A 60,948-nucleotide genomic window follows, 5' to 3' on the forward strand; every position below is an offset into this window, starting at 1 on the left:
AGATCTGTTTAAAGCGTAGTAAAGAGATATCAAAAAAATCCAAATTTAAGTCATGATGGGTACACATAACATTAATCTCATTGCACATATTATAAATGGGTGCTGAAAAACCGATTGCTGAATTTGGCATCGGAACGAAGAATGGTTGATAGTACCTAGAGTATAAACGTGGAACTTTAAACATAACGCAGCTTAGGAGATCTGGACAATTAATGCTTATTTACTATTTATATTTAACAATAATATATTATTATTATAACTTTTATTTTTTTTATACATTTTTTTATTCATTTATTTCATATTTATTATATTTTTAATTGTATATATATGTAATTTTTTTTTTATATGGAGAATAGATACTTAATGTCTATATCACTTTTATCTATCCTCTTCTTTCTTCTTAAAGTAAATATTACTTACTAATCACTAAACACTTAACGAAATTTTTATTTATCATTTATTTATGTTTTTTTTATATTTTTTTATATGTAGAAAATTGTTTATGTTTTAAATTTTTATTATTATTTAATATGATTGTTCTAAATTATTTATTATTAAATGTTCAAATAATTTAAATATTAATAAATATATATTGTTTATTTAAAACACTTCACTACACTTTTTATTATTGTTATTAACATTATTTTTATTTTTTATTTATATATAATATCACTTTATTTTAATTAGAGTATTTGACTCTAGAAATATACTTTTTTAAGTCCTGATTATGATACATTCCTTTTTCCTGTCCTAAGTTACTATCCCATATGATGTATGTACCTTTTTTTATAACTTTTTTTATTTCATATGGTCCTTCATAGACTTGTAAGAATTTAGCTATTATTTTATTTTCCTTATGAGACCTATTTAGTAATTTAATTAGGACTTTATCACCTACTTTAAATTCTGTTAATTTATGTGTGATGTTGAATTTTTCTGATCTTCTTTTACCTTTTTTGCAGATGTTATTATACGCGAGTTCTAATTTTCTTTCATAATCCATATTATTTGGAATAGCTGGAAAATCAAACCATTTTTCCCACATTCTTTTTGGCTTTTTGTTGAGCTGAAGTTCTATAGGTGTAAACTCGGTAGTTTCATGGTGCGTTTCGTTGATACAATCTTCAATAATTGATATCCAATTCCACCAGGAATTATGTCTACCATTGGTAAGAGTTCTAAAAAATCTTGATAACTCCCTATGAATTCTCTCGACAATATTTCCTTGAGAATGACGTATTGACGAAAAGACAGGTTGTATCCCCTCTTCTTTGAGTTTATTCGTCCATACTTCTGAAGTGAATTGTGTTCCATGGTTCGAAATAATTTTTTCTGGTTTTCCATATTCCTTTATATGATGTTTGAAAATTTTATTTATTAGCGCTATTGTTGTTATTTTTCTTATAGGGTATAATTTAACGTATTTACTAAACGCATCGATTGTTGACAAAATGTATTTAAATCCGCCTTTTGTTGCTGGTAAAGGACCGTAAAAATCGATTGATAAAATTTCTCCCGGTTTTTTCGGTGCATAATTTCTCATTTCAGCGTAATTAGTTTGATTAGAAATTTTGTTTTTCTGACATGAGTCACAGCTAGCAATCCTATGCCTAATAACCTTGGAAAAATGCGGATAATAAAAATATTCATTTAACATGCGAAAAACTCTTTGTGGTCCTACATATCCATACATTTCATGAGTTTCATCGATTAAATTGTTTATAATACTTTTTGTTATACATAATTTTTTTTATTATCCCCGCTATTAAAATATAATATATTTTTTTCTATTAAATAACGCTTTGTTTTACCGCTTTTAACTTCTGCGATTCTTTATTTAGAAATTGAATCTAGGTTTTGTTCTTGTGAAATATTTTTTAATTTATTTCGCAACAGTGAAGATGGTTTCTCTGTCGTGAAATACGTTAACCCGTTTAAATGCTATATCTTTTTTTGAATTCCATTCCCATTTATTTTTATTTTTTAATAATTCAATTCAAGTAAAGGGACTATTTCTTGGGCATGATTTTTAGAAAATTTTGTATAAAAGTTAATAAGTCCTAAAAAACCTCTTAATTATTTTAAATTTCTAGGTCGCGAAAAATTATGTATTGCCTTTATTTTATCAGGATCCGGTTTAATTCCGAGTGGTGTCAAGATATGTCCTAAAAATTTCAATTCCGGACGAAAAAAATGAGATTTTTCAAAGTTGATTGTCATATTATGTTTTTCTAAACGATGAAAAAATTTTTCTAAGTGATAGAGATGTTCGTCAATATTTTGTGATGTGCACAGCATGTCGTCGATAAAAGTGATTACAAAATCGCCTATACCACATAGTACCTGATCTAACGCTCGTACCAACGCAGTAGTACTTGTTTTTAAGCCGAAAGGTACCACATTAAATACATAGCATTTACCTTCTATTATAAAGCCCGTATATTTTTTAGATTCTTCCGATAAAGGAATTTGCCAAAAACTACTGACCAAATCTAAAGAAGACATCACTTTTACACCCGTACATCTTTGAAATAAAACTTCGGTTGTTTCCGCACGTTCATATTCATCGACTACAATTAAATTTAATTTTCGCGCATCGAAACAAAATCTAATAGTACCATCTTTTTTTAATGATATACATATTGGACTGATGTATTGCGTATTCATTTTTTTTAGAATTTTTAATTTGATTAATTTTTTTATTTCATTATTAACTTTATCACGCAATTTCATCGGAATAGGATAAGATTTTTTAAAAAATGGTTTACTATCATCTACTTTTATTTCATGTTCATATATTGAAATTCTACCCGGTTTTTTAGAAAAAACATTTTTATACCGTGAAATGAGTTTGTAAAATCTTTCTTTATCATTTTTGTTTAAAACAGTACATTCCGCAATTTTATTTTTAATTTCATCTTCAGTTATTTCAAATTCGAACTGTGTGTCATCATAATCATTGTTTATTTCTAAATCTTTAATTACGTTTGGGGCATCTTCTAACATTTCCATTCCCGTTAATTGATTGACAATAATTTTACTAATATCATTATTATTATTTTGATTTTTATTAATTTCATTATCTTTAATTTCTTTTAAAATTTCTTTTTCTAATTCATTTTCAATTTCTTTAATTTCAATATTTTCATTTTCACGAATAATCTTTATTTGATTTATATTTTCTTTAATCATTTCCATAGTTAATGCTTCTTCTTCTCTAATAACAATAACAATATCTTTTTCAAAATCTACTTTTGTTTGAAATGTTTTTAAGAAATCTGCACCCACTAAGCAATCACAATTTAATTTAGGAACTACTATAAATGTATATTGTGCATTATAACCACACATTTCGAATTGTATCAATAGCTGAAGTTTTAATTTTACAGGGCGTTCTCCAGTTGCACCTACAATACTCATTCCTACTACCGGTAATGAAAGACATTCTTCCATTTCTTTTATATTATTCTCATAGAAATCTTCCGAAATACATGTTACTTGACTTCCGGTATCTATTAGTGTTTTTACTTTTTTATTAAACATAATTATTTCTACAATAGGACATCTACCTAATTGATTTAATAAACGATAATTTATATTTATTAATAATTCTCTACGCAAATCTAATGGAATAATTTCTTCTGATTTTTTATTTTGTTTTTGTGTATTTTTTTCGTTATTTATATTTAAAAGCGTCATTGACCTCGGATTTGTATACCTCGTACTCGTGTTTACAAACCCGAGGTTTATAAGTTTTCCGAAGTCGATGAAGGTTCTCCACAATCATTTATTTCACTTTTGGGATTTTTACATTTTTTTGTTATATTTACGCTTGTTTGTTGACAACCTTCATTATTTTGGTTATTTACATTTTGTGAAAATTTTTATTTTTGATTAACATTATAAGGTGTGTATTTTGCATTTTCTACATAACCATTGTTATAATTTTGACGCTGATTTGAATAATTTTGATAATTATTTTGTCTATTATTATAATTGTTAAACTTGTTACCCGAATATTTGTTTCTATCATAATTTTGATCTCGGTAATTTTTATTTTGAAAATTTGGATTAAATTTAAAATTTGAATTGTTTTGAAAATTTTGTTGTCTAATATTTTCACTTGTTTTGTTTTGATAATTATTACCTCGATTAAAATTTTGATTTGTATTATTATAATTAGGGTTGCGATTAAAATTATTTGTTCTACTTTGATTTTTACTATCATATTGTTGTCGACTATAATTATCAAAATTATTCTTAGGATTATTTTAAAAATTATTACTTTTATTTTGAAAATTTCTTTGAGAATTTACTGGACCAGTCCTATCAAATTTTTGTAATAAATCTAATAAATTATTAATTGTATTAATTACTCTCATTAATACCGCTGTATGTATGTCTTCATTAAAATGTCTGGCAATTTTAATAACTATTTCATTTTCCAAAGGTGATGGAATTAAGTCTTTAGCTTTATTTGTTATTTTTATTGCATAAGCTGACCTTGATAATTTCCCGCTTGGATTATATTGACCAAATTCTAAATTTGTACTTATTTTATAACGAATATTTTCATTCCAAAATCGATTAATTAATTTTTCTCTAAAACTCAAAAAATTATCATCTTCCGACTTAACTAAATTCCACCATTCTTTAGAAAATCCTTCTAAACATGTTTGAATAAAGTATTTGAATTCTGAATTTAAAATATCATTGACTTGAATATAATCTTCTAATTCTTTCAAAAAAATCATGGGTCTTTCCTGAGTAGTCCCAGAAAATTTAGGAGGAGTATATTCTCTTATCCATGAATTTTTATTAGAATTATCATTATTTCTTATTCTACTTATTTTTTGTTCAAAATATACTTGATTTTCTTGAATTGTTTTTATTTTATTTTCATTATCTAAACTTAAAATTGTATTTTCCTTAGTACTCAAATGTAAGTTATTAATTTTGCCATCCATGTCATGAATTTTGTTATTTACTTTGTCCAGTGATTCATCTACATTTAATTTTAAATTTTCACATATTTTTTTGTTAATTTCAATACCGGTGTCTACTCTATCATATAATTTAGCTTTTAATTGTTCGATTTCTTTTTCATTTTATTCTATTTTTTTACGTATTTTAGATCTTTCTTTTATGCATAAATCTAAATTTTCCTTTTGTTTAGTATTTAATTTACCTTATCCTTTTTTTTACTTTTTTAACCGTTTTTCCCAAGTCTTTCATGAAATTATCAAAATCTTTTTCAGTTTTATTTAATATTTCATGTTCCTCATCATTAAAATCATATTCTTTATCACTATCAAAAAGAGAAATCTGAGTGATTTCTTCATCAAAAACCTCTAAAAATACTCTATTTTTACTTTCTTTTTTAGGTATTGTACCTGTTTTCTTTACTTAATCATTATTTTCCTTTAAAGACGATTTATTTTCTTTATCTGAAGTAGATTTTGATGCTTCATTGTTTTTATTTTGTTCGGGATCCATTTTAAATATTTAAAACAAAAACAAAAAAAATTTAATTTTATATTTATTTATTCAAAATCTCTATAATTGTGAATGATTTTCAGTGCCCTCTCTTAATTATACTTATCCCTATTATTTTGTGTAATATATATTCTTAAAGGAAAGAGAGAAAGAGAGAAAGAAAAAAAAATTTCATTCAATTCAAATTCAGTCAGAAAACGAAAACACCAGGGGTACCAGTTGAAGCATTATTAACTCTCATTAACTCTCAAAAATGTGGTTGAACGACCGTAAACATAAATGTTTAGATGGTGATCACCCACATTACGTAAGTTTATACAAAAGAAAGAATGGATATTGTCTAAATTTAAAGGGACATTGTATTTTTAAATTTAATTATTTGATACAATTAGAGATGCATATCGAGCGAGACGATCGAGAAATATGAAAAAACGAGACTGATTCTCGTTTACTTTTTAAGCGCCTCGTCTCGATCTCGTTTTATTAGACGAGATTCTCTTTAGACGAGCGAGAACAAGCGAGAAATGTTTAATAATTAAATAATTCAGCTATTTACAAAATTAAGAACTGGAATTTTTAGTTGATATTAAACAATTCGATAATTATAAATTTATTGAGTAAAGTTTATTGTTTTTATTTTTTATTATTGTAAAAGCTTTTTAATTATTGTAAAAGTTAATAATATTATTATTTTATTTTACGACAGAAACTTACAAACAAAATATATTATTAATTAATTAAATGATTGATAAAAATATATTTTAATAAACTCTTTTGAATGGATATTCTTATTATTTTTTAATTAAAACTTAAAATTACGATTACTTTAATTTTACAAAATATTGTTTTTGTGTTTTTACGTCAATTAAAGATACTTTTTTATAAAAGAAATATTTATTTATCACTTCGAACGTGTACAAAGTGACAATTGAATTTTTAACTATATACACTACCGTCCGGAATTGTGCGAACTCTGCTTTTTCAACAACTATAAAACTGTTCAAATCTTCAAAAATATTAAAACTAAAATTTTTTCCTCTTTATTTTATTAAAGCTAATAAAATTCTGAAAGAAATGACACCTTGACAAAGAGAATATGTTAATTTTTCAATTAGATATCTAAGAAAAACCCAATTTTCAATGTTTTTACTATTTTTTTTATTTCTCTGGCAAAAATTAATATTTTTAAACGTTCTTAGGCTCATTGAAATCGTATTTTGTTATGCAATTCAAATTATATAAAACAATTCATGTACACATTCTTCCCTAGCGTATGCAAACCGTGAAAGTTGGCTCATAAAATGTCAAAAAATTGAAATTTAATTCTACAATAAAATATGATGTTTAAAAATCAAGTAAATATATCATTCTAAAATTCTCTGATTTATGTAAGTAAATTTAAGATTTATACATTTTACTGATAATTTTTTGTCATATAAATATTAATCACAATTTTTTGACATTTTATGAGCCAACTTTCACGGTTTGCATACGCTAGAGAAGAATGTGTACATGAATTGTTTTATATAATTTGAATTGCATAACAAAATACGATTTCAATGAGCCTAAGAACGTTTAAAAATATTAATTTTTGACAGAGAAATAAAAAAAATAGTAAAAACATTGAAAATCGGGTTTTTCTTAGATATCTAATTGAAAAATTAACATATTCTCTTTGTCAAGGTGTCATTTCTTTCAGAATTTTATTAACTTTAATAAAATAAAGAGGAAAAAATTTTAGTTTTAATATTTTTGAAGATTTGAACAGTTTTATAGTTGTTGAAAAAGCAGAGTTCGCACAATTTCGGACGGTAGTGTATTAATAATTTCATAGTAACAACAATTAATAAATTAACATTATTTTTAACTATTTGATTTCAATCATATCAGATACAGCACACTTTGCCCAAGAATTAAGACACATCAGATATTTTATTGATTGATCACATAATCGGTTTCTCCGTTTCGTAATTGTTAATGAACTCCGAGAAAACAAGCGTTCAGATGGCACGGATGTTGCTGATATTGCTAAATGATCTCGGGCCATTGCAGAAAGAGTCGGATAGAGTTTTTGGTTATTTTTCCACCATTCTAAAATATCTGTAGAACTGTCAGCCCTTTAGGCCTAAGCACAACTGAGTCGGTTGCGGTAGACGGTTACGGTATATGTAAGTTCCCGCAACCGTATTTAATTGTGCGTTGAAAAACGGTTGCGATAGGGACACCTTGTCGACTAACCTCAAAGATTCAAATTCACGCATGGTAATGAAAAGTGTAGACCATTGTTATTTTAACAAAAAAAAAGAATTACCAGAATTTAAAGGATATATAATCAAATATATACATATCAAAATGTCAGACACTAGTTTAAATTTTGATATAATTCTTGCAATTCTTGTCATCATCCAAATGGCTTGCTATTTAAAATTAGTAAAAGCAGAAAAAAATCAAGAAGATGGGGTGACCGACCCATAAATCGAAGAAGAGATGTTCTTGGGGAATATGAAACACTGTTCCAAGAAATGCAAGATGACGAAGAATACTTTTTCAAATACACGAGGATGAACAAAGAGATATACCAACATTTATTAGCGAAAGTGACGCCGTATCTTCTCAAAAGAAGTCGAAGAAAGCCGTTAACTCCAGGACATCGACTCAGTATGACACTCAATTAAATTATTTTTAAAATTATTTTTAAAAATTTTAATAAAATTCATTCATTAAAGGATTTCAATTTTTGTTTAATACAATTTTAAATAAATTCCTCGAGAAATGCTATTATTGTTAAAATTTTTATTAAAATTCTTAAAAGAATTGAATTTTTGTAGAGATTTTTGATGAAATTGTTTATAAGAATTCAACTTTAAGAAATATTCAGTCAATTATTTATTTTTATATTCAAATATAAGTGAAAATTTTATTTGTTGCAACACTATAATAAAATATAAATTTTTATTTTGGAAAATTATTCATTTACTATTTTCCAAAAAATTGATTATGTTTTAAATTATTTTATTTAAAAATTTTAACATAGAAGTGAATGGATTTTGGGAGAACTTCAGTTGTAATCTTTAGAAATAATAAAATATCAAAAATGTTTTACATTGAAATCATTTAAAAAATATTTTAATTAATGTGAAAAGATAAATATTAAAATGAAAATTTGAACACAAAATTATTTGAGTTTTGAATGTAATTTAATTTAGAAATGTCTTGAAAAAATTAGACTTTTGATAATAACTATTTTTTATTACTTTTTCCAGCCTCAAAACCACTTTTTTAAAAAATATCACCCTTTTCCCCTATTTTTAAATGAAAATGTCACTGTGAGCTCTGTTATTTATTTATAGAATATTAATATATTAATTAAGTAAAGATTGTTGGCCATTTTTTTGTATAAAAGTTAGCAAAATACTAATTAATAATGTTAAAAAGTGGACCTGGAAATTTTTAAAAATTGGTACTGGGAAACCTGAAAAAGTCATGGAAATTTAAAAACAGACTACTGTAGTAACCCTGTAATTTCTATAGAATAATAAATAACGCTTATTTAAATATATTTATTTTACACAAAATTATTCAAGTTTTGAATAATGTAATTCAAAAATTAGTGAATAGTAACTAACGATTTGGTCATAAAAATGTAATTATTATGACTACATGGAATACAAAAAGGACTTATATTTAAAAATATTTAGTTTACTAAAACGGCTGAATTTTCGCCTTAAGGTGGTCCAAAAGTCGGTGCGATTTTTACATTGAGCTTCAATGGGAAAATTGCATCGACTTTGACAACCCCTTAAGGTTATTTTATTCATTGAAATAAATATTTTTTTATAAAATATTTTTTTTCAGGTATTTGGCAACCGGAAATGATCTATTCTCAATTGCCACAGCGTATCGGGTAGGAGAATCGACGCTACGTAAAGTTATTCAAGAAACGTGCATAGCACTAATCAAAGTATTGGTTCACGAGTATTTGAAGAGTCCTACTCGTGAGGACTGGATTAGAATATCCGAAGGATTTAGAGATATTTGGAACTTACCTAACTGTGCAGGAGCTATAGACGGAAAGCACATTACCATAAAAGCGCCAGCAAACTCTGGTAGCTTATTTTTTAATTACAAAAAAACCTTCAGTACCGTTTTGATGGCAATTTGTGACCACGAGTACAAATTCAGCTTGGTTGATATTGGATCATTTGGAAGTTGTAACGATGCTGGAATTTTCCAAGAAAGTTTAATGCCGGAAGGATTATTTAATGGTTTCTTGAATTTACCCGACGAACAATTTCAAATTCCAAATTCAAATATTACAACCCCAATTTTTTTAGTTGGTGACAACATTTTTCCCTTATCAACCAAGCTGATGAAGCCGTATCCTGGTTCTTTTTTAAATGAAGAACAAAAGGTTTTCAATTATCGCTTGTCACGTGCAAGAAGGATTGTTGAAAACGCTTAGGGAATTATGGCTTCAAGATGGAGAATTTTGTATAATAAGATATCTGCTGACCCTGAAAAAGTTGACAACATTACAATGGCCATAATTTGTCTTCACAATTTTTTGATGACAATAAATAGTAATGCAGATACGAATTGACGCCAATATTGCCCAACATCTCATGTTGATCAGGAAAGAGAAGATGGACGTGTTCTATTAGGTGAATATTTTCAACAAATTAAAGTATTATTTTGAAAGATTAATTTGGATTTAATATGGAAGCTTCTAGCTCAAAGTTTAGTGCTCAATGATTAACTTGTGAGCAATGTATATTTTTTAAATTTCTTTAATATATCCTAGAAATACGTTCAAAGTAAATTAATATTAATAACAATATCTTTATTACAAAAACTTATCATTTTGAGCCTCTTCATTTACAGCACACTAGTCCTATCTACCTGGAGTCATCAGTCCTATGTCTTCTTTCTTCTTATTTTTTTCATCTGTGGAAACATTGTTATTGTCAAAGTTTATGAAAATGTTCAAAAATTTATAACTCAAAAATAATTTTTTGGATAACTTACGTTTTTCGGTCATTGCCTTGGCAATATCTTGCCAGATCGTTTCCATTAATGATTTGTCTGTATATTCTTTTACTTGGGGGTTGAATAGACAAGGATAGCTTTGAACGAAGTCGATTAGCAATCCATCACCACAATTTTCCTCTAAATTGAGGAAATAATAATAATAATATATTTCTAAATTATCGAACAACCACCTCTAGACGATTTTTGCAAGATCGTATCAATAAAATTATTTTATTTCAATTTCAAGTTTATTTAAAATCAACAATTTAAACCATTTAAAAACTATTTTATAATTTACAAAAATAAAATGTTTAAGTTATTATAGTTATCATTTAATATGAGTAAACATACGTTACAACTTTAAACCAAAATTTACTCCCTATTATAAAAGCAATAAAATAACAATTAAAAAATATGTACTTACCTTTTCTTTCTTCTTTTTCAACACCTAATTCCTTTAACCCCTTAAGGACGGGAAGGACAGATTTTTTATCAAAGATTCAAGATCACCGTTCTCTGTATTCACGTATGGCAAAAATTTGACCAGAACCATTCCTAAAGCCTTTTTTTGTCCTCTTTCAGAATCCGCCATCAAAATTGCAGAAAAATAAAATTTGAAAAAGTTGTGGCCATTTTTTTTACAAAAAACACGAAATTTTTACAATTTTTTGCCAAAAAAATATTTTTTTCGAAGATTTCTAGTTAAATAATAAGCAGCTATCCTAGAAATATCGCGTCCGCAATATCCAAAATTTGCAAATATGAAATGTATTTAAAAAAATTTCAAGATGGCGGTTTTAAAATGGCGGTGGAACAGATTTTTTAAAATGAATTCATAATTTTATCCACGAAAACAAAAAAATTTTTTATTTTTTCTGTCAATTATTATACGAATGTTTTTGGGGTCGCTGATTACGAATCTGATGTCGGTTTTTAAAAATTCAAAATGGCCGATCCAAAATGGCGGACGAAAAAATTTTAAAAAATTTCAGATTGTCAAAAATTCATAATTCGGGGGTTTTTTGGGTCGCTGATTACGAATCTGATGTCGGTTTTTAAAAATTCAAAATGGCCGTTCCAATATGGCGGACGAAAAAATTAAAAAAAATTTCAGATTGTCAAAAATTCATAATTCGGGGGTTTTTTGGGTCGCTGGTTACGAATCTGATGTCGGTTTTTAAAAATTCAAAATGGCCGTTCCAATATGGCGGACGAAAAAATTTTAAAAAATTTCAGATCTTTAAAAATTTATAATTCGGGGGTTTCTGGGGTTTTCACGTTCCTTGGCCATCATATTCTTTTGATGTTTTCCGACTCTTACCGCGTGGAGGTAAACGTGAAATGAAGAGTCTTTTTTTTTTTTTTTTTTAATTTTTTTAAATTTTTTTTTGATTTTTTATTTATATAATTTTTTTATTTTTCAAAGTTAATAAAAAGTTAATAAAAGTTAATAAAATAATAAGTTAATATTAATAATAAGTTAATAAAATTATAATTCAAAAATGAAAGTAAAGGAATTCTCAAGCGGTATGCTTGGTTTCAAAGCATACCTTGCAGTAATACTTCTCGCATTTTGCACAAAATAATTGTGTTCTTACTGGGCATTTTTCAGTACTGCAATTTCGCTTTTTTTCTACCTTTTCCAGCACATGTGATTTCATAAAAGCTCGAGATTGTTTTAAATAATCTTCGGAAATTTTTATTGCGAATTCTTTTGCGCTTGTTTTTTTTCCATCAATTTGAGAAGCATTTGAGATTATGGCGGCGTTTGAAATTGACGATTGAATTAAATCCATTAAAACTGACCACGTCCAAGCCTTACTTCTTAGCGAAGGTAAAAGTTTGCTCCGATATTGATCATGGATATCAACACCTCCCATGAATCTGTTGTAAAGCGAAAATGCCGCTGGCATTGTTATGTCATCCTTTGATTTCTTCTCTTTTGAATAACGCTTTACAATTTTAAGTGGACTTTCTCCTGCTGCAGTTGAAAGCATTGATACAATTTTGGAATCCATTAGCGTTATATAATTAATTCCACTATTTGTATCATGTTTGATACTATAAGTACCCCTTGGAGATTTCGCATTGATGGTATTGCTTTCTTTAACCCTATTTTGTCTAACTGTGCCACTTGCAACTAAACCAATCTTTCTCAGGTGAACTAACAAGTCTGGGTTACAAAAGAAATTATCAAAGTAGATGTGATAATTGAGCAATTTTTTGGGAGTAGTCAACAAAAGTAAACTTCGTATCATTTTCAGTACTACCCTACTTCCCAAAGCACATTTACTCAGTACATTGTCATTTTTAGCATCTTTTCCGCAATAAATGTCGCATTCAAATAAAAAACCGTCAGCACCACACAAACCCCACATTTTAATCCCGAATCTAATTGGTTTGTTTCGAATAAATTGCTTAAATTTCAAACGCCCGTAAAATTTAATCATCATTTCATCAATTGATAATGCAGTTTGAAAAAATCCAAAGAATTTAATATTTTTACGAAACATTTCTAATATTTCTCGAACTCGCCATGCTGGATCATTCGGATTTTGATCTTTACTTTTAGAGCATTTAATGTTTCTTTTTATTTGTAAAAAACGATCACGGGACATTGTCGTTCTGACAATAGGGCATTCAAGTAAAGGAGACATTGACCAATAATCTTTCTCACATGTCCTCGTATTAAAAGTAGTCAGAATAATAATCCCAAAAAATGAATTTATCTCCGTCATAGTAAGATGCAGACCATTTTCAGATGATGCTTCGATTATATAATTCTTCATCTCAACAGAAAAAAAAATTTCGAAAAGCTCCGTTGGCGAACTATTACAGATATTTTTCTTTTGATTATCTGTAAGAAAATACTGATTTTCTAGAATTATATGGCTACTAATTTCGCCAGAAGTCCAATTATATTGGTGTTCAGGTTCTAATAATTTCTGAGTATCAGTGTAGTTTTCAAAAACTTTTCGATAGGATAAGGTAACACCATCATCAGGAGATACTTCAACATCTTCATTATCCTCACTGTCCACGTCAGATTCTATATCTGAATTCATAGAATCAGGTAAAATTACCACATCTATGTGATCATCACTTTCAAAGATTTCACAAGATTCCTCATCTAAAACTATGGATGCATTTGTTCTTTTTGAACGCTTTCTTTCAGGAGGCATTGTTAAACATTCGTTGAAAAGAAATCGAATAACAATGAAGACAAAAAAATTTAAAAAAACTTCAAATTACTAAAGAAAATGCCATACGAATAGAAACAAATTGTAATTTGATTCAGAGATATTTAGTATGTGATCTTTTCGTTCTTTATTGTGATTCCATTTTTTAAAGAGTTTTAAATATTGTATGGTGACGATAATAAAGATGTTCAATTATCTCCTTGATGATAGTGTCACCTTATCCTACAAAAAAATTTTTGAAAACTTTGTAGATGCTCACAAATTATTAGAACCTAAACACCAATATAATGACCTCGTGACGGATTTTTACAAATGAAAGCAAACTTTAAATGCTCTTAAAAGTAATGATTAAATTCCCTAAAATCCAGCAAGACGAATTCGAGAAATTTTAGAAATTCTAAATGAGATGCTAAGTATGATAATAACATTAGATTTATAATCAGCGATCTCAAAAACCTCCAAGTAACGAGTTTTAATAGACTGCGACGAATGTTTAAAACCTCTGTACGCCATATTGGATCCGCCATTTTAAATTTTTAAAAATTTAAGTCAGATTCGTAATCAGCGACCCAAAAAACCCCCGAATTATGAATTTTTGACAATCTGAAATTTTTTTAAATTTTTTCGTCCTCCATATTGGATCGTCCATTTTGAATTTTTAAAAACCGACATCAGATTCGTAATCAGCAACCCAAAAAACCCCCGAATTATAAATTTTTAAAGATCTGAAATTTTTTAAAATTTTTTCGTCCGCCATATTGGAACGGCCATTTTGAATTTTTAAAAACCGACATCAGATTCGTAATCAGCGACCCAAAAAACCCCCGAATTATGAATTTTTGACAATCTGAAATTTTTTAAAATTTTTTCGTCCGCCATTTTGGATCGGCCATTTTGAATTTTTAAAAACCGACATCAGATTCGTAATCAGCGACCCCAAAAACATTCGTATAATAATTGACAGAAAAAATAAAAATTTTTTTTGTTTTCGTGGATAAAATTATGAATTCATTTTAAAAAATCTGTTCCACCGCCATTTTAAAACCGCCATCTTGAAATTTTTTTAAATACATTTCATATTTGCAAAGTTTGGATATTGCGGACGCGATATTTCTAGGATAGCTGCTTATTATTTAACTAGAAATCTTCGAAAAAAATATTTTTTTGGCAAAAAATTGTAAAAATTTCGTGTTTTTTGTAAAAAAAATGGCCACAACTTTTTCAAATTTTATTTTTCTGCAATTTTGATGGCGGATTCTGAAAGAGGACAAAAAAAGGCTTTAGGAATGGTTCTGGTCAAATTTTGCCATACGTGAATACAGAGAACGGTGATCTTGAATCTTTGATAAAAAATCTGTCCTTCCCGTCCTTAAGGGGTTAAATTCTGGTAATCCTTTTTTTTGTTAAAATAACAATGGTCTACACTTTTCATTACCATGCGTGAATTTGAATCTTTGAGGTTAGTCGACATGGTGTCCCTATCACAACCGTTTTTCAACGCACAATTAAATACGGTTGCGGGAACTTACATATACCGTAACCGTCTACCGCAACCGACTCAGTTGTACTTAGGCCTTTTCTTCAGAACAATACAAATTAAACTCACGCTGCCAATCAGTGGGAACATTTGAAGATTGTGGGCGGAACCAACTGCTTCAAGAACAGTTTCGTCAATGCATTGCGCATCGTCAGAAAATATTCAAGACCAACTGCAACGCTTTTGGGAATTTGAAGCCATCCCAAACAACAAGGTGATCAAGCCAGATGATGAAAGTTGCGAAAACCACTTCGCTAATACACACACACGAACCCCTGAAGGCCAGTACATGGTCCGTCTCCCCATCAAGTGTCAACCTCCAGAGGCTGCAGCTGAAACCAGAAGACTAGCTGCAAGCAGCCTAATTGGAACAGAGCGTCGATTTAAGCAAGATATCAAGTTATCCGAAGCCTACTGCGAGTTCATGGATAAATACGAATCAGACGGTCACATGAAGAGAGTGCCAGAGGAGGAATTGAACAACTCAAAGGCTTGGTACATACCACACCACGCAGTAGTCCAACAATCAAATAACTTGGATTGGAAATTACGAGTGGTGTTTAACGCATCAAGGTTAACCTCTCAGAAAAAATGCCTTAATGACTTCCTGCATGCTGGACCTGCTCTACAGAACGACATTGGCCTCATACTATTAAACTGGCGCAGACACAGAGTCGTTTTCACCGCGGACATAGTAAAAATGTTCCGCCAGATCCTCGTTCATCCGGAAGACCGCGATCTACAACGAATTCTTTGGCGATCAACTCCGGAGAAACCCATCGAAGAATATCGGCTCTGCACCGTCACATATGGCACGGCGTGCGCGCCACATCTCGCCATCCGCACCTTGCAACAACTTTCGATCGATGAAGGAGCTCAATTTCCACTTGGAGCGGACTGTTTGCTAGATAACACCTATGTCGACGATATCTTCGACGGCGATGATGACGTCCTACACGCTGAGAAGAAACGAGATCAAGTGATAGATCTCTGTGCGAAGGGGAACCTTAAGTTAGATAAATGGTCAGTAAACCACCCCGACCTACATCCTTCATCTTGCGCACCACCATCCTCGGAGATCATCGACAAAAACACAGTTTTTAAGACTCTGGGGATACTTTGGGATTCAAGTGTCGACTACTTTGCTTTCAACAATCCCCAAAAAACACACATCTCGGAGGATGCAACAAAAAGAATTATTTCCTCTACCATTGCCAAGCTGTACGACCCTTTGGGCTGGCTCGCACCTATCACAGTGGTCGCCAAGATCATGCTCCAAGATATCTCGATACTCAGAATTGACTGGGATGTTGAACTCCCTACTGAAGTGCAAGAGCGCTGGACGCAATACTATCAATCCCTAGCTGGATTATCAGGTATCCAGATACCACGCTGGCTGGGAAGCTTTTCGAATTCGCTGATCGAACTCCATGGCTTCTCAGATGCTTCCACTCGAGCCTACGCCGCAGCGGTCTACGTGCGAGTTCTTAAATACAAAGAGGACGCTCAAGTTACACTTCTTGCAGCGAAGTCCAAAGTCGCTCCTATTAAGACTGCAACAATACCGAAGCTAGAACTCTGTGGAGCTGCTCTCCTAGTAAAGCTCTTAAAATACGTTAGACGGCTGACCTTTCTAAATACTGTACCTGTGACGGCTTGGAGTGACAGTCAAGTCACTCTAGCCTGGATCAATCAGCATCCATCCAAATGGAAAACCTTCATTGCGAACCGCGTCTCCTACATTCAGACTGAACTGCCTTCGGTGAAATGGAGACACGTGCCTAGCCAAGAAAATCCGGCTGACCTAGCGACACGAGGTCTTCAACCAGAGACCCTGCAAGAAAATAATCTTTGGTGGCATGGTCCACAATGGCTGTCCCTATCACCGGTTAATTGGCCTTCTCAATCCCAAGGTCACGATACCAATAGCGAGGAAGTGCAAGCGTTCCTTACTGTCGAAGCTGAAGTCAACAATGAGATTCTTTCGAGATTCTCCTCTCTGCAACGACTTATTAGAGTTGTAGCATTCTGCCTGAGAGTGTTCCAGAACTTTAGACCAAAAGGCTCTGGAAACTCTTTCAAGGATACGGCCCTTTCCTCGACCGAGATAGAATCTGCCAGATCGACGGTCTTAGCGATCGCTCAGAGGAAGACATTCTCTGAGGAGATAGATTCTCTGAAAAACGGGAGAAACATTCCCAAACATAGTAAACTCCGCAATCTCAACCCCTTTTTGGACAAAGCAGGAATCCTCCGAGTTGGTGGACGTTTGAAACACTCTTCTCTAGTCTTCTCCTCGAAGCATCCACTGATTCTCCCAAAAGATTCACCACTGACCCCCTTGTACGTGAACTTAGCGCACAAGGTCTCGTGTCATGGAGGGCCAAAGCTAACCCTCAGCATCCTTCGAAACTTAGTGTGGATTGTTGGTGCAGCTTCACTAGTGAGAAAACTGGTACGCACGTGCGTGCCCTGCCACCGAATTAAACCTCGCTTCCCGACGCAGCTCATAGGTGATCTGCCACCTGCAAGGATCGAACCGGCTCGTCCATTTACAAACTGCGACCTTGACTATGCCGGACCCTTTCAACTGCGGGCCACCAAAGGCCGTGGATTCAAATCCTACAAAGGATACATTGTAGTCTTCGTTTGCTTCGCTACGAAGGCGATCCACTTGGAAGCGGTGAGTGATATGACGACTTCAACCTTTCTAGCAGCTTATCGCAGGTTTACAGGAAGAAGAGGTCTTTGTCGACGACTGTACAGCGACAACGGAACAACATTTCAAGGGGCTGACAGAGAACTAAGATCCATGTTTAAAAGGGGATCCACATTCTACATGGAAGCCGCAGCAGCCTTCGCGAACGACGGAGCGACATGGAGCTTCATCCCCCCAAACTCACCTCACTTCGGTGGACTCTGGGAGGCCGGAGTGAAATCTGCAAAGCACCATCTGGCTCGACTGATGATCTCCCGGACATTTACGTTTGAAGAGTTTAGCACCCTTCTCACCGAAATAGAAGCCTGCCTGAACTCAAGGCCTTTATGTGCCATGTCAACTGATCCCGAGGATCTTAACGCTCTAACCCCTGCACACTTTCTGATTGGAAGTACATTGGCAATGATCCCTGACGAAGAACCACCGAACGTACCTGACAACCGATTAAGCCGCTCCGAACTTATTCAAAAAGAAGAAACAACTTTTGGAGAAAATGGTCCCAGGAGTACTTACAGTCACTGCAAGTTAGAGGCAAATGGCAACAATCTTCAGACAATCTAAGTGTAGATCAGTTAGTGCTCATCCAGGACAATCGAGGTCCTCCCGCGAAGTGGCCTTTGGGAAGAGTGGTTACGGTTCATCCGGGAGCTGACGGGAAGGTCCGAGTGGCTACAGTGAAAACAATTCACGGAACATATCGTCGCCCTATCGTGCGACTTAGCCCAATACCGCCACCTTTTTAGACAGGAAAAAGTGTCATTTGTCCTGCGGACAAGGCGGGCGGGAATGTTTGGGTTTCGAAGTAGATTTCAGGTACCTGGCGACTTGAGAGGCCTGGTTGCCTGGGATTGGTCGGCTCTGGAAGGGCCGAGTAGGTCGACTTTCCCTCTCTTCTAATTGTTCGATTAATTAATTTTTCTACTTTTGTATCGTTTGTGTTTCTTTCTTGTACACGAGGCTGTCCCCCCTCTCAGACAACCCCCCGGGTTGTCCGGAAGAAACGGAACAGTGCGGAAGTGTAAGGACGCGAACGTTTAAAAACAGTGTTTGCCTTAGTTTAATTTCACTTTTTCTTTCTTTTATTATTTTTATTTTGTTTGTTCATACCTAGTTTCTAAACTATAGATTAAACTCTGACAAATGGTAAGTATTTCGAAACAACCCACTTCATTAATTTTTCCAAAAACTCTTCTTGTTGGAATTCCTAATAAATAATTTTAATTTAGAGAGAGAAATAGTTAAGAATAAAAACTGTAGTTTGTTTTTTAAATTCAAATATTTTGAAGAACATTATAAAATATATAAATATAAATAAATTTATGTAATATATATATATATATATATATATATGAGTGAGGCATTTCATATGAGTATACGGGGTCATGTCTCAGATTTTTTTTAAATTCATTCAACTGTAGTGATAGTGGTGCTTAATAAGTGTACAAATTTTGAATTTGAAATTTTTAATATTTTTCGAGATATTTACAATAACTAATTTGAGCAATATTTTTTTAATTTACTTATAACTTTTTTCCTATTAAAAATAGAGAAAAATGTTGTGAATGTTTTTTACGCAGAAGAACTTAACCCTTTCAGTCACGCAATTCAGATAATAACTAAAACATTCAAAATGCTATTGTATTTATGGTTTTTGGGGTCGCTGATTACGAATATGAAGTCAGATTTGCAAAATATTAAAAATTCAAAATGGCGGATCCAACATGGCGGATAATTTTTTTAAAATCATTCTAATTTTCCTGAAATTTGTTACTCGGGGGTTTTCGGGGTCGCTGATTACGAATCTAAAGTCAGTTTTCAAAAATTCAAAATGGCGGATCCAATATGGCGGACGACAAAATTAAAAATTCATCCCATCGGCATGAAACTTGTTACTTAAGGGTTTTCGGGGTCGCTGATTACGAATCTGAAATCAGTTTTTAAAAATTCAAAATGGCGGATCAAATATGGCGGACGACGAAATAAAAAATTCATCCCATCGGCATGAAATTTGTTACTCGGGGGTTTTCGGGGTCGCTGATTACGAATCTGATGTCAGTTTTTGAAAATTCAAAATGGCGGATCGAATATGGCGGACGACGAAATTAAAAATTCATCCAATCGGCATGAAACTTGTTACTCGCCATATTGGATCCGCCATTTTGAATTTTTAAAAACTGACTTTAGATTTGTAATCAGCGACCCCGAAAACCCCCGAGTAACAAGTTTCATGCCAATTGGATGAATTTTTAATTTCGTCGTCCGCCATATTAGATCCGCCATTTTGAATTTTTAAAAACCGACTTCAGATTCGTAATCAGCGACCCCGAAAACCCCCAAGTAATAAGTTTCATGCTGATTAGATGGATTTTTTAAAAAGTCGTCCGCCATATTGGATCCGCCATTTTAAATTTCGCAAAATTCGTAAATTTTGCAAAAATTTTGAAAATATAACATCGATTTTGTAAATATTCGTAATCAACGAGCTCAAAAACTCCCAAGAAATAATTTTTTAGCGAGTCCGATTAATTTTTAATTTTTTCATGCGCCATATTAGATCCACCATTTTCAATTTTCAAAATTTTTCAATTCTGATATTATATTCGTAATTTGCGACCCTTAAAACCCCTAGTTAGTGATTGTCAAGCAAATATGATGGATTTTTATATTTTTTTCAGCCTTACCAAAAGGTGGTTAATATATTGACCACTGTGACTGAAAGGGTTAAACTTTTAGAAAAAAATTATTTTTTGAAAAAAATATTAATTTTTAAACAATTTGTTGAAAATATAAAATTTGTTTATAATGCTTATCAAAATCCGCATCCAACGAGCCCTATATGAACTATTTCTAATAAACGGGTGTTAAATTAATAATTAATAATAAAAATTAATTAAAATTAAATACTAAAAACTCTAATTTTATTTGTTCGTAAAATATTTATTTTTTATTAACTTTGTTAATTCATTAATTAATATCTCGAAACAAAAAATAATACCATCTCAAAAATTTAACCATTAATTTATTATGACTTAAACAATAATCATGATTTTTTTCGCGCTTCTAAATGAGGAAGAACATTTTGAAAAGTAATAAACAAATTGTTTAAAAATTAATATTTTTTTAAAAAAATAATACATAATACATAATAGACGGGAAAATCGATTTTGTAGTTCTTAATAAATTAAATTAGTTAGTAAATATTTTATTAACTATTACAACTTCTGTTCAATATATTATTAACTATTATTAGGGGAGAGTGGGGCAAAACCCAGGGCTGCCAGTGACTCACTTTTCTCACTTTTGTTCACTTTTTTCCAGGCCGCTCACTATTACTCACTTTTTAAAAAAACTCACTTTTCTCACTTTTTTGGTAAATTGTTATCTGACAATTCTAAAAACTAATAAAATTTATTTAACTCACCAGTTGCTGAACTGAAATTATAGGTTTGAAATTTCCCGCGGCTTATAATTCGCTTGACTACCGTCATCAAAGTTGACTTGCATACATGGCGCTTCTAAGTTTACGCAGTCATTGACAGTGTTGCTCTATCTTTGTTGTTAACAAAAATGTATTTAAAAAAATCAGTGACAAAATTAAAGTTGAACGTGGACAAGGAATTTTAAACATAGGGTATTGCAACTTGCACATTCTCCACTCGTGTTTTGAAGTTGCTCTTCCTTCACTCGGACAAGAAGTCTCAGATTTAGTAATCTCAGTTCATTCTTATTTTGATGATTATCCTAGTCGTTGTGAAGCTTACAGTAATGTACAGATTGAGAAAAATGTTCCAAAACATTTTTTTTTGAAGTATGTATCATCAAGGTGGCTTTCGCTTGCTAAATCTGCGGAAAGATTATTGGAACAATGGCCAGCACTTACTCATTACTTTTTGCAATTTTTGCCGAGACAGGGTAATTCGAAGAAAACACTCGAATCAAAAATGTATAAATCTATAGCTAGTGCATTGAAAGATTCGACATTTCCTGCTCAAGTTGCATTTACCATCCAAAGTGCAAAGTTATTTGAAAGATTTTCAAGAATTTTCCAAACTGAGCAGCCAATGATCCATACTTTGTATGATGAAATGTCATCTGAGTTTGCTCTTCTTTTAAGCAAGTTTTGCAAACCAGAATCGCTCACTGAAAAAGATGAATTTATGAAAGACTCGTTTATCAAAAATACAAAAAATTTGTTGGACATTCGAAAAATTGTAATTGGAAAAGATGCTGAACGGTATTTGTCGAAATGCATCAAATTAGATATGTTGAAATTCAGAAAGCAAGCTCTTGAACACTACCAAAAAGCAGCGAGTCGTTTGCTTGAAAAATCAATCTTATCTAAAGGAGCTGAAACTATGCACTTGAGATGCTTGCAGCCTAAAGAAATAAAAAAAGAAAAAAGTTTGAATAGCATTGTGGTTTACAAATTACTGAAGTTAAATTTGGACATTGATGTAGACTCACTCAGTGACGAAGGGCGACTTTTACAGCTCGAAGACTTTTCAGCATATGATTTCACTATCAGGATTGATCATTTTTGGCAGCAGATTTTTGAAAATGAAAATTTTTTAAAAGAGCGAAAATATCCCCTAATTACAAAGGTTGTAAAGGCAGTACTACCGATGGCTCATGGTAGTTCAGATGTTGAACGACGTTTTTCAATTTCCAGAAATCAACTTCCAGCTGATAGGGCTGCAATTTTGGAAAGAACATTCAATGCCCGATTAAACATCTGGGATGGTCTTCAAAATAATGGTCGTCCGGAATCGGTATTGATTACGAAATCTTTGCTTATTTCTGCAGGAAATGCCCATAAAAAGCACGAAGAATATTTACAGAAAAAACGTGTTGAAAAGGAAAATTCGATAAAAAGAAATCAACAGGAAAATGAATTCGAGAAACAAATAATTGCTGCAAAAAATAAACAAATTGAAGACAAGAAAAAATTAGGAGACTTGAAGAAAGATTTGCAAGTAACGAAAAAAGCTGAAGAAGATGAACGCCTGGCTGCTGATCAACTAATTGACGAAGCTAATCGAAAGTTGAAAGAAGCTTTAAAAAACAATAACCTTCAAGAAGCCAAGGTTGCGCAAGGTATGCTGGATGGTGCCAAAGCAATGAGAATAAGATCAGAAGAACTTCATAAGAAAAAAACTATTTCATTGGAAAAAAAAGTTGAGAAAAGGACTTCGTCTCTTCTAGATAAAACCAAATTTTTTTAATGCAGCTAGTGCAGTCTTATAAAGTATAAGTTTAAAAGGATTCCTTTTATATTTCGTTTTGTGTTTAAATATTTAATATAAATTATTGAAATATGTGATATTGAAATATATATCTACGTTTTTATGAGAAAGATAATTTATAAAAGATAAATTTCGTTACACTTATAAAGAAAATAAAAAAAATGTGGACTGAAAAAGTTTAAATATCTGTATTATTTAATAAACTAGCTAAAAGAAACGAGCGTAAACGCGCGCGATATCTACAATTTTTTATGAAAAATTAAAAATTTATTTTTATTTGACGGACACTTACTGGAATTTTGATCTCACAAAAATAATAATATTATTTTTAATAATAATATTATTTTTGTAATCGTTACTGTATTACTATTTCAACATTATGGTGTTATAATAATATAATACCTATTATTGCCCACTCAATATGACCTTTCAATTTTGTACTCAAATATAGATTATATGCTACGATCGTCGAATTGTCAGCAATACATTTAAATGACCCATCTCAGGATCCATGCAGGGTGAATTCCTATTTTGTTTACCACAAGGCCCATGAACATAAAATCGCTTTACAATGTAATTACTGTTAACCAATACAGATGTTGCAAATGCTATTGCATTATACTTCACACTTAACTGTACCAACCGGTTGTTGATCAACATCAACAAAAAATTCTGTTGGTTTAAATGGGAACAATGTAATTAAATATTCTATTTGATGAATATTCGAATACCCTGCATTAAGGTTATCAAAAATATAAAGTCTTACTCCATCGTAATAAACACAAATCCAATGACCAGAATTGTTATTACCGCTAAAAACTATTTGAATATGTTTATCTCTTTCTCTAATTTTAACAATTAAATCAATCATTTGTAAATACAAAGTACTTTGCATAATGAAAAAAGAATTTGAATCGTTTTTTGATAATTCTTGAAATTTATACATATGCATATCATTTAACATTTCATTTACATTTTCAATAATTTTAAAATCTTCATTACTTAAAATAAAATACTCTTCTATGTTCGACATGGTATCCTTCTTCAACTTTCAAACTGTTGATAAAGCCAATTTTCAAAACATATCGTTTATTTTAGTTTATTGCTATAAAAAATTTACTTACATGTGTTTCACCTATAAAAAATTTCATTAACTATAATTCAGCTAACTAATGCAACAATGATAGTCTTACATGAACGTGAATTAGCGTTGTTTAATCTTTTTCCATATTATATTATTTTCGATAATGATTATTATTTAACTTATTTTCCTCCGCACTTTTTATTAATATTCAAATCAATATTCAACTCACAAACTATTATTTAACCCATAAAACAACTTCAACCCTTAAAACAATATTCAAACCTCTTTCTATCTATTTAAATACTTTTCCAAAAGCCAGCATCCTCTATTATGAAACAGTTAAAATTTTTTTTTCAATATCGAAATATACCCAGTAAAAAAAAAAGAATTGGGAGTAAGCGATAAGAATTGGTGGTAACTTAAGCTGAATTCGGTTTGGCGAAAAAACCGAATTGGAACGTTACGGTGAATTCTTTTTTTCTTACCGTGAATTCTTTTTTCTTAAACATTTGAATTGACGTTTGTTTATTAGAGTTTGCATTATAAATAAATAAAATAAATGCTTCGAAGTCTAAAAAAGCCGATTTGGAATAAGAAATATATAATTAAAAAAAAATAAATGAAAGCGAAGTGTGACAGATTCACCGACGATTTTATCAAGTGAGTAGTATTCATATGATAAATTTACCATATGAGTAGTACTCACATGGTAAAATTGTCGGTAAATCTATCACATTTCACTTTTATTTCTTTTTAAAAAATTATATATATCTTATTCCAAATCGGCTTTTTTAGACTCCGAAACATTTATTCTTATTCATTTATAATGCAAACTCAAATAAACAAACGTCAATTCAAATATTTAAGAGAAAAGAATTCACGGTAAGAAAAAAATAATTCACCGTAACGTTCCAATTCGGTTTTTTCGCCAAACCGCATTCAGCTTAAGTTACCACCAATTCTTTTCGCTTACTCCTGATTCTTTTTTTTTACTGGGTATTCAATACCAATGTTATCCAATATCATATTTTATTATCCTCAAAATCCAAATATCTTTAATGCCAATCTTATCCAATACCAAAAAATTTTTTCAAAAACCAACTTTCACTATGGTCAAATAATCAATATTTTTTTCCAATATCAAAATATATTCAATATTAATGTTCTGCAATATCATTTTTTATCCTTAAAATCAAAATATCTTTAATGCCAAAATTATCCAATACCAAAAATTTTTTCCAAAAGCCAGCTTCCACTATTATCAAACAATTAATATTTTTGTTGCATTATCAAAATATATTCAATACTAATGTTATCCAATATCTTTCATTATCCTCAAAATCGTAATATCTTTAATGCCAATGTTATCAAATACCCAAAAAACTAAATGGATTGAAGTATTTTTTATATGAAACATTTAAGACAACCAAAAGAAACAAATATCTTCTATACCAATATTATGCAATATCCATATTTTATGCATAAAAAAATTATTCAATGATCAATGTTTTATCTTCAAAATACATATATAATTATTAATACTATACAAAAATAAGAATATATTTTTTGGGCCCAATACAAAAATGAAAAAGACAAATATAATATAAGAAGATTCAACACATGCAGTAAGTTATTTATCGACAAATTGCAGAAAAATATTATAAACTATATAATAATCAAGTTAAGTTACCTGAGACTATTAGAAGCTTTTTTAGCGACACTACTACAATGTTGTTGCAAAGGTAGACTTACATCAGCATCTTAAATCAGCAGTAGCCGTTTCACTCCATTGAGGAGAAGTGTTATACCCCCACTCTACCAATCCGGGCCTATATTAAGTTCTCGCGTGAGGCAGATATTAAGGCCTTTCTCCAATAGGAACCTAAACTTTTGCGTTGCGTGACTGACGCGTTGATTTACGGTAGGCCTGAGTGGCGTCCTCGAGGATAGATGTTGGTAAGTTAAGTATGGATACGTCACTTCCACTCACGGGGATTAAACGGTTATCATCTATATCGCATATACAATAATAAAAAAAATTTCCCTCAACCCAAGGCTGTTAGGACGAATCGAGCGATCACGGATTGGGTCCTGAAAAGGGAAGTGGTATATCCTCACTCTATCGGCTTATCCCGGGCTCAGACCTCGAGTAAGTCAATTTCAGCGGGGGCATGTGTGGCGTTCTCGGGCTTAATGACAATATTATTTTATGACGCTTAAATGAGTTTTTCAAAAAAATTATAAAATTTTTAAATATAAACATTGTTTAATTTATTTTGACATATTCGTTTTCCTCAGAAGTTCACGATTACGAGTATATATTGCTCCAATAATAATAAATGTTAATATTGAAAAATTTTATAATTTTAGTTCAATTCAATAAACCTACATGATATGTTTTAAACCGATTAACCCAAAGGTGCTGGCACCAAAAATTTTCTTCTTGCTTTTTATTCTCCAGTACATATAACCACATGGTGATTGTTCGAGCCGGGCTGGTAAAGTAGGGGACACAACTTCGCCTTACAGGACAGTATTTAAAAGGTCATCGACCATCTTATGAACCCTCAACCGAAAGCTGTTTTGACAAAACAAATTTCAGGTAGAAACCTTCGAGAACCCTAATTATCAAAGTAAAGATAATCTAATAATAATGAGAAAATTCAAGTACTAAGAAAATGTGAATGAATGAAGGAATGAATACAAAGATTATTATTCTATAATAATTGAGAAGAAAGTTGATATTACAGGTAAATTCTTACTTTACATTTTCAAAAATATCCAAAAAATAAACTCACTTTTTACTCACTTTTTTGCTTGAAAATTCACTATTTACTCACTTTTTTGAATCAAAATGTCACTTTTTTCACTAGTTTTAATCTCTAAGTACGCTGGCAGCCCTGAAAACCGGGTACCTTTTTGGAATTCTCGGTTTACAAAGAATCTATCAAATAAATTAGTTCAAACCTCGTTGACCGGGTACTATCAAGAAAATATATAAATCATGGAATATTTTTTAACTTTTTGTTCAATTATTATTATATATCACTTACATTATAGAAAATAATTAATATTTAATAAATTTAATCTAAATATATTATATTAATAATGAATAACAGGAGTTAAATCTTTTAAAACAAAATTTTTCATATTTTTATTAATTTTTTATCGTTTATTTATTAATATGGTAAATAATTCATATATCGAAAGTTAAACATCGATTTCGAAAGATACATGTCGATTCTTTTGAGATAAAATTTAAATATGTATAGGGTAATGCATTTAAATATATCCGATTTTGCCCCACCGTTTGGAACCCGGTTTTGTCCCACTCTCCCCTATTTATTTCTTTTATTGGAAAATATTAATATTTTTTTACTTCGGTATTTTTCAATTTTAATAAAGAATTCAAGTTTATTTTTTATTAAAAATTTTTGAAATATGATTTTTGAAGATTTTTCTATTTCAAACATTCAGTATATACAATTTCTGAGTCGTCTAAAACTCTAAAAAATGACGTTTAAAAAATATATCTAAGATTAATTCTTTATAAATTGTTGAGTCAAATAATTAAAAAAGTTTTTATGTTAGAAAAATATTCAAGGTTTGTTGTTTTATTCATTAGTTTATGTATTTCTGTGACAAACAAGATTTAGACAAATAGCACTCTTAAATGTTTAGCATTAACAAAATATAGTAAGCGAAAAGAATTATCTGCCTTTCTTAACACATATCACGTGAAGTTTTCGTTGCAGAAAGTTTTGTAACAGTTTATATTTCAATGAGTAAAATTGTCTAAATCATCTACAATGATTCTGTCGATACTGTATTTACAATTAATTTTTATTGCCGTCCAAAAAATGGTGTCTGGTGGATCCAAAATGGATTTCACTTATATAGCCTTTTAAATTAATTTTTTTAACCCCTTCAACGGTAGAGAAAAAATTGATACTGTGGTCTCAAAATGCCCAACAAATTCTTGTCAACAAAATTTTTATGAAACCTAGTATTTTGAGTGTTTAAATTTTGAATTAAAAAAAAATTCGTTATTTTTTATTGTTTTTTAATTATTTATTAGTTAACAATAATAAATAATTATTTAATTATTACTTAAGCAAATACCATTGACACCTATAATGTGCAAATAATGACATAAAAGAATTTATTTTAGAATTTAAATAGAAAATTTCATTTATTTTGTGTTAAGATTTTATTTTATACTTATTTTAAAAAAAATTCAGAAAATAAATTGTTTTTTGGCAATAAAAATTGTGGAAAATAAATAAACAGCAAGTTAAACAAATTAAAATAATTAATAATAATTATTAACATTAACTCTTAATGTTTTTAAATATGTAAATCACGTAACTCATGTCGTTCTTTTTTTAAGATCGACCAATCAAATCATTACATTTGATTGGAACTAGAGCCTAATTTTTATTTGTACAGAAAAATATCCTCTAATTTTACATAATTTTCACTTTCAAATTATTCAAAAACTATTTACTTTTTTTAAAATCTACGAAAAAATCATCTTAGAATTTATTTCTCATTTAGAAACTATTCGAGTGAGTTAACATTCCCAATCACCCGTATATGATGCAATTAAATCATCATCATAATAAAAATTACTACTAATTTGTTTAATAAATGAAACAACTCTCAACGGTGACTATGTTTAAAAATAAAATATATTTATTATAGGCGGACAACAAAGAATTGGCATTACAAAAAGAGGAAAGAAATAATTGAAGATAATATAATACTTTTAAAATTATTCATTTGATTTGAGTAGAGTCAAACATAGACCGATTTACTTTCGTCCCGTTTACCTGTTTGGTGTCAAAATCTCATCCCCGAGTCTTTCCTTACTCTATTTATTATACGGGGTACGGTTCTGCTTCACCCAGTCAGAGCAACTACATACAGAGAAGAAAGAAAGGAGAAGGGAGATTAAAGAGAAAATTTGCAGAATAATAATAATGGATAATAGTCAGTAATAATGATAAATAATATGAACGAATATAAATAATAATAAATAAAATCTATTTAATATTTCGTCTATCCACCATTGTTGTCAATCACACCCTGAAGACTTCTTGGCATGGAAAGAATTGAATTGTAAACGACTTCAGGCGTATCTCCAATTTCCTGCCAACTCCTGTAGCTGTGGTCAATCAATGCATCCAAATTTCTGTCCTCTCCAGACACCCATTTCTTTACAACCATCGCCCACAGATTTTCAATGCGATTGAGATCTGAAGAGTACGGAGGATGAGGAAGCAAGGTTATACGAGGATGTGCCTCGTACCAATTCATAGTAACGTTAGCCGTGTGAATTTGGCTGTTATCCTGAATAACCTTTACTTCCTCATATTCATTTGGAGGAAAGATTCTGTCCAAATAAGAAAGGAAATCGTCTTCTAACACCTGGACATACGCCTGCGCACTGAAACGCCGACCAACTTCCCGAAGAACTCCTACATTGTAAATGGAAGAGCACCCCCAATAGTTGCAGGAGATGCGTCCGCTGCGCTGCCGTGAAACAACACAATTTTCTTTCAGTCTACTTTCGTTACTTCTCCACACACGAAGACGACCATCTTCTGACGTTGAAAAAGACTTCTCGTTCATGCAGATAACGTTCATCAAAAATTCCTCTGGCTCTTGTTAATAACGTTATGCGTATGCGATACGCTGCGCCTTATGGACATCGGTTAATTGAAATTTAAAAGCTGGACGACGACTCCGAATATCCATTTCGTTTAGTCGTCGTCTGACCGTATCGTCGTAGATATCAGCACCAACTACATTCACAAAACGGGCTGCTGTAGAGAATGGATTGTGATCAGTAAAAAATTCGTTTATAACTCCATCCTGAACTAATGAAGTCTTTCGAGGTGGATGGTTGAATTTCCTATGGTCACCTAACGTAGCGAGCCCTCCACGATTGATGCACAATTTTACCGTCTTCGTCGAACACCAAACATCATTTGCGATTTGTCTCGTGTTTCTACCTGCTAGATGCATTCCAATAATTAGACTTCGAGTTGATTCTAAAATTTTTTTTATTAATTTTTAAAAATATAATAAAAAGAAAAGAATGATCAAGATGTAAAAAAATTGAAAATATATTCCCATTATTTAATTAATTATTCCTACTTTATTATTAATATAACCCAATTTCTTTGTAAAAATTTAATTTTTTGGTTATTTTAAATAAATTTGTTTATGCTTAATGAGTGTTTATTCGATTTAAATAAATTTTTGATAACTTTATTTAATTTTTCAGAGGAAAAAAAATTGCTGTTTGAAGCAAATTTTTCATTGTCCCCAAAAAATCTTTGGTTAACTGTATATCAATAAATTTATTATGTTAATTTAACCAAAGTTTGGTTTTTTCAAGCTAATTTTTGTGGGTAAGTAATAATTAACCTTTCGATTGCCGGTAAAATGTATTCAAAATAGTCATCAGAAAAGTATGAAAAAATATGTAAAAGTCAAAAATATTTCTCAAATATGGTCATAAAATTCAGAGTCACTAAAGTGGCTTTTTGAAGATTAAACACAATAATAGAATAAGTCTTAAATTTTCAAAAATATGACGCTTCATTTATCATATATAATTGGGTCATTCCATTTTATTTCACCTATTGTCATTGGAGCCTATTTTTAGAAAAATTTGATATTTCGCATTAATCACTTTTAATCTCCTTACAATTCATTTTTGATAATTGTTTTATGAAACTTTTTTTTATTTACGTTGAAATTTAGTTTTTAAGTTGAGTTTCACGGAAAATAGGTTAGTTTGACAGCTTTAAAAATTTTATAAAAAAGAACAGAAATAATTCAGTTAGTAAAGTTTTTTCATTGATATTTGTTAAAAATAGTCTAATTTACCAATGTTAATTGATAATTGTGTAAAAAGGCCAAAATACTACGTGGAAATTAATATTCACACTTACCTGTAAAATGACAAAATTTGTCACATTTTATTTATATTTTCCAAAAAAGTTTATGAATATTATAAAATTTATTACTACCTAACAATAAGTACTTTTCATGTACTTTCACATGATATGTTGACTTTTTATTTTTATAATATAGAAATTTTACCTTGAATGTTGAAAATTTCAGGATTTTATTTGATTTTCAACACTTATATCTTCGCAGGCGATTAATGAAAAAGTCCCATTTTGGTTTTAAAATTTAGGTTAAATCTTCTTTATTCATCTTATTAAAATTTGGTGATGGAGAACGAGCTTTTTATTTTTATTCACTTTAAAAAATTCACTGTAAAATACGAATTTGAAGATTAAAAAACAAGTATTTTTATAAATAAAATTCATACAAATAAATCTACATTGAGAAAATCAACTTCAGTTTTAATAAAATTACTTGTTTTTTAACCTTTAAATTCGTATTTTAAGGTGGATTTTTAAAGTGAATAAAAAAAAGTAGCTCGTTCTTCATCACCAAATTTTGATAAGATCCCTGGCAGATTGGGTAAACCGAGTTGTAACCGAATCGTAACCCAATTCGGTTACGTTTCGGTTACTTGTGAAAAATTGTCGTTCATAGACGATATATGTTGTAAATAATTATTAGCAATGGTTAATAGACATTTAGAGGTCTTATTTATACAATAATAACAATAAATTAAGATATAATTACTCAATAATAAGTGTTTTAAGTGTACAGTGCATACAGTTGTTGAGTTACCATATATGTATATTACCATCAGCGGCAGCTGTGATACGCGCGTTAAACACTAGATGGCGTTGAAGATTACTTTGTGAATGAATTTCTAAAATAAAACCCTTGAGTGTCAAATGTGTAAGTGTATATAAGTTTAAAAAAATAGATCGATTTATTAAAACAACTTTTTTCATTTGTACAAATAAAAAAAAATTTATTAGGAACAAAAATTTTTTTAATGAAAAAAATTTTTTTTCTGTTAAAATTAATCTTTCTCCTTTCATTGAGAAAAGAAATTTTTTATTCAGAAAAATTTTTTTTTTCAAAATTAATATTTCTTAATATAAGAAGATGATATCGATCATTCCGAGTCAAGGATCCTTGACTCGGAATGATCGATATCATCTTCTTATATTATTAAATACTACCGAGTGAGAGAATCAAAATTTTATTATTAATATTTCTTATTTTATTGAGGAAAAAAGTTTCTTTTGTGTCACAATTACTTTTTCTCATTTTATTGAAAAAATAAAATTTTTTATTAAGAAAAAAATTTTTTAATTGAGAAAAAATTTTTCTTCATATTTGTAGAAATGAAAAAAGTTGTTTTAATTAATTGATCTATTTTTTTTAAACTTATATTCACTTACACATTTGACACTCTAAAGTTTAATTTTAGAAATTCATTCACAAAGTAATTTTCAACGCCATCTACTGTTTAAAGCGCGTATCACAGCTCCCGCTGATGGTAATATACGTATATGGTAACTCAACAACTGTATGCATTATACACTTAAAACACTTATTATTGAGTAATTATATCTTAATTTATTGTTATTATTGTATAAATAAGACCTCTAAATGTCTATTAACCATTCCTAATAATTATTTACAACATATTTCGTCTATAAACGACAATTTTTCACAAGTAACCGAAACGTAACCGAATCGTAACCCAATTCGGTTACATCTTAAATTTTAAAACCAAAATGGGATTTTTTTATTAATCGCCTGCGAAGATATAAGTGTTCAAAATCAGATAAAATCCTGAAAAGTTCAACATTCAAGGTAAAATTTCTCATATTTCTATATTATAAAAATAAAAAGCCAATATATCATGTGAAAGTACATGAAAAGTACTTATTGTTAGGTAGTAATAAATTTTATAATATTTATAAACTTTCTTGGAAAATATAAACACAATGTGACAAATTTTGTCATTTTACAGGTAAGTGTGAATATTAATTTTCACGTAGTATTTTGGCCTTTTTTACACAATTATCAATTAACATTGGTAAATTAGACTATTTTCAACAAATATCAATGAAAAAACTTTACTAACTGAATTATTTCTGTTCTTTTTTATAAAATTTCCAAAGCTGTCAAACTAACCTATTTTCCGTGAAACTCAACTTAAAAACTAAATTTCAACGTAAATAAAAAAATGTTTCATAAAACAATTGTCAAAAATGAATTATAAGGAGATTAAAAGTGATTAATACGAAATATCAAATTTTTCTAAAATTAGGCCGTAATGACTATAGGTGAAATAAAATGGAATGACCCAATTAAAATTATAAGTTTCTTCTTTGGTTATTAAAAATTATTAAATTTTACAGTTATACAAAATTTCTATCCAAAATATAACAGATGACAAACGATGATCTGAATACAATAAAATAAAACGATAAAAATGTAGTTCGAAAATCTGCCAATTTTTAATAATATTTTTAAATTAATTTTTTATGAATCTACTTAAGAAATAATGACAAAACATATCAGAACTTTTTTTGTAATATTCTTATTTTGAATGTAACAAAAATTCATTTAATGATTATATAATTCCTTTTCTCTTTCAAGTTTAAGAATACTATCTATTTTCTTCTCGATGATTTTAACTGCTCTTCAAACATTTCTTGAGCTGCCAATGAAGTTTAATAAGAATTACTTAATTTAATCAATTTAATTAATATTTGTTAAGACATAAATTGTTCACACATCAAAAAGACATAGTCTATTCTGATTAAACTAAAAATTTATTTCAAAACTTTAATTTTAAACTTGAAAACAAATGTGTTAATTTAAAATCAACTAAAATTAATTTTTTAATTAAAAATATTAAGGCGCTTGTATACCTCACCGATCCCGAGTATACTTCCGTCGTGTACCATTGGAGTGAAAGAGACACAATTATCTTTTGTCTCTTTTACTCCAATGCTGCACGACGATAGAATACTCGGGATGGGTGAGGTATACAAGCGCCTTTAGGAAGTTAATATCAACGAAGAAATAGGTTTCAAACAAATTTTAATACATTTGACTGTATAAGATTTACCTATTTTTTGCTTCCTCGTGGAGGAAGCTTTGTAGTCCTTTCGTTTATAAAAATTTTCAAACTAATAGAAACAAATTTTTCTCTATATAGAAACATGTTATATGACTTTAACAGGATATCATGGATTTAGATAAAATTTGGTAGACTTATTTATCATATATTTATTTTATTTATTTTTTCTTTAGAATCGAATGAATCCATCTATTTTTATAATTTAAATATTAAAAAAATGTCCTCCTCATGGTAATATTGACCACTGTCATGCGGTTGCTTTAGAAATCAACTATTGCCATAGCAACTATTGCCACAGCAACTATTGACATAGTAACTGTTGCCATAGTAACTTTTGCTATACTAACTATTGTCATAGTAAGTAACTTTTTCCATAGTAAGTAACTGTTGCCATGGAAGCGGATACCATGTACGACGGACGGACGAACGCCAAAACGAAACTATAAGGCTTTCGGCCCTGGCCTACAAAACCCTAAAAATTATTAAAACTTGCGGTGTACTGTAAAATCCCAAAACTTTGACCTCCTCCCCCTCGGAAAATACAAATCTATAATCTAAATGAAAAAATATTTTTACCAAAAATTAACATTTATGAAAACTACAACTGCATCGAGTATAAGCATGTTTGAAGAAAAAATTTTTTGAACCTTGATCACTTAACGTGTGATCCCCCATTACCATTTGGATATTCAAGATATCTTAGGAATGTCCTGGGGATGACCGGAAAGTTTAACATCCCTAGGATGTCTCAGGTATATCCGTAGATATCTTGAGGACATCCTAGAGATATACAAATTTCCGGATGCGGGTAGGACGTCCACAGGATATTATTAAAAGTCCGTTGCTGTTAGGGGGTAATAAAAAATTCTTACATTAAATGTCTTTCAAACCACATAAGAATTATGTCAAGATAATGACAAATAAGAATCAGATTACATAACATAAGGCTATTTAAAATATCAATAAATTTAAGCACCATCAAATTAAAATATTTTAAAATTTGTAATACTATTTTAGGGTGAATTATACAGAGGAGGATTTTTGTGGGGTAAGTTGTCAAAATTACATCTGTAAATTGCATTAAAAAAATCATGTTACAAAAAGAAAGGTATGTTAATTTAAGTGATGCAGATTTTAAAATTATTTATGAAGAAGGAGAAATGCTAAATGATAATCATATTTGTGAATTTAAAAAATTGTTGAGAAAAGAATCTAATTATATTTTCAACATGCAAAGTACCTTGTATTTAAATATGCTTGATCATATTTGTTCTATTAAAAAAAATCAAAAGCATATTCAAATACTTTTATCATATTTATAAATTATAAATATATTATAGTTCTGAAATTTTGTTCTGGAATTTTTCTGTAACAAATGTTCTGTAATTATTTTAGAACATTTTAATTACAAAGATTATAGAACTTTGTTCTCGTTTAGTTCTAGATCTGTGTTGTTACTCTGTTAGGTAACATATCTAAAACGATATTCTACAATCGTTATAGAAAAATATAGAGCATTATTCTGCAAAATTCGTTTTATATAATTAATTCAGAATACGAAAGTTGAAAATGTTTTCGAAATTTTGTTCTCTTTTTATTGTATACCTAACAGTTTTAAGTAATGTTTGCATACTTTTTTAAAATTCAGTGTTGTTTAACAATTGTTTTTTAAATTATAAATTTATTCTAAATTTTTTCAAATAAAAACAACAAAAATTCTTTACAGTTTTTGTAGAAATTACAAATATGTGACATGAAATGAATTCAAACTTTGAATATGAATGTTTCAATGCAATTATTTACTATATTACTATTTATTTATTAATTTCTATATTCACACAATTTTACTTTAAAAATTATTGTAAAGCATGTTTTGTTATTAAATTTACGCGCGCTTTAGCGCGCGTAGACAGCTAGTTGTATATTATTTTTCATTAATTTTTAGAAATTTCAGCTAAAATGTGAATTTTGGATTTTTTAACTTCCATTAGTTCTTTAAATTTAACTCAAATGTATAGGTACTCAAATGTTTATATTATTATATTATTTTTGTATGTTTATTTCAATGTTAATGCTTTCTCCACGAGGAAGCAAATTGAAGCAAAATGTTCATGTAATAAACATCTGAATTTACAACTTTTTTATTTAATTTCATAAATGGTCTTACAAAAGAATATGAATCTTTGTTACTTCGTACTAAAAAGCACTATAAAAATTAAGTAACTACACGAAATTAAATTAAATTAGGTAAACATCCAATTTTGTAATACGATAAATGCAATAAAAAATACATAAAAAAGTAAAAATTAATTTATTGTAAATTAAATAAAATAACAGTTTATATAGGGTCAGTTGGGGTAAATGGGGGGGACAAGAGGTGTTAAAGCTTAATTTACAATTTAAAAATTAAGTTACAGGTTAATATTTTAACCTCAGATCAGCTAAAAGAGGTTCTGAGTATTGCCAAGCTTTTATCTTGATAATTGGCAGGAAGATAATTCAAATTATCGCTCAATGTATAAAAACTTCAAAATCAAATTGAAACTGTTTTAGTATTTTGTCTCGCTTTTGAAAAAACAGACTTAAAAATCATACAAAAATTTTTTCTCATTCCTTATGACTCCCGATATAGAAATTCATTTGATTTTTTCATTTTTGTCAATTCGGTGAATAAGAACAAGCTGTCGATGATTAGATCTAAATTATTAATGGATATACTTCCGAAGTAGGGGTACCTCCGATTTCAATAAAACTTGGTATACTAACGTATTTTGGTGCGCTGATTACGAAAATGATAGTGAAAATTGGCGCAAATTTGATTATCATGTTAAAAACCATAAAAAACACCATAAAATCATGGTTTTTTTACGATTATCTCGTAAAAAACAAAAAATTTCGTAAAAAGTTGTAGATCTCAAAAAAACACACATTTTATGTTTTATGCATTTTTTACCAAAGGCATTATTTTTCGAGAAAAATGGTCCGAAAGTAATTTGCGGAAATTGTGGGGTGGAGTCTACAGCAGCGGTAAATACAAAATAGTAAACACGGCCTTCTGCCGCGTAAGGTACTGCTCGCTTCTCTTTTTAAGAAATCTTGGCGAGAGGGGGTGGATGTGTCCGAAAGTAATTTGCGGAAATTGTGGGGTGGAGTCTACAGCAGCGGTAAACGCAAAATAGGAAACATGGCCTTCGTACGGGTAAGGTACTGCTCGCTTTTCTTATTAAAAAAACCTTGGCGAGAGGGGGTGGATATGGCCGAAAGTATTTTGCGGAATTCGTTGGATCCTGAGTAATGGTGAAAATGAGTCAAATAATATGTCTAACCTTGACTGCTGTATATGTTTTCATTATCATGGTGTTTTTCGTTTTTTGGATTTTTCTCGAAAATAATTACTTTTTGTAAAAAATGCATAAAACATAAAATGTGTGTTTTTTTGAGATCTACAACTTTTGTCTAAAACTTTTTTCGAAATTTTTTGTTTTTTACGAGATAATCGTAAAAAACCACGATTTTATGATGTTTTTTATGGTTGTTACCATGATAATCAAATTTGCGCCAATTTTCACTATCATTTTCGTAATCAGCGTGCCAAAATACGTTAGTATACCAAGTTTTATTAAGATCGGAGGTACCCCTACTTCGGAAGTACACTCTTATTAATAATTGGAAAATTTGGCTTTGAAATGAGTGCTTTGGTCGATAAAGAGTGATATTTAATTGCGCCAATTTTTCTGCATTAACATCCTTTAAACCTGTTCAAGAAGAAAAATATTAGATGTAATGAAAATTGTTTTATAAAAGTTAAATTTTCTAAAAATAAAAAAAAATTTAATTAATATATATAAATTTAAAGAAATTAATATAAATAAATTTAAAGAAATTAATATAAATAAATAAATTAAAAAAACTTAATAAATGTTTTTTAATTAAAATTGAATACCTTTTGATAAATGTTAAATAAATTATCAATAAAAATCTCACTTCTTGTATTAATTCCTAAAAAAGCATTTTATAATTAAAAAATTTTATATTATAGGGGAATAGTGTCAGGGTTGGACACAGTTTTGGTTTTTTGTTTATAAATATTTTGTTTAGATAAATTCAGTCAATTGTGGTATATGGGTGGAAAGATCTACAAAAGAGGAACACTTTTGCTGTGGACCGTAAATTGATTGGTCCAAAATTAAAAAAGTTATAAACATTTAAAAAAAAAAAAAAATCTAGTCAGGGTTGGACTTTTCAGTCAGGGTTGGACACTTTTTGAAAATCGAAACGCATTATTGGTAAAAACGTAAAATAACATTTGTAATGTTTTTTATTCTTATTTTTTCATGTTTATCTTTACTTATTGTTTACAAATTGTAAAGCTTCATGGGTTTAAAAAAGGAATGAACTCAAATTATAAAAAATAACGCTTTATTGTTCCAAATAACTCAATGAAATGATGAACAAAATTTATACAATTTAAGTATTATTTTTCTAATATCTTTGGCACAATTTTGCACTGAAATATCAATAAAATAAAATTTATTTATAAATTGTGTCAAATTCATAATTAATATGGGTGTCCAACCCTAACTGTATAAAGTGTCCAACCCTAACTAGAAGCATCATTTTCGAATTGTGCTAACCATAACTAGACATGTGTCGCGATTCGATTTTTCACTTTTTTTCTTCTTAAATTATGTACCCCACAATACATTCAATAAGCTTATCTTGCCGAATTCGTGTTTTTTTTACACATTTTTTAGGTTTATTCACAAGTCAAACAAAACTTTTTTTGTCTCTTCGATTGCACCGAAGTCACAAGAGACGCTACTTTTGATTCTCCAAAAATGTAATGCCACAAAAAGTTAGGTTATACTACTAGAAGATTCGTCACGTACGCACACAGGTGGCGCTAGTGTTCTTATTTAAAAAAAGCCAAGTGTCCAACCCTGACAAGTGTCCAACCCTGACACTATTCCCCTACTAATATAAAATAATAATAATTTATATAATATTAACTATTATAATTGAATAATATAATTTTTAAATAAATAAAAAAGATACTTCTGATGATATTGTTTTGATATTTCTAACCTACACTATTTTCAGCATTTGCATAAATATTATTTATACTTATCTTTTAGCTTAATTAATTAATTGTCGACACAACCGCCTTTTAACACATAATTAATTTCCTTCCTCTGTCACATATAATTATTTTAAACTTTGAAAGTATATTTCAGTTTCATTAAATAGATAAACAAACAAACGTATTTATTTTCATAACGATGACCAACGATGACATCGCAAAATACATGACAGTTATCTAATCATAGAATATGAAATTAAAAGTTTCACAACAAATTTTCAATTTTTAGGAGCAACTTCAGGGGGATGGCATTTGCACGTTCTACTGTACAAGCACAGGCGGAACTTCCGGATTCTCTTCAGCATGCCTTTTGAGTGGATTTTTCAAATTTTCCGCCTCTGGTTCTTCACAATTTGGTGGATAAGAATGAGAAGATTTTTGAGGACTTTTGACAACTACTATTTCTTCTCTCTTGTAAATAGTGATAACAAACGCTTGACATTCATAATGACGACTTTTGTTAATTTTATTCTGAGAATAAATATATTCATTAATTTAGTCAAGATGTTAGTTGTTTTTGGTAAAAATCCACATTTTATTTTTAAAATTCTTATTAAATGAGCTTTCGCCCGTCAAAGTTGGGCCTTATCAGATTTAAATACCGAAATTAAATTTACATTTTTTGAGTTTGTTATAAAAATAAAATTTTATTAAATTGATAAACATAACCTCAAACTCACCAATATGGATTTCCACTCTCATTTAATAATTTTAAATAAAAAAATAATTAAAAATTGTAATAGAAAAATAATTTTACCAAAAAGGGAGTCCTTCCGTGAAACCAAACATAATTCAAGTTATGTTGTATGATGTATATGTGTCGATATGTGTTCTACAAATTTAATGTCTTTTAAACTTATATTAGTTCGTTGAAACACGTCTCTACGACACATAAACATCATACAACATAACTTGAATTATGTTTGGTTTCACGGAAGCACTCCCTTTTTGGGAAAATTATTTTTCTATTACAATTTTTAATTAGTTTTTTATTTAAAATTATAAAATGAAAGTGGAAATCCATATTGGTGAGTTTGAGGTTATGTTTATCAATTTAATTAAATTTTATATGTATAACAAACTCAAATATGTATATTTTATTTCAGTATTTAAATCTGATGAGGCCCGACGTTGACGGGCGAAAGCTCATTTAATAAGAATTTTAAAAATATTTTCATTAATTATTATTAACTGTTTACCGACAACTTTTAAAACTAAATCCATAATGTAACTTAATAAAATACTGAAAATTTAGAACAAAAAATATGTAGGTACGCAAAAAATTTAAAACGAATACATTTTTGAGGTTGTCAAATACACTGGAGTCAACTGTTAATTTTCTTTTATTTAAAACATTGCATTGTAATCAGAATATATAAAAGTGAAATTTCATGGGGTGAAAAATTCCTGGCGACAAGCATAACTAGCGAATGTGCTATTGTCGCTGTAATTAAATAAATACACTATTTATGTATTATAATGTTTAAAAATTTATGTAATTTTGTTTTTCATCTTTTGGCTCAGAAAAAATTACAATTTTTAACCATTTTTTAGAAGTGTATTTCGCCGGTGCGGTAATACAATTGTCTGTAAGTTCTTTAAAAAAGGCCCTACAAACTTCGTAAATAATATTACTCGTTGTACTAATTACTGATACGACATTGATGTTATCGAGTCACCGGAAGCAGAAACCTATATATGTATATGTTAGGCTCAAAGACCGAAAACGCTCATTGAGCAAAAACATCGACCATAACGCGTTGTGGCTCCTTCGATTCGACCACAACACGAAATTCGTGTTATAGCATAAGAAAAAATGCTCTAAACGCGTTGTGGAAATTGAAAAAGGGCCACAACGCGAAATTCGCTTTCTGGATGTTATAATATTCTACCACAACGCGTTATGGTAATTAATGAATGCCACAACGCGTTCTGGCTTTTTTGATATTTGACCATTACGCGTTTTAATAATCACAGCATATTTTGTTATTTATAAACAACCTGTTCGTTAATTACCTATTTCATGCTTTGATACTTAATTGATTAATTTTCTCTTATAAGTATGTCAATAACTTCAACGATTATATTATAGTTCAAAATAAATTCAATAAAATGTAGTAGAAGTAAAATCTGTTGGTTCGAAAGATTCGAAAATACGATATTTTTGCGAGGCCTGTGACCTTTTTGACATTTGCAAACTACACATTTGAACGTGGGTCAGAAGGACTGCGATTTATTCAAAGTAAAAAAAAACCGTTCTCTACATGCAGTGATGAAAACAAGTCCCTATCAGGACATGTTTGGAACATCACAAAAAATAGGACTAGCGGATTCTTCCCTTCCAGCTGACATATAAGCGTCTGTAGAAACAGAAAAAGAACTGGAACTACTTTTGTCTTCCATAAATCGACATAAGGAAGTTCCACATAATTTAGAAAATGAAGGTGGCGATGTAAATTCTAAACAAAGCGTCATTTGTGAAAAAGAGACCTCTGGAGCTCATAAGTGCTCTGATTGCAATGGATATGTTTTCGCTCAATGAGCGTATTCGGTTTTTAAGCCTAACGTATATATTTAAAATAGCTATTTTCCAAAAAATTATGAATTTAAAATGAGTTTCTTTAATGAGATTAAAAAATTTTTGTATATTAACTATGCACTATCGCATAGTATTATTTATTAAATTTAATTATGAATTAATTCAATTAAAATTTTTAAATTTATTTAATAATTTCTACATATACACAACGGATCATATTTGACAAATTTTAAAATCGTTTATTTCGAATTCATAAAAATTTCCACATAGCACGACTTTTTGCTGTGAGGTTACTGTAAGGATATATATGTAGGGTTTGTAACGTTACCATGTAAGCCTACAGTAAACTCGAGGTCATCTTAAAACTTCCGCCATTACAGTAAGCTTACACAGTAAAGCTAAGGTAAGTTTATATTAAAGTTTACATTAGCATTAAATTTTACAGTCAAAAAGAGAAAAAGGAGACCTAAAGGTCATAATTAAACATTGAGCAGCTAATATAAGCTCTCGCAGGACGAATTTCTTGAGAATCTCTGGAACAATTAATTAGAGCAAACTTTCTAAATTTGTTGCAGCCATCCTTAAATAATTGTGGAACCTCAAATCATCCAAATGAAGTGTTTTTCTTTTTTTTATTAGCAGTAAGCTATGTTTTTTAAATTAAAAATACTTTAAATAATAGAAACTCATGACGTTTAACATTCAGGGTATACTGCAAATTTAAAATCGCTGTTTCGTCAAGTCAATGTATCGCGTGTTTGTATATCGCCAAATCTCCGCGAATTTTTCTGCCCATGAAATGCAGTCTAAACTATTTGGAATAATACATTCGGAAAATGTTTTTCAAAAAAAACATTCGGAAAAAATAATTCAGAAAGAAAGTCGTTCGGAAAATAAACATTCGAAATATTGTTGTCGGAAAAATGTCTGGTAACGATATACTAGATAAGATAGTTATGACATGATTATTAAAATCATTGGTTATTTTTATCATTTTAAACTAAGAGGATATGTTTTTGGTTAATTTTACATAAAAGTGAAATAAACAATAGATATAAGTGCTAATAGCAGACGATGAAAAGAAGAGAATTAAGTTTCTGAGTTAAACCTATTTATGGTCATTTTTAAAAATTTTACAAAATATCACCTGGTAAAGAAAATTCGGTTCACTGATTGATTTGGTACATTTTATTATATTAAGTGAATTATGAAATATTTTACAGACTATATTCGTAGTCCATCAACTATTTAAATGATTTTAGATTTTTCATGAAAAAATGTGGTCTTTCTTGAGAACATATACCCCCGAATGTTGAATTAATTTATTATATAGCAGATTCGTATTTTATTTTCCGGACTTAATTTTAAGTAATTTTTTAAGAGACAATTATTATTTTTAACTTATATACAAAATTAAGAAAAAATGTGTTACAATAAGTATTTTAAGATCCATCTGTGGTATTGGCTTTTAAAATTTTTTTAAAGAATGACAGGCAGAACAAAATTTATATCAACAAAGGGTACAATTGTTCTCTTGGTATTTCGTTTACAGTTAAACTTACATTATACTAAATATCATGATATTATAAACTTTACAAAATAAAGTCTAATTTCACAAGACTTGGTGTACAAATTAATGACATCTTTAATGGGATCATCGAATTTAAATATTTTGTTTTGAAAATTGTACGGAAATATGTCTTTCTTATATTCAAATATATTTTAGAATCATAAGCTAAATTCGTATGAAGAGTGTTAATGTATTTTTTAAAATACATGTACAGTCGAAACATAATTTTTGTATTTGAATAATAATTACTATTAGTATTTTAATTATCCGGGAAGAGTTGTTTGAAAGAGAACGGCCTGACTATACTGTTTGCAATTTCGAGAAAGGCATCAGACAACGCTTTTTCTATTAATGGTTGCAGTTCTCTTATAAACGATTCAAAATTATTGTTAATTGCGTTATTAACAACTTCACCAAGAACAGGATCTCCACCAAAAAGATTGTCAAGATGAAGTGTTCCTTTAGTAATTGAGAGCTTTAGCCGAAAGTCAGATATCTCAATATGATCTAAACCAGTAGTTGGATTTTTTACCATGTTAGTCTTAATTCTGACAACAGCACCTACATCCGTAACATTTGCCCTCATTGGTCCTGCGCCTTGAATAGGCAGTAATAAAATTCTACCATTAATTGCATACTGTCCTTCAATGTTTAAATTAGGTAGTTCCAGATCAACGCCAATTCGAATGTCATTGGGATCTATTCTGTAATAAAAATAAAAGTTAAAATTTTATTTTATCAGGCTTTCAATTATAAAAAATGTTATTGCTTAGATGTAATAGTTCAAATTCATACAAGTAGAACTAAAAAGATTTTGTCAGAAATATTTGTTGATTTTAAAGTGCTTTTCCTTCAATAGATCTTCAATTATTATTGGAAAAACTATAAGCACATTGAGTTTGATTACAATAATTATTATAAACATAATACGAGACTTTATTCTAAAGAAAAATATGTGTTAAGTTAAAACTAGTAAAAGTCAATCAGTAGCGTTGACAATGTCTAGGGGTATCATTCAAGGAAATGTTCTTAGACCGCTATTATTTTTACTGTTTATATGTGATCAGAAAAATGTCTTGAAGAGAGAGAGAGAGAGAGAGAGAGAGAGAGTTGTAGGGGAATTATTATTATTAAAATGATAGTATTATTTCTGTTGGTATATGCGAATGATCTGGTAGTTTTTGTGGATACTCTAAACTGACTGGATCCAATGAAAATTATAGGTGATTGGACCATAAAATGCTCCGGACTACTCCTGGGGCATCTGACAAAAACACGCAGTATAAAGGTATTTAAATTGAAGATAAACCAATTAAATAAAAGGTGCTCAATCTAACTACCTTGGTCTACTTCTTTTTGATTCTTTCTCATTTACAAGTATTAATTATTCAGGTTAATGGTTAACTAATGCATGCTCAACATATGAAAAACATTTTAAGAGCTTTTGCTAAAAGTATGTTTTTACATGGGGATTTAATTTATTAGAAAATTTAGAACAAATCTATAAATTTTAAAAAATGAATCCCAAATAAATAATTATTTTAGTCATTTTTATAGGATTAAGCTTTGTGCAAATTTGAGCCCAATACAAAAGATAAAATAATTTAAAGTTTGATCAATCTAGAAAGTTCGACCTAAGTCAAGAAATCTATATGTATTTATATATATCAAAGATGTGAATTAAAAGATGAGAGTTTCAGGATGTGCTATATCATTATTATAGGTTAAGTGCTGCTTATTGCTAGATAATTATTATGTATTGTAACAAAGCCGTACAGCATGTTTTAATATCTTTAGTATTACATTTGAGAGAAGCGGAAGTAGTCATCTAATATAGTTAGAGTAATTCAAGAAGTGATAGTATTTAAGATGAAATTGTAACCTTGTATATGTACAACACTAATTTTACATTGATACGCTGTATTTACTTAACTACTCTTAATGAATTACCAATTATTAAGAAAAGACATTTAGAGTTTTTTTTAAACTTCTATTAATTTAAAAAGAGAGTACCTCCAAAAAATGGTATAGTAATGATTATTTTAAGAGAAAAGAGTTATATACGCGGAGAATTATAATTTCAGTTAATTAGCATGCAGTATAACAAAGCTGTTAATTATAAAAATTTAAATCTATTTGACAGTTAAAATTTTATCTGACTGTAATATTATACGAGCAACAGAGATGGACGAGGTTTGGAATTCTTTTTATAAGAACCTAAAATAGAGTAAGATTCTTTTCTACTTTTATAATTTTCACAAATTTTTACATACTCAATTGATAACGGAGAAGTGGCGCAAAAATTGTCATTCATGATTTGTAAAAAGATTTCATAAAATGACCCAGAAGACTAGAGACCGATTTTACTAGAAAATAGTACTGCTACATAGGTTTAAATCCCCTCTTTGCTTTTATCATAAAAATTGTCTTAGACATAACAAAATGTTTTGTAGCCTAAGTCTGGAAAAAGATTAGCTAATGCTGATTCTAAAAGATTTTTTTCTTTTGTATTCGGCACAGAAGATATTAAAGTAGGAAGGAAGTTTACTTATTTGTCAATTATTATTCATTCTGATTCTAAATTAATTTTCTTGTGGTATTCAGGAAGGTCAGTGTTCCGAATCTTGTAATTAATAGTCTTGTGAAAATCGTTTACTCATCAAAGTCGTACTTTTGGATTACTTATACTAAAGTTTTTCGGAGTGCTACTTTAATAATCCTGCAGAAAAACTATTATAATGTGAATTGAATATGCATCACCACGTGTTGGAATAAGTTGCAGTACTTACTTTAATTTTTTTATTTTAAAGGAACTCGCTCCAAACACTTTAACATTTTTCACAGATATCTTCATGCCAGTTCCCTGAGAAGCTGTCAACTCTTTTAATAAAAGTGGTTCTAAACTTGGAATGTTGTGATCAGGAACTCCCGTCTTCAAATATGGTCTGAGGGCTTCCACGCTTTTTCTCACACATAATTCCAAGTTAGGATCATTTCTTTTGCAAATATTTAAAAATTCCGCTGAAAATATAGTGCATTATTTGTTACTTTTCTCAAAGAACGAAATTATTTAATTATATAGTTTTCATCGATTTTCATTTTAAAAAAGAATGTTTAATTAATAAAAATATCTTTTTTAAATTTATGTGTTAAAATAACATAAAATTTTTATCAAATAATTTTTGTCTAAAGAAATTTATCACATTTGATGTATTTATGTCTGAGGGTTATCCACAATGATTCAACCCTTTAAGGTACGAATTAATTATCGTAATAATAATTCCTCATCATATATAATTTCTAAAGTTTTTGGGTCGCTCATTACGAATATAATGTCTGTTTTTAAAAATTTAAGATTTCAATTGAAACTCGTTATTCAGATATTTTCGAGATCGCTTTTTAAAAAATTAAGTCTGTTTATTTAAGGTTCCGTACACGGTTCAGAACACTATTAATATCGGTTTTTTTGAAATCTTTTGACATAGAGAGCTCTAATTTGGTACACTTATTTATTTTTATGTAAAAATTACAGGAAAAATATAGCGAACTTGATTCGGATCAATTTACATAGCCAGACAGTTCATATTTCGATGGCTGGGCGTAAAAACATGATATCTCGAATTGGCGTTGAAAAACATGATATCTCAGATTAGCGTTGGAAAACATGACATATCGTCGTTTGATTTGAAGAACATGACACGTCGAAAACTAAATTTTTCTTTTCAAATTTCTGTTGGTACCACTGACCGCGAAATTTAAAATGGTTTGTTATATTACATTTTTTAAGAATATAATATGATGATATTAAAATAATAGAAGTAAAATCTTGCAATATACACATATAATTTTGAATATTTTACATGAAATTTGTTTTAAATCAACGGGATTACAATACAAAACACAAAATTATATAGCTTTATGTTTTTTATTTAATATTAATTTCTTTTCTGAAAAATAGTATCTCAAATAACAAAAATAACTTAAAACTCACTAACTGTATTTGCAAAAGCTATAATTAAAAAAAAATTTGAACGTAAATCATTTTACAAATCTAGATCTGTAATTAAAAAATTTGGTTCACAGAGATTTATTTATTTACTTGATATTTGTTTTTTGTCTTTGTTTTCTAGGTTAACAATTTTGTAACCTTTTTCATTAGAAATAATTTCTGTATTTAAGTGGTCGTCTGTATTATTAATTACTTTTACAGCTGTATAAGATAACGTCATGGGTGGCAAATCCTCCAGGAAATGAATAATTGGAGGGTTTACTAGAAAAAATTTACCTAAGTTAATTTAATTTATTTAATAATTGTGTTTTAAAAAATATACTTTACTTACTCTCCATGATTGACTCTTTAAACAAATATTTAAACAACATCAATTGTAATAGAATATTTACAATATAAATATTTAAAATAAAATAGAATTATTTATAAAATCACAGATTTTTTCAATCTAAATATAAACTTTATAAAAAGCTATTTAACCTAATTTTTCTTTAAACTGACATATTATGTAGCAAAATCATTTGTTTCATAAAACAGTTTCAAAGATTTGACACATTTTAAATTTCGCGGTCAGTGGTACCAACAGAAATTTGAAAAAAAAATTGGTTTTCGACGTGTAATGTTCTTCAAATCAAACGACGATTTATCATGTTTTCCGACGCTAATCCGACGTATCATGTTTTTCAACGCCAATTCGATGTATCATGTTTTTACACCCAGCCATCGTATTTATATCTCCTTTGCCATAAATTGACCTATTTAATTTACACACTTGATCATCCTCATTGTGTATGCCATCGGGCACCTCCATATAGATGTCTTTTTTTAAAATGCCATTCAAAAAAACAGTTTTGACATCCATATGGTGGATTTCCAAATCAAATTGATTAGCAAAAGCTAATAATAACCGGAAGGAAGAGATCCTTGCTACAGGAGCAAAAGTCTCTTTATAATCCGACAAATATTCTTGTCGAAAACCCCTGGCTACAAGACGAGCTTTATAACGAAAAGGATTTCCCGTTTCATCATTTTTTATTGAAAAAACCCATTTGCAAGTTATTATATTTTTATTTAAAGGTCTAGGGACAAGTGACCAAGATTGCATAGTTTTTAGAGTCTAATTCTTCTTCTATTGCTTTTTCCCATTTGCAACGATCATTCATATTTTTAACATCTTGAAAAGATTTAGGAATTTCTACAGTGGGGTTTGCATTAAGAAGATAGATGTTAGAATCTTCTTCATCACTTTCATTATCATACTAGGATATTTTAGGTCGTTTTTTAAGTCTTTCGCTTCTCCTAATTTTGGGATTTTCATTAGGTTCATCGGGCTTATTTTGATTTGAAGTTAGGATTTCTTTATTTATATCTGCTTCAGAACAATCAGATTTTGTTAAGGGTGTTTCAGAGACTCCCGCTTTGGATAAGTCGGGATTGTTTGTTTCTGACAACATTGAGGAATTTGACTGTCAATTTATGTTTTCTATTTAAAATAGATTCATTTCCTAATTGGGATTTCATAGGAATGTTATTGACTTGAGTCATTTCCTCTTCAATTAATAAAGGAGGTCTAGTGACTCTAGATAGACATTGAATCTTAGAAAGTAAGAGGGCCATAAAAGACCCTAATAAACATTGGGTTTCTCCAAGTACACCATTTTTGTACCTGCATTCAAATACGCAGTTCAACATACAGTAACTTTACGAGAAGCTTACCACAACCTTACCATGTAAACTCACTACGACCTCATTGTGTAAGCTTACCATAGCTTTACTGTGTAAGCTTACTACTCTCTAAATTTGAACCAGCGAATTTTCGCTGATTCTCAGCTATAAGTATACAACTGATTCCAATCAGCGTATATACACTGCTGAATTAGTGAAATTTCACTGATTTTGCAGCGTATATACGCTAATTGAAATCAGTTGGAAGTTTTAAGATGACCTCAAGTTTACTGTAGGCTTACATGGTTGATCCAAAGTTTATTGGGAAGGGAATTTCATAAGGATTTGATAACCGTTTAAAAATTTCGTGGATCGCAATTAGCAAAAAAGTTATCGCGTTTTTTGTACGGCGCTGCGTGTCTCTAGCACTAGCACGCAGAATGTATTTTTCTCAAAAAGTATGGAAACTTGAAAATATCTTGAAAAGTACGAATTTTTATAAAAAATGTTCAAGACAAAAGTTGTTCCTAACAAAAGATCTACGAGTGTGAACCCAAAATATTGGTTGTTTTTGTTAAATAAAATCCTCTAATTTTCAGAATCAAATTCGTAATCCTTATGAAATTATATGTTTTAACGTGTGCAGTATATGACCAAAATATTGGACTGAGGAATTTTACATTGGGTTCTAGGCATAATTCGAAAATTAGCTTCGAATTTCTAATAAACTACTCCAACAACCCCATAAACAACGATTTTTTTAAATTCTCTTATTTGAAGAAAAATATTGGGCCCAATGTCTAGGATTCTATATAACAAAATTCGGATAAGTGAAACTTCGGTCAAATAAAGTATTTATGAATTAAAAATTCTTTGTCTAAAAAATTTAGATAAGTAGAGTTTCTGTTAAATGACAATTCTATTAAATAAAAATTAAATATAAAGAAATTTTATATAATAAAAGTTATGTTAAATAGGAATTTTTTTATATAGTAATTCTTTTAATTGGAATTTCTGTTAAGAGCATTTGAACCTTCGTGACGTCACAAATCATGGCGCATGACACGCAAACTTCTCAGGTATGTGAAAAGCACAATTTTGAATAGTTCTTAAAAAAACCTTTTGGAAAATGTTCAGAATAACACAGACTCTGTCTGTTATGTGCGAAAAATTCAAAATTTTGCGTTTAAAACGTTTTTTAAACAATGTTTCCGAAAGGTTTTTTTAAAAACTATTCAAAATTGTGCTTTTCACATACCTGAGAAGTTTGCGTGTCATGCGCCATGATTTGTGACGTCACGAAGGTTCAAATGCTCTTAATAAAAATACTTTTAAGTGAATATTTGGATAAATAGAAATTTGACAAAAGAACAATTTTGATAAATAAAAATTCTTCTGTATGAAAATTATTCTAGACATAAAATTTATTAAATGGCAATTGTATTATTTGAAAATTGGATATATTATAAAATCTTTATTTAATATTAAAGTTTAATTAAATAAAAATTCTATAAAATAAGAATTTTTTTAAATAGATAATTTTTGATATTAAAATTAGGCTCATTGTAAAATCTACTTTATTAAAATTCTACTAAATGTAAATTCGATAATTTTTAATTCGACACAACAAAAATTCCGGCCAATAATTTAGGGAATATTCATTCGTCCCCATTTTTAAACCAATAAAATTGGGCACAGGGCCCAATGTGAGGCCTTATAGCGAAAAAAGTAGTCTTTTGAAATGAGAACACTTTTATTGTATATAAAAATCGTAATCCTCGTAAAATTCTACGTTCACACATGTGGTAAAAATGCACAAAATATTAGGCCCAATCCTAGACATTAGGCCCAACATTTTTCTTCAAATAAGTGAATTTAAAAAAAAATCACGGCTTATGGAGTTTTTGGGGTAACATATTAGAAATTCGAAGCTAATTTTCGAATTAGGCCTAGAACCCAATATAAGATTCCTCAGTCTATTATTTTGGTCATATACTTCACACGTTAAAACACATAATTTCATAGGGATTACGAATTTGATTCTGAAAATTAGAGGATTTTATTTAACAAAAACAACCAATGTTTTGGGTTCACAAATGTAGATCTTTTTGTTAGAAACAACTTTTGTCTTGAACATTTTTTATAAAAATTCGTACTTTTCAAGATATTTTTAAGTTTCCATACTTTTTGAGCAAAATACATTCTGCGTGCTAGTGCTAGAGATCCACGAAATTTTAAAACGGTTTTCAAATCCTTATGAAATTCCCTTTCCAATAAACTTTGGATCAACTTTCTACGACAAGGAAAGAAAGTTGATCCAAAGTTTATTGGAAAGGGAATTTCATAAGGATTTGAAAACTGTTTTAAAATTTCGTGGATCTCTAGCACAAGCACGCAGAATATATTTTGCTCAAAAAGTATGGAAACTTGCAAATATATAGAAAAGTACGAATGATTATTTTTAAAAAAAAGAATTAATTTTGCAATGACAATGATTAAAAATAAAAAATTTTTAATTTAAAAATTTTCAACTAAAACTGTGTCATTTTCTGTGTAAGTATATACCAATTTTTATGAAGATCCGTTAACTTAGTTCTAAGATATTCATTTTTTAACTTAAGACTACAAAAAACATCAAATGTTTATAACTTTGAGAAATTTAATTTTTTTGAAAAATTCTTCGAGGCTGTTTTTCAACTCATAATAATGTTTTAATTTTCTATATTTCCAAGCAAATACAGTACATCTTTAATTTGTGTGATACACTTCAGGAATTTTTACTCATATGTATTTTGGCGTGTAGATTACAGGAAAAATATAGCGAATGTCAATATCAATGTCAAGGAAAAACCATGAATTTTTACGAAAAATCCCTAAAAATGACTATGCCCCATAGTGGCCACATCTTTTTACATAGAAAGCTCAAATTTGGTACACTTATGTATTTTTATGTGAAATAGTATGTGTAAAATAGATTGTATACAGTCCCACTCTGTAGGATTAGTTGTATACAGTTCCCCTGTATGCAATCCAAATGTGCAGAATTTAAACCGCCCCTATTTACCTAAAATTTAAAGTATTAATCGCGATTTTCAATTTAAAAAACCAGAAAATTTTCATTTGGATATTATAATTCATCTAATTATTTTCTCTATAGTGGTCTTTTTTATGAAATAAATATTCTACAATGAAAAACAATTATATTTTTTTTTAACTTCATAACAAACACAAAGCTTCCTCTTGAGGAAGAAAATTTTTTGCTGATCGCAATGAGGAAGCTAAATGTTGAGGAAATGAACATTGCTTTTGTTATGAAGGATCCTGCTTCTTATTTGATGTTTCGTAACACATTGTTATCTTTTTATTGTAAATAATTAGTTCTGCATATAAATAAAAAATGCCCTTATTGATAGGCAGCAATTTATTAGCGTTACAAAAGTTGACGTACTGTAAATACAATATTAAATAAATCGATTTATGTGGTTGATTTCAAATTATTAATATGTAATAATATCCTAACTTAGATATTTAAAATAATTTGTAATCTTTTAAAAAAACAATAAATGTATAGAGTTAAATTAAAAAAAATATATATATATATATATATAGATGTCAGGCATCCGTTAACAATTCGAAGTTGACTTATAAAAATCTTAATGCTAAAATTATTCAGATTTCATTAATACGTGACTGTACTATAAAGTTTCATTAAATTGCCCTGTGATTACCACTATAACCTTCAAATAAGGTTTGCATTTGGAAATTGAAATTTGACAAAATAATTAAACCATTTTTATTATTAAAATAATTATTATAATTATTTACAATTTAAATAAATTATTGTTATTAATAAAATTTAGAGAAAATTTAAATATTCTTAGATTGTTTATATTCCATTATTTGTTAGTAACTCATAAAATTTTAGGTCTTATAAAAGTTGATTTTAGATTTTTTATGGAATAATATATATATATTGTAATAATATATTTTTACTTTTGTTAAAATTTTACACAGATTTCTATCAACATCATAAAAATCTTGATATTTTGTCTAGATGTAAAAAGCTAGAAAGAATTTTATTAACAATAAAGAGCCTTGTAGAGGGACATCAATTAGCAGAAATGTTAAAAATAATGACAAACCTAATAACATAGGAATATTTACGATATCTTACGAAGGTGCTAGAAATATCTCTTTGTTCAATAATAATAATAATAATAATAATAATAATAATAATAATAATAATAATAATAATAATAATAATAATAATAATAATAAATGGATATTTAGGCAAAAGCATAAATTTCATTAGATGTTAAAGGACTTTTTTTGTATATTAATATGAAAACCTGTAATGAAAACCTGTTAACTTAGCTCTCCTATAAAGTTGCATATCTGGCGGATTGAATATTCCGAAAGTTAAACCAGCTAGGTTAACTTTCAGTTTCTTTAAAAAATATTTATTAAATCTACAAAATATGAAGATAAGAAGTATTTTTAAAAATAAATGATGGTTGGAAGAGTTAATTTATATAGGAAATGTTATAATTGAAGCTCTCACAGCAACGGATATTTCAGAATATTCTACGGATTCTACGTCCTAGAAGTAAAATATATAATGAAACTAATTACGAACTAATTTATCAATTCTAAGAAAAAACAAACTCCCTTAATTTGAATTACAGAAAATTCTTTCACTAGTTTAAATTGGAGAACGAATTCTCACTAATTAAAATTTAGAGAGAAGAAATATATATTTTAATAAGAATTTTGCTTCTTTAATGGTATAACAAAAAAAAATTTATATTTGATTAAAAAAACTGTTTTTTGGACTCTCATTTATGGTACCAATATTAAACTAATTAAGTTTTTCATGTCTGTGGTAAAAATTAATTTACTGTCATTGAAAAATACTTGTGATAACGCTAGTGTGTTTATAGTATATGTAAATTGAACGATTAACTTTCAGGTTATATGGTTCTACGTTCAATGTTATTCTCAATGTCAAGTGGCATCAAGAATACATAATTAAAAATTGACAAAAATTCTAACGATTCAATGACAGGTGAGTAGCTGCTTATATATCAACAACAAAAGCATCGTGTAGAGTAAATTTTTGTCATTAAGTTTTTTCTATTCAAACTAAAATGACAATTTGACAAAAAAAATTTTTGATAAATATTTTAAAACCTTTACTTTGGTTTTAAATATTTTCCGTTACCTATTATGAACAATAAAAATAAAAAAATATAATAAATTAAATTATAAATAACAAGACTTAAAATTGTTTAAATAAATCTCATTCAGAACATATTAAGGGTTCTTCTTGCTTGTTCCCTCTAATTTCTTATAAGCAATATTTATTATAAAAATAAAATTTTTCTGTAATTGTATTTTTTTAAATATCTTCAATTTTAACGATAAACGATCAGAAGTTTATAAAGTTTCAAACAACTTCAGAAGCTAAAGAAACCACCGAGGATTTTTTTAAATTCAAATAAACCCCTTCTAAAGGAGTCTAATCTACCCCCCCCCAACATAAGTTCATTGTGTGAATTAAGAATTTATCTCTCGGTCCTATTTTAATTAATTTTAAATAATAGTTAATTCAATAATAACAAAGAGGAGTGATCGATTTATTATAAATTCAATTTATTTGTTATTCGTTAAACCCATTTTTTATTTTTTTATTATTAATAATAATAAAATGACAAGGTTTTTAGGACGTTGTTTTTAATTTTAAATTTAAAAAAAATTTTAATTCGAACTTGGTAATAGTTTACATCCAATTTCGTTTTATTTTTTAATTCTAATAGTTAAAAAATTGTAAGCATTTATATAAATATTTAATTTTATAAGAAATGACAGAAATTTAATTTTTAAAGTTTTTCTGTTTTTTATTCTTGTTGTTAATTAAATGTAAATTTTCTTTTATAATATTTTATGATACATTTACATTTGGAAACGTAGGTAGACGTAACAAATTTTGTTAAAAATTGATAAACATTTTTCATTTATATCTTCTGATAAACGAATTAGTTTTTTCTATTTGTAGTCAAATTTCATAGGTTCAAAAAGAATATTAAAAATGTTTTTTGACTAAATACACTTAAATATATAATGAAATTTTTTTTAATTTTAATCAATAAATATTAATTATATAAATCTTTTGTAAAATGTTACAGTCAACAATTTATTAATAAAAATTTAAAAGATCGTCGTTGAAGCATATAATGTATGTTCACATTATATAACCATGAATATCTCGAAAACCAAAAGAATTACGAACACCGAAGTATTATAAAATTGCATGTCTCGCAGCAGGACATTATACGTCAATGGAAGGCAATTATTCAATTTTAACTATATTTTTGCATTAAAATTATTTAGAAGGTAGCTTCTTTCAAAAATTGTTTTTCTTATTTTTGTAATAATCTTCTACTGATGAAAAATTTTCTCATAAAATTTAATTTTATTAAATAACACGCGACTTTTAAAAGATGAAATGTTTTATAAAACAATATAATATGTAATAATTTTCTATTTATTGAAATAAACAATAACAATAACAAATTTCAAAAATATATTTTAAATAAACTTTAAGTTCTAAATTTTTGAAAAAAAATTTATTTTGTTCAATAATCGGTTACTTGGCTACTGTCAAATAAATATTTATTTGTACTAAATAATTTTTATTTTTATTTAAGTAAGTATATTCGACTTAATAATTTATGTGTTTAAAATAAATATCTTTTAATTTGACTAAAATAAAAAAAATTTTATACAAATTACTATTTTTATTAAATAAATATTTATATGATAATAGTCAACTAACCGATTATATTTATATTGAATAAATTTTCAATTCTGTGTAATTTAATTAAAGAGGCTATAATTTCTAAATTAAAAAATATACGTGATTTTAGAAATAAATACAAATTTTTTGAAAAATAAAAACGTTAATAATTAGAAAAATATAATTATTTTTGTACTAATTAATTAGTTATTTCAGTCATATATTTTATATTCAGCTGGAGATTTAATATAATAATAATACTAATAATAATAATAATAATATTAATATTAATAATGATAATAACTAATAATAACAATAAAAAGAATTTTTCTTTTAAACTTAATTCTTGAAGAAGATTGAATTTTCACGTATAAATAGACTTCGCGAAAGTCAAAATATTTTTTCTATCATAAAATATAGAAGATTATTTTCAAATACAAAGGAATAGTTTCAGCGACATATACCTTACTTTAAAAAAATATTGAAAAAGTTGTCTTAAAGGTTATATCTTCTTAAAATGACAGGAAAGATCCTCTAATTAAAAAAATTCTCATTTAAAGAAAATAAAAAGCTTAATTAGAAGCATAATATTTTGTTCAAATTAAATAAATATTTTTTGTTGATTTTCTAATTTAAAATAAAGGTGGGATATTTTTAATATTATTAATTATTACAAAATTATTATCAAACATTTTTATAAATTAATTAACATTAATAAATTTAAATAAAATAATTCTTTAAATCTTTTCATGTTAATATAAAAAATTTAACAGAGAATATTGATGGTAGTAAATAATATAATAATAGTGAATAATTAATTAAATAGTTTATAATAATTTATAAATTTAATATGTTTTTAGTAAAATGTGACTAGTAAACTTTTTTTAATTGCAGTATTCATTCACTAAAATTAATTACCTAAACTAGTTTACTAATTCGGAAGAGTAAACAAATTTTTTTAATTTAATTAGCGAAATCCTGTTAAAAATTTTCTGTTTTTGTTAGAATTAAAATCTTATAAACTTATGAGGAAAAACATATATATAAAGGATAATTTAAATTTAAAGAGTATTATTTTCTGAATTATTTAAACTTTTATATATAATAATTATTTAAATTGTGAAATATACAAATATACAATTGTAAAATTTTATCGCAAATCATGTAAAATCATTTTAAATACTTACGTATTTCCTCAGCAAAAATAGACAATGTCGAAAAACTTAAAATTAAAAAAAGATATTTAATTTGCATTTTGATAGATAATTATATTAATTGTCAAATTATAATTATAAAAATTGTGAACTAAAAGTAAATACGAAAACTCTAAGTGGCCAAAACTGAGTTCTCGATTTTATTGTACACGGGATCTATCCCCGCGACAACAAGTGGTCCCAGATGTCTTTAGTGCAAGTGGGTGCAATAAAGACTCAGGGAAGACCTTATAGTAGTCCCCTCCATCACAATATCGGTAAAATCATTGTTGACGCAACGTTATTAGTATGATTACTGTTGCGTATTGTTGACGCAGACAATAAATACGTCGTCGCTGTAAAAGTGAAACACATTTATTTATTGAGTCAAAGGACATTATACCTTGATCGGGCATTGAGCTTGATTATAATTTCAGTATCATTCAAAGTAAACACCTTTATGTTTAAAATATTTCTTACGTAAAACGTATCCGAATGTTAAAATTTTTGTTTAAAATATTTCATATTTTAACCCTTAACTGTCACTATGGGTCCAATAAACCCGAACATTATTTTGAGCTCAAATTAATTGAATGTACAGCTTTTTCTTAAAAAGCTTAGATAAAAAAAATCGTTTCTTATATAGCAAAATAATACCCAGTGGGCAAAAAACCATGTTCGTTTCAAAAACGTTCTTATAACGTTTTTGGAACGTTTTATGTCTGCTAAATAATGTTCTAAAACATTTTAAGAACATGGGTATTCAAATAATGTTTTTTGCCCACTGCGTAATTAAAATAAGTTATTTTTAATGACAGTCAAGTTTTTGTTAAATTTCTGAAATTAAATATTTTTAAAAAAATATTAAAACTTAAATATATAGAAAATGTTAAAATAGCTTATAAAGCAATTAAAATTCTAATAACAAATTTTAATAAAATGTATAAATGTAATTAAAATTCTGACAATAAATTTTTTAACCAAATACGATCTCAGGATTAAAAATGTGTTGAATTTAAATACACACATTTAATGAATAATAATTAGTTGACATTGTTAATTCTTCGACAAAAATTTTTACTATGTTAAATAAAAATTAAGACAAATAAATTACAAAAAGAATGTATCCAGAAATGACTCATCAATTTAACATGAAAATTGTCTGTCAACACTTAATAATAAAAGGTTCATGTAGAATAAGTATGTATAAAAACATTTCTCAGCACGTAATAAGCTCAATTTGGAACCATTTATTGCAACACAGTTAAATGTAGAAGAAGGGTTATACTTTATATTACTTAATATTTCAAAGAGAGAGAGAGAAAAATAAAAAATAAAATAATATCATTACAAAAGGTTTTATTTAGTATTATTATACTCTATAACATAAAAAACTGTAGTTTAAATATTACAATAAAGTTTTGAGTACTAAAAAACGTTCTAAAGTTGTAACTTTAGAAACGTGTTTTCTCGATAAAGGTAATGTTACGTAATGTAACATAAATAATATTTTATAAATTTTTATAACAAATAATAATAATTTAATTTTTATATTTTAAATTAAAATTATAGTTTTAATAATTTATTACAATTTTAGGCCTGGATTCTCATCCAATAGCTTAGGAATGGATTTTGATTATTTTATTTCTATTGAATTTACTTATAGATAATTGAAAAATTAAGGAAATACATAAAATAAGGAGTAAAATTTGGAATCAAAGGTTAAAATAAATTGGAATCACATAGGTAAAATTATACAATTTTAAAGAATAACCGCCAACTTAAATACGGCAGTATTCTTTGGAATTGGGAAATTGTGAAAGATTTTTAGAAAGTGAAAGAAGTTATCAAAAAGAAATAAAGTAAAGATAGTAATTATAATTTTAAAACTTACTTTTTTGTTTATCAAAGATAATTTTCCCTGAAGATGCAAAATATATTAGATTAATCGTCCTTCCTTAATAATTTCTGATTCTGTAATAATTGTAGAAAATTCACTAAACTTTTGAAACTTGAAATTATAAAATTTGAATAAATTTAGAATTTGGAATAAATGAATAATTTTTTAGACGTTTGATTTGAAATAGTGTATGTGAATTTGAAAGTGGAAAATGACTTTTGAATGACACTTTTAAGTTTCTATGTAGAAATTTGAATGTTGAAATAACTTTTTGAATGACTGTAAAATTTTTGAATGAGTTGCTGACTTACGCAAACATGCGTTTTTAAGGGTCTATGCCCACTCAAAATTTACACTTTTTGTGGGTTGTCCCTTAAAGAAACAGATTTCCAAAAAGTAGGGATAAAATCTCAAAGAAGGGGAGATCTTTTATATTTTGCATCTTTTTACAATTAGATTAATTTTTTGTTATAAACAATAATAATTTTTATTACAATTTGTTATTAACAATTATTATTTGACTTAATTTACATAACCTTTTTGAATTTTGGTTCTACGACGATTTTTAAGAATAATTCATTTCTTAGATTTAATTTATTTATAATTTTCTATAATTATCACTGGGTTACAAAAAAATGGTCAAGTCGTGTTTATTTAAAATTTTCTGTGTTTATTGAAAGTTTAGGTGTCACTGAACAAGAATATACCCAAAAAAAAATTTTTCATTCGGTCAGTTCCGTAAAAAACCTTCACGAGGGCTTGAATGAAAGCTTAAACCTACAACTTTAAGTCCCAAAACTGAAAAGTGCATGATAATTGCACAGAAAATTTATTTAACATGAAATAACTATCTCAAATAGTCAAAATAGTTGGGATAGAGAGCACTTGTTAAAAATCGATTTTCATAACCGAATTTATTTGGAACTTGTTACTTGGAAGTTTTCAACGTTTCTATTGACGTTTCGAAAGTTAGATTTAATAAATTCAAAATGGCGTTCAAATATTTCAAAAAACCCCGAGGAAAAAACTGCGAAAAAATTCACTCCATTTTTGAAATTTTTGAACGCCATTTTTAATCCGCCATTTTGAAATTTTTAAATCCAACTTTCGAAACGTCAAAAGAAACGTTAAAAACTTCCAAGTAACAAGTTCCAAATAAATTCGGTTATGAAAATCGATTTTTAACAAGTGCTCTCTATCCCAGCTATTTTGACTAATAAATTAATTTCTATCGGTAGTAACAAATGGTAATAAAAACCATTCAAGTTTTTTTAGACTAAAAAATTTTTAAATTCACAAAAAATTTTAATTTTTGTAGAAATTTACAGAAATTTCCCTGACTTTGAATGAAATTTTTTGAAATTCCCTGACATTTCCCTGACCAACAAAATTCCCTGACTTTCCCTGACTTCCTTGACCGTAAGACACCCTGCAAAAATATTTTTAAGTTTTTTTTAAAGTAAAATTTTTAAAAATTTAAAAAAAGTTAAAATTTTTAATTTTTTGAAAAAAAAATAATTTTTAATTTTTTGAAGAAAAAATTAATTTTTGAATTTTTTGAAAAAAAAAAATAATTAATTACCCTTTTTCTTAGACATTGTTTTTGTATGAAGTGGAGCTGTGATGGAAGTTAACTGTAGCACTTGTTCCTTGACTTGATTTTGAATCACGGCTCTTTGCTTATCTTTTATTATTTTCGCTGACACGTTGTTACCATTTTTTGGGACAGTTTTGGCCGAAGTCTTCGCCTTCTACATTATTTTGCCTTCTTTTGATACTTCTAA

The 60,948-nt window shown here is 28.4% G+C and overlaps 3 protein-coding genes across 3 annotated transcripts; 2 read left to right on the plus strand and 1 right to left on the minus strand.

The window, feature by feature from the left end:
• Positions 1-5,783: 5,783 nt before the first annotated feature.
• LOC127285696 (uncharacterized) lies at positions 5,784-9,958 on the plus strand. The gene is made up of 3 exons (XM_051311833.1): positions 5,784-5,803; positions 7,928-8,163; positions 9,348-9,958. Exons 1-3 carry the CDS (start codon positions 5,784-5,786, stop codon positions 9,956-9,958), a joined length of 867 nt encoding a protein of 288 aa, XP_051167790.1.
• Positions 9,959-15,397: 5,439 nt separating this feature from the next.
• On the plus strand, positions 15,398-18,541 carry LOC127285698 (uncharacterized). Its single transcript, XM_051311834.1, has one exon. The coding sequence runs from the start codon at positions 15,398-15,400 to the stop codon at positions 18,539-18,541; it is 3,144 nt and encodes a 1,047-aa protein (XP_051167791.1).
• Positions 18,542-40,817: 22,276 nt separating this feature from the next.
• On the minus strand, positions 40,818-57,504 carry LOC127285714 (protein takeout-like). Its single transcript, XM_051311852.1, has 3 exons — positions 57,259-57,504; positions 46,391-46,622; positions 40,818-44,305 (listed from the first exon to the last, which is right to left on the minus strand). Exons 1-3 carry the CDS (start codon positions 57,323-57,325, stop codon positions 43,861-43,863), a joined length of 744 nt encoding a protein of 247 aa, XP_051167809.1. The 5' UTR covers positions 57,326-57,504; the 3' UTR covers positions 40,818-43,860.
• Between the last annotated feature and the right edge of the window lie 3,444 nt (positions 57,505-60,948).

This window comes from Leptopilina boulardi, unplaced genomic scaffold, assembly GCF_019393585.1.
Source record: "Leptopilina boulardi isolate dan_hultmark-lab unplaced genomic scaffold, ZJU_Lbou_2.1 LbouV2_341, whole genome shotgun sequence".
NCBI lineage: Eukaryota > Metazoa > Arthropoda > Insecta > Hymenoptera > Figitidae > Leptopilina > Leptopilina boulardi.

Excerpts from the sequence above, each read along its gene's own strand:
- LOC127285714 (XM_051311852.1), bottom strand. The coding sequence starts at position 57,325 with ATGCAAATTAAATATCTTTTTTTAATTTTAAGTTTTTCGACATTGTCT. Across the intron at positions 46,623-57,258 it reads TATTTTTGCTGAGGAAATAC|CGGAATTTTTAAATATTTGC; the intron begins GTAAGTATTTAA and ends CTATATTTTCAG. Across the intron at positions 44,306-46,390 it reads TTTAAAATAAAAAAATTAAA|AATAGATCCCAATGACATTC; the intron begins GTAAGTACTGCA and ends TTTTTATTACAG.
- LOC127285698 (XM_051311834.1), top strand. The coding sequence starts at position 15,398 with ATGCATTGCGCATCGTCAGAAAATATTCAAGACCAACTGCAACGCTTT.
- LOC127285696 (XM_051311833.1), top strand. The coding sequence starts at position 5,784 with ATGGTGATCACCCACATTAC. Across the intron at positions 5,804-7,927 it reads ATGGTGATCACCCACATTAC|TAAAAGCAGAAAAAAATCAA; the intron begins GTAAGTTTATAC and ends ATTTAAAATTAG. Across the intron at positions 8,164-9,347 it reads ACATCGACTCAGTATGACAC|TCAGGTATTTGGCAACCGGA; the intron begins TCAATTAAATTA and ends AAATATTTTTTT.